Below are 71,076 nucleotides of genomic sequence, written 5' to 3' on the forward strand. Positions count from 1 at the left end.
GAAACTAATCAAAGAGAGAAGCAACCTAGAACTAAGGAGAAACTTCCTGACAGTGAGAACAATTAACCAGTGGAACAACCTGCCTCCAGAAGCTGTGAATGCTCCAACACTGGAAGTTTTTAAGAAGAGACTGGACAGCCATTTGTTTGAAATGGTATAGAGTTTTCTGCCTGAGCAGGGGGTTGGACTAGATGACCTCCAAGGTCCCTTCCAACTTTATTATTATTACTATTATTATTAAACTGTTATGAATGTAAGTTCCTTCAGTAGCCATTATGAGAGTACTCATAATATGTTCACAACATACCCCACTTGCCTAATGAGGTTGGAGATTCCTGCCTTATACAGTATCAAGCCTAAATATCTGTGCTTGAGCAAATTGAAATAAAATGTTATCTTTTTTTCTAGGGTTTTTCTTTGGTAAAAGTTTATAGCAGGTGACTGACATCTATTCTATTCTATTCTATTCACACTGCTGTATAATAGGTCCAGAAAATGAAATTAATATTTTTCATTTTCTGGATCTATAGAAAAGAATCATCAAATCCCATCATGACCTCAATAAATTCCACCTTGCCATCAGTTTCAGCCTTGACCTTTCTACAAAAAGTCGATTTCCTTGAAGTCATAATAAACTACACAGCGGATACATGAACATCATGTTATGCAGGAAACTTACCAGAAAGTGCTGCTAGAATCTTGTTGTATTTTTTTAACCCATCTTTATTATTTTATAAATAACTCAGTCAGCAAACATATCGAATACTCCTTCCTCCTATTTTCCTCAAAACAACCCAGGGAGGTGAACTTGGATTGAGAGAGACTAACCAACCCCAAGTCACCCAGCTGGCTTTGATGCCTAAGGTGGGACTAGAACTCACAGTTTCCTGGTTTCTAGCCTGGTGCTAGAATAAATAATGTATTTATTAAATTTGTTTGCCGCTCATCTTGCTGCCTCGAAATTCAGAAAATGCCTAAGTTGACTCTACTGGAACATCACTCCACCCCCAACAAAAGAGCAGCACTTCACTAACACACACACACCATCTAGAACAACCTAGAACTAAGGAGAAATTTCCTGACAATTAGAACAATTAAATCAGTGGAACAACCTGCCTCCAGAAGCTGTGAATGGTCCAACACTGGAAGTTTTTAAGAAGAGACTGGACAGCCATTTGTCTGAAATGGTATAGGGTTTCATGGCTGAGCAGGGGGTTGGACTAGATGACCCCCAAGGTCCCTTCCAACTTTATTATTATTTAGGCCACCTTGAACGGTGGCTTCACCTGAAGCGGAGACCGGGTGTTGACTTCAGCCTTAGTGCCATCTCTGCCACTCAGAAAGGCCACCTCACATCATTCACCAAGCTGTGCGAGTCTTGAGGAAAAGTGATCACCCCTGCAGCCCAATGCTTCCCAGTTTCTGCTGTGCACCACTTACCTTCAAGTGTTCTTTTGCGGTGTTCTTTCCATTGACAAGTTCCTAGAGCTTATCTAAGGCTGCTCCAGGTCGCAGTAGGCCTTTTATTTTTGAAGTGCCTTTGGAGAATGCTCTTTTGTGGCCTCTGCATCCTTCAAAAACTATGTGAAACCACATCCTGTTCTCACATGATTTTTGGAAGCTCCAGAGGCCTCAGAAGCATGGCCCTCTCACACAGCTTTTGGAGGGTCTTAAGACTGTGTAAGAGCACATCCCATTCTCCACAGCCTCCAAAAATCACACAAGGCTTAGATGTGCTTTTGAGAATGGTTGTTGGGTGTTGGTGTGCCAAAACATTGTGACATCACTTTTGACATGCATGTCATAGATTTCCTTCACTATAGTAAACTGACTTAAATAGCAGGTATCACTGTAATTTATAATTTAGCATGAGGAAAGAATCATTAACCTGAATGGGTTCCTGACGGTCATCTTGTCCAATCTTCTGATGAGTGCATATTCTGCAATACTGGAATGTGCAGGATTCTAGTTTTCTTTAAACTCCCAGACTTTCCAGTGTCCTCTTCCCATGCGTGACTGAGGGAACTGCAGTCTCACTACATCTGGAAAGTGCCACATTCAGAAAGGCTGAACTAGTTAAATATTCCAGTGTGATATATTCATACTCTGAAATAATAGAAAATACTTGTAGCTCGGGTTTTAGATTTTGGCTGTGGTGTGTTCTCCAAGCTTGTTTCAATATAGTTTCTGAATGTTTCATTACCAAACTAGGTAACATCAAAATCCAGCTGATGTTACCTAGTTTGGTAATGAAACATTCAGAAATTATATTGAAATAAACTTGCAGAACCACAGCCAAATTACTGGGTGCATAAAATCTACACCTATTCACTGGCTACCTGTTCTTAGCCACATACTTCCCCCGCACGTACGACAACAAGAAGCTCTCATTCGGGAGTATAGTAAGATCCTGCTAAACTCCTCTCTACCCATTCATGCCTATACCTCTGATCTCTTAAGATGTCGATTAAAGTCAAAAAATCCACCACTCCTCACAGCGCTTAAGCTGCTGGCCGAACATCAGAGCACTATACAAAAATGGAAGCATGGAGTAGCTATACCTCCCAAGATATTTCTGAGCATATTAATCCTAATAGTATACCTCCAGGATTTAATCTACCCTGGCACATATGGGTGACATACAATAGAATTAGAATGACTCATGGGGTGTGTGCCGATTCTCTGTATAAATGGGGAAAGACACCTTCAGCACAATGTGATTGCGGGGCTCCCTGACAGACTATCCAACATATAGTGAGGGAATGGACTAATAGAAGATACCCAGGACATTTTAAGGACTTCCTCTGCATAACAACGGCAGCTACTGACTGGATCTCCAAACTCAACATTAAACTCTGAAATGTTATTTCTGTTTTCCTCTTAGGTTTTATAATTGCTTCTTTTTAAAAAAAATGTTTTAACTGTTCTAACTTGTAAATATGACGTGCTTTTAATTCTGTGTGTGACCAGCCATACGCTAAATAAATAAATACACAGCCAAAATATTCACACTGCCTATCTCTTGTTGCTAAAAAAATAAAATCTTAATATATACTGCTCAAAAAATAAAGGGAACACTTAAGCAACACAATGTACTGTATTTAATAGTAGGATGTCTTATCTTGTGTTCCCTTTATTTTTTTGAGCAGTATATTTAGCCTACATCTACTTGCCAGCAATTTTCACCCATAACTTGTGGTCATGCCCTGTTTAAGAGATTGGAGAATTTTGGGAACTGAAATCTACACGCATTAAAACTGCCAGGTTTCAGAAACATTGCTTTAGATTAAACATATTCAGTTATTTTAACTATTTTTCATAGGGCTGGCTTCCAGATCATGCTACTTAATCACAACTCAACTGAAATATTGACTTTTCCCCCATTTTCTACAAGGACAGATGCCATTTTTGTAAACTTTGTAAACCGCCCTGAGTCCTACGGGAAAAGGGCGGTATATAAATTCAATAAACTTAATTTTTAAATACCTTGCCTCTCCACAACAGCCCTGTGTGGCAGGCTGAAGTGAGATTCAGTAGTCTTAAACTTCAATGGCAGAAGATGGGAATTGAAACAAGAGCTCCCTAGGTCCTTCCTCCAATAATACAACCATGACAAATGTTCTAGTCTTTCTACCTACCGACTGGTTAAAAAAAAAAGGGGGGGGGAGTCTTTCCTTCGCCGCTCAAAACAGCATTAAAAAGTAAATTGGAAGTTAAGCCTCGGGTCTTCAAACTCGGCCCTTTTATGACTCATGGACTTCAACTCCCAGAATTCCTCAGCCAGGCACGCTGGCTGAGGAATTCTGGGAGCTGAAGTCCACAAGTCATAAAAGGGCCAAGTTTGAAGACCCCTGCGTCTAAAACAAACAGTACGCAGGATAACTTAATCTAAGCCGGCTGCACGGCGGAAAGCGATCCTCAGTCAAAATTAGCGCCCTTTTTTTTAAAAAAAAATTTGTAGCGGAAGTTAGATCTGGCGCGTGCCATTTCTCTCCCCATCTCCTTACGGGTTACTCTGCGGGTCAGGAGAGCGGCTGATGACGATACTTCCGGCAAAAGGAAGGGAAGATGGCGGCCTCTGCTCTGATGCTGGCGCGAGGGCGGCTGTGCGGCGGTAGCGGTTAGTCTACATTGAGAGGAGGACCCGGTGCGGGGGGGAGGGAGATGCGCGGGAGGAAGGAAGCACGACCGCCAGATGGGATTTTCTATCCTTCGTGGCTTCTGTCCAGAAAATGCCTGACCTTTTGTGCCTTGACCTGGTCTTCAGTTCTGGGGTACAGAGTGGATGCTAAAGATCCGAGGGGAAGGGAGAGAAACAACCCCCTCCCCGCGCGCATGAAATGTCGTCTTTGTCCTGTTAATATGTTTGCGTAAAGCATCGTTTCTAAACACGTGGCAGAATCCGGGTTGCGGGGATCACTACAATGACCGGGGCTGGGCGAGGCGTCGCTGCAGTTTGTTAACTGCTATTTGATCAAGAACAATAGGCTACCATCATATCGATCTTGCCTTTCGCTTCTTGTCTCAGGATTTAATGATTTTTTTTAAAAAAATATTTGTATACTTTGGATTTTAATGTGAAGCCGATTTTGAGTCTTTTTGCAAATATGAGTGGCACAAAATATTTATATATTTCTCTCTGTGTGTGTAGACACACACACACACACACCGCATATGTATGTATGGGCATATATGCCTGCACCAGAATTTCATTTTTTAATGTGTGCCAATGTGTTCACAATGAAAGATGACATAAATGTTCTTATGTACATATATACTATATGTGTGTATATGTAAATATATACGTACACACTTCAATCTACACATTTCTGCTAGAGGACCATTGTTAACATGATTTGGAATCTAGCAATATTTTGTTGTTAGTTGCGAAGTCGTGTCCGACCCATCGCGACCCTATGGACAACGTTCCTCCAGGCCTTCCTGTCCTCTACCATCTTCTGGAGTCCATTTAAGCTCACGCCTACTGCTTCAGTGACTCCATCCAGCCACCTCATTCTCTGTCGTCCCCTTCTTCTATTGCCCTCAATCTTTCCCAGCATTAGGCTCTTCTCCAGTGAGTCCTTCCTTCTCATTAGGTGGCCAAAGTAATATTTATGGGAAAGATAAATTGATTTCCCCCCCCCAAAAAAAATTTGTTTCCTTCTCCTGAGGGACATTTCAGTAATTTTGTGTTCCTTCTTGCTGTATAACAAATTCCTTTTGGAAAAGTTTCTGCAATAGATAAACAGTTCTGAAGTTTTGTGTGCTCATTTTTGGCTTATTAATTGCCAATTATGAATGAATTTCTGCCACTTACAATATCTCATATTATCACAAAATAAACCATTAAGAGAGCCAAATGTGTTTAATGTAGAGAAGATGAAAGGAGAAAATACAAACTAAGCTGGTTTTAAATATGCTATATTTTTGTGGAATCTATACTTACTTGCTTCATGGCAATGTTATGCCCTAATCTAGATATGCCTTTCAAGTTACATGAAGTTCTGAGTATATATGGTTTTTGTTATTGTTAAATGCTTATACTGAGGGTTGTATGTAATGATACAAAAAGGAAAGGAATGGAACTGACCACAAGAATGTCCAAAGACAGTTTGGTTGGAAGTATAACAATTTCAGTGGGCCATGTGAAGTACAATTGGATGTTTGAATGGGAAGCAGTGTGGTGCATAAAAGCAGAATATCGTAAGCTACTGAGATTCCTATTACAATCATTGTATTTGTGTCTTGTAGGGCTACGTGGCTGCCTGTCTCAGTACTTGCAAAATGTACTATCCAAGGTAAGAAACATTTTACATCGGGGAGTGGAAAAGAAAAAATACTGGGTTGATACAAATTAGAGACAGAAATTCATAGAGATTTTAATATTGCTACTTGTCTTATTGCAGCCACCGGTACATTGCACAAGCTTCTGTGGACAAGAATTCCCAATTCGATGTTTTGCAGTTGAAGCAAAAAAAGTATTTGTAAGGGACAAACCACATGTAAACATTGGAACAATTGGACATGTGGATCACGGCAAGACCACATTAACAGCAGCCATCACTAAAAGTGAGAGTTGGGGAAAGATGAGGGCAGTTTGTTAAAGGGAGACCAAATGAAGACACCCTTTTTATTTGCTAGAGGGCCATTGATTTAAAGAACCACTAGTAAAGTATTGGAGCAATTGACTAGGTTGATCCAGAGCTGTTGGTAAACAGGATGGTGTAAAATTAAAGCTTGATATTAAAAAAATTCCCAGGGATAGTTTTTTTGAGTTGGGCTCTCTGATTTTTTTAGTCAGCATTCACATCTAAAATCTGCTTCAGCCTTTCTATTGGGAATAAAAATGTTACCCTTTAATAAGAATCTTAATTGATGACTATCACAACTTATTTGAAGATGTTAAGGCTCTGTTAGACTGCAGGAGTCTTCCAGAGGGTTTCAGATCACTTCAAGCATAATGTTGTTTCAAAGTCGCCCATGGTAGACTTAATGCTTTCTCCTTACTTGAAGCTCAGGTGAAGAATTAAACACCATGTGCTTCTCCCCCATTTTTATCAACTGCAAGGAAGACTTTGATGCTGTTTTCTCTCTATTCGTACTTCTTATAATCACATAAGGGAAAAAGGCTGAGATGCGTAGAAGTCCTTTTTGCTAATTCAACAGTTCAGAAAATAAAAGGGCCTTTAAGCATTGCTTGGCCGACATCTCCCCTCAGACAAAGAATAGCAACAGCCCTACATATCTTTCAGTTTAAACACACGCGATGCCATGTTCACATTTTTTTTCCTTCCAGTTCTTTCAGAGACTGGAAGTGCCCAGTACAAGAAATATGAAGATATTGATAATGCACCAGAAGAGAAGGCCCGGGGAATTACAATTAATGCCTCCCATGTAGAATATTCAACAGCCAACCGCCATTATGGTCACACAGATTGTCCTGGGCATGCTGATTACATCAAGGTAGGCATGGGGATCTAGGATGCCAAGAAATCTTTTAAGAACTACAGTGTTCCTATTTTAGAATCTCTGGCAGAAGGTACTCAATGATTGCACTTGCAAGATATATTTAAATAAATGGACAATTTAAGAACCCCCCACCCAAAAAAAGTATCTTTCCCGTTTGAGATATTTTTTACAATTAATGCCTCCCATGTAGAATATTCAACAGCCAACCGCCATTATGGTCACACAGATTGTCCTGGGCATGCTGATTACATCAAGGTAGGCATGGGGATCTAGGATGCCAAGAAATCTTTTAAGAACTGCAGTGTTCCTATTTTAGAATCTCTGGCAGAAGGTACTCAATGATTGCACTTGCAAGATATATTTAAATAAATGGACAATTTAAGAACCCCCCACCCAAAAAAAGTATCTTTCCCGTTTGAGATTTTTTTTGTGCCAACCACAGTAATCTAAGCTTAGTAAAATGTTGGAAACTGACACATTTCCCATTCTTTTCTCTATAGAACATGATCATTGGAACAGCACCACTAGATGGCTGCATCCTGGTGGTGGCTGCAACAGATGGACAAATGCCACAGACTAGAGAGCACCTTCTGCTCGCTAAACAGGTTGGTTGTCTAAAACAGGGCTTTTCAACCAGTGGTACATTGGCATCTGGCAGGTGGTTCGCGACCCTCCTAGAAAAGTGGTAGTGGGGGAGGGGAATGAGCTGAACCAGTGGTACCACCACACAAGTCTGAGCGGGAGATGGCTGGAGCTACAGGGTTGTCAGGGCTCAGCGGAAGTGCCAGGATCAGTGCCAGGTTCCAGCTGGAGCTCGGCGCTGATCCTGGCGCTTCTGCTGAGCCCAGAAGAAACACTGATCAGGTGGAATATTGGAGTCTTGTGATTTATATTCAGATGCTTGGCAACTGATTCATATTTATTTATTTATTTAATTGAATTTCTATACCACCCTTCTCCCGAAGGACTCAGGGCGGTGTACAGGGCAATAAAAGCATTACATACAAAAGTTAAAAGTAAGGTTAAATTAATTAAGCCCTAACAATAAATAATTAAAAATACCCCAAACCCTTAAACCAGGCCAGCCTGTTCAAATAAATAGGTTTTCAGATCACGGCGGAAAGAGCGAAGGTCAGGAGCCATCCGGAGCTCAACCGGTAATTGATTCCAAAGGGCTGGGGCGCCCACAGAGAATGCTCTCCCTCTGGGGGCCGCAAGCCGACACTCTCTGACCGACGGCACCCTGAGGAGGCCCTCTCTGTGGGAGCGCACAGGACGAAGGGAAGATGACGCCGGCAGCAGGTGCTCCCGTACGTAATCCAGACCCATGCCATTTAGGGCTTTATAGGTAATCTCCAGCACCTTGAATCTCACCCGGAGGGCAAATGGAAGCCAATGCAGCTCGCGGAGAAGAGGTGATACATGGGAGTATCGGGAGACCCCCATCACAACTCGCGCGGCCGCATTCTGCACCAGCTGAAGCCTCCGAGTGGTCCTCAAGGGCAGCCCCATGTACAGAGCATTGCAGTAGTCTATACGAGAGGTCACGAGCACATGAGTGACTGTACGCAGGGCATCCCGGTCCAGATAGGGTCGCAACTGGCGCACCAGGCGAACATGGGCAAAAGCCCCCCTGGTCATAGCTCCTACATGGTCTTCCAAACTGAGCTGTGAGTCCAGGAGGACACCCAAGTTGCGAGTCCTATCTACGGGGGGTAACACCTCACCCCCCATGGTTAAAGATGGAATGGACTGAATTTCCCGAGATGCCGGAACGTACAACCACTCGGTCTTGTCGGGATTGAGCCGAAACCTGTTCCTCCCCATCCAGACCCGAACCGCCTCTAGGCAATGGGACATCACATCAAGGGCATCACTGGGATGGTTTGGGGTAGAGATGAAAAGCTGGGTATCATCGGTGTACTGATGATACCCCACTCCAAAACCACGAATGATCTCACCCAGCGGCTTAATATAGATGTTGAACAGGAGAGGCGAGAGGACCAACCACTGAGGAACTCCACAAACGAGAGGCCTCGAGGCTGACCTCTGCCCTCCTGTCAGCACCGACTGCGAACGTCCCTGGAAGTAGGAGGAGAACCACTGGAGAACAGTGCCCCCCACTCCCAACCCCCTGACGCCGCAGTAAGATACCATGTTCGATGGTATCGAAAGCTGCTGAGAGGTCTAATAGGACTAGGACAGAGGAACAACCCCTGTCCCGAGCCCGCCAGAGATCATTCACCAGCGCGACCAATGCCGTCTCCATGCTGTACCCGGGCCTAAAGCCCGATTGGTACGGGACCAGATAATCAGCTTCCTCCAGGAACAGAGGGAGCTGATGCGCCACCACGCTCTCAACAACCTTCGCAAGAAAGAGAAGGTTGGAGACCGGACGATAGTTGTTCAAAATAGCCGGGTCCAGGGCAGGCTTCTTGAGGAGGGGCCTCACCACCGCCTCCTTCAAGGCAGCAGGAAAGCTATCCTCATTCAAAGAAGCAGTTATCACTGCCTGGAGCCAGCCTCGTGTCCCCTCCCGAGCCGCATAGACCAGCCAGGAGGGGCACGGGTCCAATAAACACGTGGTGGAGCTCAGCTTCCCCATGATCCTGTCCACATCTTCCGGAGTCACAGGGTCGAACTCTTCCCAGATAACATCACCAAGACCACTCGTGTCACCTCTGTCAGACTCTGCCCAGTCGGAGTCCAGACCGGCCCGAATCCGAGCGATTTTGTCCACCAGATGTTGACTAAACTCCTCGGCACGACCCTGCAAGGGCACCTCCCTCACCTCCTGATTAAGGAGGGAGCGGGTCACCCTGAACAGGGCGGCCGGGCGATTATTTGCGGACGCGATGAGGGCAGCAAAATAATTAGACTTTGCCGCCCTCATCGCCGCGAGATAAGACCTCGTAGAGGACCTTAGTCGCAATCGGTCGGATTCAGACCGGCTGGATCTCCAACAGCTCTCTAGGCCCCGTCTCTGACGCTTCATCTCCCGGAGCTCAACAGAAAACCATGGAGCCCACTGGGATCTGCGCCGGGTCAGGGGCCGCATGGGTACAACGCGGTCGAGTGCCTCCGTGGCTGCCCTTTCCACCAAGGCATTGGCCGGGCTGTGAGCGAAGGCAGCAGGCGGGGACCCAAGCGCCACCTGAAACCGCTCAGGGTCCATTAGGTGCCTGGGGCGGAACCATCTTGTCGGTTCCATTGCCCAGCGACGGGGGGTGGCGACACGGAAGGCCAGCCGCAGGAGATGATGATCGGTCCATGACGGGCATAATTATTGGAGAACCCCCACCCAGATCATCTAACCACCGTCCAGATAGAAAAACAAAATCGAGCGTGTGACACCCCCCCCCCCATGAGTCGGGCCCTGAATTACTTGCATCAGGTCCATGGCTGTCATGGAAGCCATGAACTCCCGAGCCAACTCTGATGATCCCCCCAGGGATAGCAGATTAAAGTCCCCCAAAATCATCAGTTTGGGGAACTCAATCACCAATCCCGAGAGGATATCGAGACGTTCAGGCAGGGCTGCTGCTACGCGACTGGGCGAAAGGTACACCAGCAGCAAGCCCAACTGAGCCCTAAGGCCACATCTCAGGAGGAGTGACTCACACCCGGATATCTGGACAACGGTGGCCTCCCGTGGACATAAGGTCTCCCTCACAACCACCGCAACACCCCCGCCCCTACCCTGAGCCCTAGGCCGGTGGAGCACCCGGAAACCTGGAGAGCAGAGTTCAGTCGGAGGGACACCACCCTCTGGGCCCAACCAGGTCTCCGTAATGCAAGCCAGATCCGTATGCTCCTCCTCAACCAAATCTCGGATGAGAGGAGCCGTATTAACTACGGACCTGGCGTTAAAATACACAAGCCTAAGGTCAGGTGGCTGCTCACCCTTGTTCCCGGAACCACGGGTCGAAACCAGAGAGTCGGAGCACATCACCGCTTGGAGACAGTGGGGACACGCTCCCGGATGTCGATACGGCCCTCTGTACAATCGCCTGCTGCCATTCCCAGACGTCGTGGGGATAGAAAATCCCACACCCCACTCCGGGGCCCCGGAGGCACCCAACCCAGGCCTCTTCCCACCGCGATCTGTCCCGAGCCTGGACTGAACAGCGGTTGGTGGACACCCCCCAAAATCCAACCAAAACCGCAATCCCTCCCCCAGTGTCCCAGGGTCATGTGAAGTGACCAAAACCTGCTGCAACCATCCAGCAGAGAGTGGGGAATAACCAAACACCCCCTCCACCCCACCCCCGCTGCCAATCCTCAACAGAAATGCTCACAATGTAAACCTCGGACAGGAGGAAGAGTGCCGCCGGGCGGGCAGGCAGGTGTCTTGCTCGTCTGTGGCTTGGGGGGCACTTTTTTCAGTGCCATTGTAACTTCGAACAGTCACTAAGCGAACTGTTGTAAGTCAAGGACTACCTGTACTTCATCACTTTTTTCCTAGGCGACTGGTGGTACTCGGATGTTGCCATTTCCTAAAGGTGGTACAATGAGTGAAAAGGTTGAAAAGCCCTGGTCTAAAAAACACAGCTAGTGATCATCTGATCACATTTGTTCAGACAGGGCAAATTTAAGCCATTTTCCCTTTAAGCAAGGGAAAAAGTAGGGACCTCCCTCACATCTTTTTTATTCCCTCACACTATTCTAGATTGGAGTGAAACATGTGGTTGTGTACATCAATAAAGCTGATGCAGTTGACGATAAAGAAATGTTGGAACTAGTGGAGCTGGAGATCCGTGAGCTACTTACAGAGCTGGGCTACGATGGGGAAGCAGCTCCTGTGATTATAGGGTCTGCTCTATGCGCTTTAGAGGTCAGTGTTACGTTGCTTGAACTCTGCACCTTTTATTTCCTCGCTTTATTAAGGTGTATTAGTAATTCCTGTGGGGTATTTTTGTAGAACCAAAATCCAGAACTGGGATTGAACTCTGTCATAAAGCTTCTGGAGACAGTGGATACATACATCCCTGTGCCAAAACGTGACCTGGATCAACCTTTTCTGCTTCCCATAGAGCGTACTTACTCCATTCCAGGTACCAAACGTTTATATTATACTCCACACATCCAAAGATGGGGATCCATTAACAGTAGAAGATAGCTTTTTTTTTGTACCTTATTATTTAAACTGGCTAAAATTTGTTCTAGGTCGGGGCACTGTTGTAGCAGGTACCCTTGAACGTGGTATTCTTAAGAAAGGGGAAGATTGTGAATTTGTGGGTTACAAAACGCATTTACGTTCTGTTGTGACTGGTAAGTAGAATCCTCCCTCCCTCCCCCCCTTTTTTTGCAAGCTTGGTCTTCCAGTGGTTTTTAGCTTAGCTTTTCTCATTGTTACTGGTCCAATTGTTTCTAAACAATTATGACTTGAAACTATGTCTGAAGCAATTCTTAAAAAGTAGTTTTGTGGAACTGGGGAAGCTACACAACACTTGCAGAAATGTGTGTGTAATTGGCTTCAGGTGTTGAGATGTTCCACAAACAGTTGGACCAGGCACAGGCTGGAGACAATTTGGGTGCTTTGATCCGGTCTGTGAAGCGAGAAGATCTACGGCGGGGATTGGTCATGTGTAAGCCCGGCTCCATCCAGCCACATCAGAAGGTTGAGGCTCAGGTGAGTGAGGGAAATGATGTGTGGGAAGGTAGAATACTAGGATGCTGCCTCATAATCCTGTAGAGGGCTGGGAAATAAGAGATGTCCATAAAACTTTGGAGCACATCTTAAAACACTACTAGGGAATGCTAGGCTAGTACCCCCACCTGCTCTCCTATCCTGTAAAGTTGAAACAGGCAAAAATAAAATGCTTTGCTCTCCTAGGTTTATATCCTGACCAAGGAGGAAGGTGGCCGTCAATCATCTTTTGTGTCTAGGTTCATGCCAATTATGTTCTCGCTGACCTGGAATATGACTTGTCGCATAGAATTACCTGAGGGAAAGGTTTGTATCGCTTCCCCCCCCCACACTAATTCACTGCCGAGTAGTGGGGTTTGTAACTGGTGTTATTTCAGTATTTCTAGATTGCCACATTTCTTGCAGTTTTGTGGACGAATACGTGCCTACGCATAGGCTGCCATCTCCTCATACCTTTCCTCTTCTATTGCTGTAGGAAATGGTGATGCCAGGTGAAAACGTCTGCCTTAAGCTCGTGCTGCAATACCCCATGGTCTTGGAGCAAGGACAGCGGTTCACTCTACGGGATGGATCTCGAACCATGGGCACTGGAGTGGTCACAAAGATCCTGCCACTAGCCCCAGGGGAGGATTGCTGGGATAATTAAGTTGCACCAGCTGGAATTGGACACGAATACTTCCTAGAAAACTGGTGACACTGCATCTTACGTCTGTACAGTAGACGAACGTGGCAATCTTGGCTCAAAGAAGAGGGTTCCACCAAGGGGTGGGAGGGGCAAGGGTGAAAGTTGTTTAAATAAAAACAATTAAAAAGTGAGCGTTAGCTTTTCTTTTCCCCCCTCCAGAATCATCCCTAGCTCAAGGTAAGTGTGCTGAAGCTCCAAAACATCTGCATCGTAAGTACATAAGCTTGCTACCGTTTTCCCCAAAATAAGACCTAACTAGAAAATAAGCCCCAGTTAAGAGCCAGCCAGATGGGCGCATTTAGGGCTTATATTCGGAAAAATACGGTACTAACTGGAAAATAAGTCCAAATGCGTCTTTTGGAGCAAAAATTAATATAAGACCCAGTCTTACTTTCTGGGGAACATGGTATGCAACCTTAACCCATTACAGATCAGCATTAAAAAGCAGCACATTTCCAACAGAAGATAATATATGTAGTTTGGAGTTGAACTCTTGAGCTTCTTGGGTGTTCTGTGCTTTGTTACTTGCTTGCAGACATTTCATTACCCAATCAGATATCACAATTTTGGAGCACCGAGAACCCCACAGAAGCATATCTGTTATGTTTTTGTGCTGGTATACATAGAAAGAAAAATGAAATCACAAAATACTGAAAAAAAATATCTGCATGTGTAAAAAAGTGGGCATGGAAATGATTACTGTTGCTTTGATGTTAAAGAAAAGTGATTTGGAAAGTGCTCATTGGAAGAAGTGAAATGCATCACTTTTTATGTTCTCCAGCAGTATTTTAACTGCACTGACAAAGGTTTGTTTTTTTAAAGAGATATTGAATACTATCAACCACAGACAGCCTTATTTTTGCAACTGATTACATGAACCACTAACATCATTTTGATAAAATTTAATGTACAACTTTTAGCCTGATTACGCATTGCCAACCTGTTTCACAAATATGACCAGCAGAATTATAATAGTTGAGAAGGGACTAATATTCTTAATTCTAAAGATTGTTTTCTTCTATAGTGTTTTTTTCCTGTTAAAATAAGGACTTTTCCTTTACTCACCATTTCACAACTGTTGGTTCAGATTACAGCTGTTAAGATTCCTATATACAATGCCAGATCCCTTATACCTGATTTGACTAGCCAGGATCAAAGTAAGACTATGACACAGGTTGACAAATGAAAACTGCAATTTCATTGAAGAGCAACAACAGTGAACTTAACCTGTGCCCATTTTAAAAGAATTCTCAGATGGTGACTTGCTGAGGCATAAAACGGACTTTTAAGTGATTCAAAATGGTCTCTGCTAATAAAGATTTAACATCTCAGTCACACCATCATCCTTGGTTTGTTTTTTTATAACTACTTGAAAAAACAATAGTAACTTAAGACTCCTACGGAGTCTAAGTTGAATTATGGCACAAATATACCATTTCTGCTCATCCCCAAAGTCCTTAAATTTAATATGGTGTCACTGATTCCAAATAAAAGCATCAATTAAAATTTTAAGTTGGTGTGTACTGCATTCACAGCATAACCCCAGCACTAAAAACTACTGCTTTAGGATTTGCATCGCTGTCACTCAAACTACTAACCCTTGATGACTATTTTCAGAGAGGAAAATTAATGCTGTTAAGACAATAATGCTGAATTCCAAAACAGTTCTTCCAAGTCTGGTTGAGCTACGTATGCTGGACAGGTCACAAAGTCTTCCTCTCTGATGCTGCAGAACCACAATTAAGGTTTGTTGTTTACAAACTGGCCCTCCCACACATTCACCCCAAGCCCAACATTAGTTAGTTTAAAATTTTATTATTTTTTTTTAACTTTTTAAATATTTTTTACTTAATAAAAAGTCAAGATTTGTCCATATGGTCATGTCCTTGTCAAGTTAATGTGGGAAAGTGGCATTTGCTCTAGGAACCCCAATGGAGTTATAAATAAGAGAAAATAAACCCTGCCCTCCTCTGGGCAATGGAAAGGGGTCTTGCTCCATCCCGCTGGTCAACAGTACCCTGGGCAGGCTTCACTAAACCAACGGAACGGAAGGTGCTTGCCAAGAGGGGCTGGGCCGGACCGCATCCCTTCAGGGGCCTCTGCCTTGGGCACAAGGGATGGCCCAGGCTTGGGGGGAAGGGGAGGGTCAGCAACAGAGCCATAGCTGGCTGGGGTCTCAGGTCACGAGGAGAAGCGTGGACATCAATTCCCAGGGGTGTGGAATGGTAGCTGCTGGGAGGGATGAGACTGAACTGGAAAGAGAAGAAAGAGGCAGTGAGGAACACACAAGGCACACCAGAGTCCAAAACAGCATTATCTGTTATCCGCAGGACAAGCCCTGCCCAATTGCCATCAAGGCTCACTCAATTCTTCAGAGTAGTTATCTGATCAGAAATGCCGACTACAAAAATCTGTTAATTTCCACCCATATGGACATGCTAGACCAGGGGTAGGCAACCTCGGCTCTTTTATGACTCATGGACTTCAACTCCCAGAATTCCTGAGTCAGCTATGCTGACTCAGGAATTCTGGGAGTTTTAAATTTAAATTTGATCCCATTTTTATATCCCGCCCTTCTCTGAAGACTCAGGGCGGGTTACAATTTAAAGCACAAATCAATGTGCTTAGCAATAGCTTTCATTCTATGTATATGCCTGCTTATTAGGGCTTTTAGCCCCCCCCCCAAGCGGCATTATTACAAAGTCAGCTTATTGCCCCCAACAATCTGGGTCCTCATTTTACCTACCTCGGAAAGATGGAAGGCTGAGTCAACCTTGAGCCTGGTGGGACTCGAACCTGCACTAATTGCATGCAGCTGGTGTTACTTAAGGAGGCATTAGCCCACTGCTCCACCAAGGCTCTTGTTGAAGTCCATGAGTCATAAAAGAGCCGAAGTTGCCTACCCCTGCGCTAGACGGGGATGTTTGGTACATCAGAGGGCTCATCTTTCTTATTTAATCCACCTTCTCCCCACCCCGGCTTTAAATTTATTTATTTTATTTTAATTCCATATATATCCCGCCCTTCTCCGAAGACTCAGGGCGGCTTACAAGCTTAGCAGTAGCCTTCATTCTATGTATATGCCTGCTTATTAGGGCTTTCACACACACCCCCAAGCGGCATTATTACAAAGTCAGCTTAATTGCCCCCAACAATCTGGGTCCTCATTTTACCTACCTCGGAAGGATGGAAGGCTGAGTCAACCTTGAGCCTGGTGGGATGCGAACCTGCACTAATTGCAGGCAGCTGGTGTTACTTAAGGAGGCATTAGCCCACTGCTCCACCAAGGCTCTTAAATAACAAGTCTTACCTTGGTGGTGCCCTATGTATGTGTAGGGGGATGGTGTGGAGGCGGAAAGGGTGGGCACACCACTCTGGGGCACACCTCCTTGAGGGGGTCCACCATGAGTCTGTGACGGATGCAAGAGCATGACTTGGGGAGCTCCAGGGTGAGGTGGCGGGGCAGCTGCAATTCCAGTCTGGACATGGGCCTGCAGTAGACAAAAAATAGTTTTGAGGATTTAAATAAAGGATACCCCAATTTATCAACTAATTAGGCCAGCAGAGAAAATGCCATTTTTTACTAATTAAGGAACATATATTTAGCAACTGATGCCACTCAAATGTAAATTTAAACTGAAATTTAGACAAGGCGCTTAACCTAATTCCAAGCGTTGTTCAAAGCATATTTAATAACGAAACATTATTAAATAACAAATATAATTCATGAAACAATTGCTGTTCTTGCTGACACCGACACAATCTTTGCTCAAACTTATGTAGTATCCTAAAAGGGACGTGGTGGCTCAGTGGGTTAGGACGCTGAGCTTGTCAATCAGAAGGTCGGCAGTTGGGCGGGTCGAATCCCGAGGGCCGCGTAACAGAGTGAGCGCCTGTTACTCGTCCCAGCTTCTGCCAACCTAGCAGTTCGAAAGCACGTAAAAAAATGCAAGTAGAAAAATAGGGACCACTACAGTGGGAAGGTAACAGTGTTCCGTGCGTCTTTGCCGTCTAGTCATGCCGGCCACATGACCACGGAGACATCCTCGGACATGCGCTGGCTCTTCGGCTTTGAAACGGAGATGAGCACCAGCCCCTAGAGTCGGAAACGACTAGCACGCATGTGCGGGGGAACCTTTTATGTAGCAACCTGTTGATTTTTAAATGTTTTTTCCCCCCAAGTAATCCCGGTATGTATTGAAGTAGATAAAAATCATCACCCTGCCATTTTTCTCATACATCAACTGCCGCAAAAATAAATAAATAAATAAATCTTACTGGTGATATCCATCTCCTGGGTTGTTCAACACCACTCTTGAGTATTTATGAGGACAGAAATGCCTTCCATGGTCAAGACAGCTGCCCCTTTTCCCTCCCCAGAGTCAGGCATATTCACCTGAGTGACGTGGGCCATGTTGGTGTATCCGTGCTGCAGCTGCTGATGGGCATGGATGGCATAAACTGCTGGCTGTGGGAAACCGCTCTGTGGAGACTGAGCGCTGGGCCCCGGGGTCATGGAGGGTGGCGTAGCTGTCAGGGTAGCAGCGTGGTACAGGTTCTGCTGCTGCTGAGCACTGGCCAAGTGAGGTGGTTGTCCAGCTTGGTGCTATAGTAGAAAGCACAAGAGTCACACTTCAACCACCAGAGCCTGCAATATGTGTGTGTGTGTGTGTGTGTGTGTGTATACACATATATATACACATATATATACATATATATATACATATATATACATATACACATATATACACATATACACACACACACATATATATATTTTAAACTCAGGTTAGCATAACATTTTATCCGTGGGAAGGGTAGGAAATGACTCCTGGTTTTATTAACTTTGTTTTTAATTACAGGATTTTTTATTATTAAATTAGCCTTCCAGTTCTCCGATCTTCTTCATATAACACATAACCCTCCGATTAATTTATCATGCCATCACAGATTTAAAGGATTCACATTTTGAACATGTTTCCAGAGAAAGTAAAAAAAACAACAACACCACTACATGTCAGTTATGGTGGACAGGTTCTAACCACCCACCTGTCCTCAGTTCTGCATTTCCCTTGCAGAAAATACTCCCCCTCCCAAACTTGTTTTACAGTAATACCCAAATCAAGTCGTTGCAAGGCAGCATCTTGTTTTAATTCCTAGATCGCATTCCCCCCCCCCCCCCAAAGAAAGCATGCAAGGATTAGTAAGTTTGTCCCTGGAGCTTCGATTCTGTAACAGCAGTTTCAGGAACTGAGATAGACAGAATAATCACTTTAAAAGCAAGATTCCTTTTCATGCCAACCTAGAATTTCTACAGCTTCAAGGGTCGTGGTGCTCTAGGACCAACTTCAAATGTAAAATCAAATAGCAGGGGGTTGAGTGCCAAGACAAGCATTAAGTGTCTCCTATGCAGTCACCCCCATACTTGGTTCCTCCCCCTCCCTCCAAGTACCTGCACAGGGCTGGGGGCGGCATGTTGTGTTTGCTGCTGGTTGCCCGTGGGTGTGGTAGCTGGTTGAGGCTGATGCGGATGCAGCTGTGTGGCATGATGGGGATACGATTGATGCACTGTGGCTGGGGAGAGAAGCAGCAAGCAGCAGTCAACAAGGCAACATGGGGGGGGGGGAGAAAGAAAGCTCAGACTTCAGCTAATAATAAAGGTACCATAAAGAGTTGGGGGCGTAGGCTGTTCTGTCGGAGGATACTGTGGAGTAGATGATGAGACGATAGCTTGAGGGTGACTGCCAGATGTCATCATACGGGAGTTACTCTGCAGCATGGGGGCAAACACAGGCTAGAGGGAAGGAAAAAAAAAGACAGAAAATATGAGTAAAACAGATAAACACACCTATCTGTTTTCCCTTGAATTATTTATTGTCCCCACCTGCGAGGGATAGTGGGCCATGGGCTGCATCATAGTAGGCTGTCCTGTGAACTGTTGGGGATTGTAGGAGATGTACGAAGGGTATGGAGTTGCAGCTACAAGAGGGGGTCCCGCAGCTGCTGCTGCTTGCATAATGGGAGGAGCTGAGGTGGGCTGGTGCTGGTCTGAACGCTGGGGAGGTAGAGACCCTGTTCAGGAAAAAGAAATGGGTTAAGAAAAGCCATTTATACTCGTGGTTTTTTGTTTTTTCCCCTCTCCTCCATGTGGCTGAACAGTTGAGCCTTCCAGGCAAATTTCCCACGATCAACGATCCTCCGGCCAAGAATCTCCTCACCTTTAGCTCGGTATTTCCCTTGCTGTCCGGGCACAGAATTGGAAACAGGATAAGGGTACATCTGAGGTGTCTGCAGAGAATAGCAGTAAACATAATTAATTCTAACGGTATCCTTACTACCGTGCCTGATAACACTTTGTAAAGAAAGCAATATTTTGCAGTGCAAAGATAGGACCCTTCAGGTATCATTCTCCCCACCTCACCTGCACAGCTGGGCTCATGTGAATCTGTGGGATGTAAGAAATATATTGTGTGCTGTACATGCCACTTTGCCCCGGTGTAATCACCGGGATGGAGGGTGTAGAATGGGTGCGTGGCCCCGGTGATGTAGGCATACTTGTTGATTTGTTCTGGGGGGGAAAAAAGGCAGCAATGGTTAGATATTTAACGATGAAAGCAGCTATGAGATTACTGAACATGCTGTCATCCCCTCAAAAAACCCACCCCATCAACCCACATTAGTCCCAGAGCTAGTTACGCACCACAGAAAGAAGAGTCTTTGAGGGGTTGAATTCTTTTGCATTAGGATTCAATGTTGATTTCTTCACCTGCCTGGATGGGAGTATAATGGAAATGAGACAGGAACATAAAACATGCAGCAGTCTTATCTACAGGTTGTCCTCGACTTATAACAGTTCATTGACGGACCGTTCAAAGTTACAGCAGCACTGAAAAAAAGTGACGGTCAGGGCTTTTCAACCAGTGGTACGGGTACTACCTGTGGTACATTGGCATCTGGCAGGTGGTACGCGACCCTCCTAGAAAAGTGGTAGCGGGGGAGGGGAATGGGCTGAACCGGTGGTAACACCACACAAGCCCGAGCGGGAGATGGCTGGAGCTACAGGGCTGTCAAGGCTCAGCGGAAATGCCAGGATCAGCGCTTCTTCGGGGTTGTCAGGGCTCAGCAGAAGCGCCAGGATCAGTGCCAGGCTCCAGCTGGAGCTCGGCGCTGATCCTGGCGCTTCTGCTGAGCCCAGAAGAAACACTGATCAGCTGGAATATTAGGGTCTTGTGATTTACATTCAGATGCTTGGCAACTGATTCATATTTATGAGGCCAGTGTCCCAGGGTCACGTGAAGTGACCAAAACCTGCTGCAACCACCCAGCAGACGCGGGGAATAAAAACCAAACACACCCCCACCCCACCCCCGCTGCCAATCCTCAACATAAATGCTCACAACAATGAAAACCTCAGACAGGAGGAAGAGCGCAGCCGGGCAGGCAGGCAGTCTTGCTCGGCTGTGGCTTGGGGGGGCACTTTTTTCGGTGCCATTGTAACTTCCAACAGTCACTAAGTGAACAGTGGTAAGTCGAGGACTACCTGTACTTCACTTTTTTCCTTTTTTTTTTGGTCATCAAGTTTTTGACACCTTGCTAGGCGACTGGTGGTATTCGGATGTTGCCATTTCCTAAAGGTGGTACAATGGGTGAAAAGGTTGAAAAGCCCTGCCCATGGTCACATGATCAAAATTCAGACACTTGGCAACTGACTCGTATTTATGACGGTTGCAGTGTCCTGGGGTCATGGGTTCCCCTTTTGAGACCTTCTGACAAAAGCCAAGTCAATGGGTAAACCAGATTCACTTAACGAGTGTTATTACTAACTGCAGGGCTCCCCGACAGACTATCCAACATATAGTGAGGGAATGCACTAATAGAAGATACCCAGGAGATTTTAAGGACTTCCTCTGCGTAACAACGGCAGCTACTGACTGGATCTCCAAACTCGACATTAAACTCTGAAATGTTATTTCTGTTTTCCTCTTAGGTTTTATAATTGCTTCTTTTTTTAAAAAAAAAATTGTTTTAACTGTTCTAACTTGTAAATATGAAGTGCTTTTAATTCTGTGTGTGACCAGCCATACGCTAAATAACTAACTAACTGAACAACTGCATTGATTTGCTTAACCACTGGGGCAAGAAAGGTCACAAAACGGAGCAAAACCCGCTTAAGAAACGTTTTGCTTAATGACAGAAATTTCGGGCTCAACTGAGAGGTCGCACGTCGAGGACTACCTGTACTCCAGGGTTCCCCCCCCCCAAGACTCACTCTGAGACAGGACCATCTTCCTTGTCCTCTGCTTCCCCTTTACCCAGAGGACTGGCTGTCTGGGTCTGGCGCTCCATGCCCTCAGGGGATCCCTTCTCCTCCTTGCTGCTGCCTTCACAGAAATCCAGGCTGGGCTTGGGAGACTCTTCAGACCCTTCGCACGAGCTGCCTGCCCCAACCAACACCTCTGGCAGTTTGTCTTTTCCTTTCCCTTCAAGGGACTCTTTTGGCCGGAAGGGGTCATGGGTGGCCTCTGGAGAGGGGCTGGGCTGTAACTAGAAAGAGAAATGGGGTAAGCAACTGTGGTCAGAAAAACTGCTTTTATTTAATTTTTGTATTTTAAAAGTGCTCAGTGTTGTTTTTTTTAATCCTTTTTAAATGAAGGGGAATAAAGAGAACGTAGGGGACGCGGTGGCTCAGTGGGTTAGGACGCTGAGCTTTTGTCGATCAGAAGGTCGGCAGTTTGGCGGGTCGAATCCCGAGTGCCGCGTAACAGAGTGAGCGCATGTTACTCGTCCCAGCTTCTGCCAACCTAGCAGTTCGAAAGCACGTAAAAATGCAAGTAGAAAAATAGGGACCACTACGGTGGGCAGGTAACAGTGTTCTGTGCGCCTCTGGCGTCTCATCATGCCGGCCACATGACCACGGAGACATCCTCGGACAAACACTGGCTTCTTCGGCTTTGAAACAGAGATGAGCACGGGCCCCTAGTCGGAAACTACTAGCACGCATGTGCGGGGGAACCTTTACCTTTTAAAGAGAATGTGCTCACCTTAAACTGGGCTCCAAACTTCCTCAACTCCTCGAGTTGATTCCTCTTCTGTTCATTTTGGAGACCTAGAGCAGTGCAATTGCCACAACCGGAAGAGTTAAGAACTCAAAAACCTGAAGGGCTTTTTAGTATCAATCCCCAAGTTCTGTTAAGCTTTTTCTCAAACCTGGAACTCTCTTTAACATTAAAGGAGAACAATTGGGTGAGGATTAGGAGAGCTACATTCCTATAAACCCAGATGACATTGGTTTCGGTGGCCAACTAAATTATACGCACCAGGTTAAGATTTATTTATTTTTTACTTATCAGTGATTATTCAATTTTGTATTTATAGCCCACTTTTCTGAATGAGCAAGGTGATGTTATTGGGGAGTAATCAAGTCTTCCTTCATTTATCCCCAGAACAATCCTATGAGTTACGCCGAGATGAAGCAGCTGGCTCAAAGTCATCTAAGCGAGTTCTGAGTTTATTAATTACTATTTACTAATTACTATTCATTACTTTTAGAATAGAACGGAATTCTTTATTGGCCAAGTGTGATTGTACACACAAGGAATCTATCTGCCTTCTTATCTGTAGACTCTGCCTGACTTAGCTGACAATTTTGGAAAAAAAACAGCAACATGCAAAATATATAAAACATGCAAAGCAACTCCAATCTGGCTTTTAGAGTAATAAGGAAAAAGCTCAAAGACACAAAAGAAACAAACCTTTGCTAGTCTGCTTGACCAAATCTGAGGGCCCCATAACTTCTACAGTCCTGCCGCCTTCTTTGGTGGCACAGCTAGGCACCTCTTTAACTAGAAGAGGAAGGAAAGGGTTAGAAAGCAAAATGTATGCAAGGAAAGAGGAACAAAAGCTTGAAATGCACCTGGAAAGTACGGCAACTTCCCAAAGAGCCCCGCAATTTATTCAAATCCCCTACTCTCCTCCTCCAGGCAGACAAGAATTTGTTCTACTCTCTTAAAAACGTTTTCAGCTGATCAAACCTATCAAGTTTATTGAAAAATGGTAAAATCTCAATTTTTTTTCTTACTAGGGTAAAAAACAGGAAGGAAGGGGGAAAAAAAACACCACGAGAGAAGTTTACAAGTCGGCAATCCTCCCAAAGTCAGCAAGTTTCAAAAATCTAAACGAAGTCCTCAACGTTCTCAGAAACCCTGTAAATCGTATGACACGCTGACTGAGGGGTTTTGTGCAGCACAGCTGGGATTCTCTGGCCAGCTAACACCTATGGGTTGCTTTGTTTTAAGTCCATCCTTAGTTCCTTCTTTGTTGACTGGCAATCAACAAGACCTGCTTTACCTCCCAGTTTAAGTACCTACCTTCAACTGCAGCTACTGGGATAGATGCTGGGACTTTGGGTGAAGGTGGGGTGGGGGAAGCACTCGATTCCAGGGTAGTCCTTGACTCGGAAGGCGATGCAGGAGCAATAGGGATAGCTGGTCCCACAGGGGGGTCTTGGGAAGAGACTGGAACAGTTGAGGCAGACTTCGGTGAACGGGGAGCATAGAGGCGGCCCACTATACAATACAGCAACAGCAAAGATGCATTAGATGAGGGCTAAAAGATGGGGGGAAATTAATCAAGGCCCTCACAAAGGAAGAAAAAAAAAGACATCAGATTTGCTGCTTATTCTTTCTTCTACCTGTAGGAGATGCAGCAGAGACTTCCATGGATCGGCTGGTTGGGGAAGACATGTTCTTAGCCCCTCGATTGGGTCGTTGAGACTTTGGAGACATTCTAGACGGACCTAAAAACAAAGCAGCCGTAAGGGGTGATGAACCAAACCAGACACACGTGAACAAAACAAAACGTTCCTCTGACATCTATGGCGCTCCCCCTACTAGCCAACAATGACAATTCCGCCATGCCGACGAAATTAGCAGCCGCCTCGTTGCAACTGGCATTTCCAAATTCGGACCGGTCAAGACATTTAAAAATAAGTGAATGGTGATTTAAGTCAACGCACCAACCGGAACCCTTGTCCGAGGCGACCTATCTACAGGAGGCAAACTAATGAATGTGGATAGGTGACTGGCCCTACGGCCTGTACAAATGTGGGGGACGAATGGGAAGAAGCAGGAAACGGTGGCAGCCTAACCAAAGAAGAGAGGCAAGTAAAGAGAAAGGTCACAAGGAATCATCATGAGATGCAGCCATCCTGGTTCCAGGTTGTAACGTAGCAAGACGGAGTTGGGGCAACTGAAAGCGAACATGAAATCAGTGGCAGGGTAGAGGCCTGCTTCAGACACAGCGAAACTGAACAAAGTTGTCACTGGTATCGTTACTGCTTCTTCTAATTTTCAGCAAGCACGTTCGCTGAACGCACTTTGCGAAAACCAACAACGCAACGTCACTGTCGCAAGAGTCAGAAATTAGCCTTGGATCATTTTTTTTTCTGAGGCATTTCATAGGCTACTGAGGCTTCAAATCTATTTTCTCCCCATTTGCACTACATCTATTCCTTTCTTCTTCACTCCCTTCAATTTAGAATCTTTTTATTGATCCTATGTGCTATAAACTGCGTCACTTTCAACTTTAGTTATGCGTTTTCTTTACCATTCAAAATGCTATTCCCCTTCCTTTTATTGTTATTGTTCTCCAGAACACATGCTAATCTTCGTCCTTCCATTCCCCCCCCCCGTGATGGTCTGATACACTTTGTGATTTCAATCTGTCCATACTATTCATCCCACCCTTCCCTTCTACTCATCAACCTATCTTGGTAGCCTGAACCAGAATGATATTGCAATGAAGACAGATCGTCGATCATTTCCTCATTCAAGGAAGTGACCCCTTCCCTAAACCTAATTTGTATTGGTGGTGCAAGTAGTCCTTGCTTAATGACCATTCATTCAGCAACCATTTAAAGTTACAACAGCACTGAATGAGTAGTAGTTATGACCAGCCCTTTAGGCTATGGGCACTGAAGTGCCCCCACAGTCATATGATCAAACTTTGGGTGCTTGGTAGTGCAACTGCATTTACACTGCGCCATGCACTTCACCCACCCATACCATTGCCCTTTTGGCTGCCCTGCAATACCCCTCCCCCCCCTCCAATGTCCTCAGCTGACCTTTGCCACCATCTTCCCCCTGCTGCTACTGCTGAGGCACTAAAGGGCAGAGATGGGAGAGGAGTTGAAGTGGAGGCAAAGCACAACAGGGCACAAGCTTGAGGTCCTCGTCTAATGACTACAACTGGGACTACTAGAACTGTGATTGCTAAGTGATGCAGTCAGGTGATGTTTTGCCTAATGAGACCACTTTGCCTATCCACAAAAATTCCAGTCTCAATGTTGTTAAAAGGAGAACGGCTTGTCATTGTTACTAGTACTTCATTTCTTTCTAAATAATTCAGAATTTAACATCTTGTGCTCTTGTGGAGCAAGTAACCATTTTTGCATGGCATGCAGGCCAGTTTCTTATCTCCCCACAGGATCAACACCATTAGCCAATGGTTTCCGAAGAACCCCTTCAACCCAACATTTCCCCAATTCAAGTTGCCCATGTCAGTTTTGACCCTCGCATGAATATTTTTTTTGCTGTCATCCTCTATAGGCACGCTGTTCAACTTTCTCAATCTCCTTTCAAAATGCATTTTTCCCCTTACAGCAGTGTTCCTTAAAAGTGTGGTCCTAAAACCCCTGGGGGTCCCCCAGACTGACTTTTGTCAAGTTTCCTTGAAATCCAAAATTATTTGCCATCCTATGTTGAAAAATACAATATTAAAATCCCGTCAAACAATAATCATGACTAATCGTAGCTGCAGCAAATGGGGTCAATTTTAATTTTTAATATTATAAAATATAACCCGCACAAAGAAAAGCTCTTTTGAGATTTTTTTAAAAAAAACCACGTGAAAGTGTTCTTGAGAGAAAAAAAGTTTTAAAAAACGCTGCTTTAGAGGAAAAAGTAAAGCAGAACAAACTTCTTGACTGTGACTTTTCACCGTATCCTTTTCCACTTTAAAATTACGTCGTAACAGCAAATGAGTCAATTTTAATTTTTAATATGATAAATACAAACCGCACAAAGAAAAGCTCTTTTGAGATTTTTTTTTTTTAAAAATGTGAAAGTGTCCTTGAGAGAAAAAAAGTTTTAAAAAACGCTGCTTTAGAGGAAAAATAAAGCAGAACAAACTTCTTGACTGTGACTTTTCATCGTATCCTTTTCCACTTTAAAATTACATCATAACAGACAGGAAACACAGGGAGGGGGAAGGAAAGAGAGAGAGAGAGAGAGAGAGAGAGAGAGAGAGAGAGAGAGAGAGAGAGAGAGAGAGAGAGAGAGAGAGAGAGAGAGAGAGAAAGAGAGTCATGTGAACTTTCAGTCAGATGGGCCAACCTTTACCAAGGCTTTTTTTTCCCTGCCTGTTCAAGTGACCGTTTTCAATCCATTCCAGTATTTCCCTTTTAAGCCCGAGATCCTCTGCCTCACCTCCATTGATACCTCGTTGCTCGGGAGCAGAGCCAGTGTTGCTTTCCGAATGATGTGAACTCCCACGGGGTGGCAAGGAGCTCATGCCTGGCCTCCCTCCTCTAGAGCTACTGCAGCGTATGCCTCCTCGGGAGCTTTCTCTGACACGTTGGGGAAGTGGGATATATTTGCCCTCTCTGCAAAAAGAAACAGCTGGGTACTTTCTAAGAACAATAGAGAAAGAAAACGATCGTAACTTTCCTCGTCCAAGAAGCTGAATGCAAAATGCAAGGCAACATCTGAAGCCAAGAGACTGGCAATCAACAGGTGAAACAGCTTCTAAGTCACAGTGAGACCTTAGTGTTGTTTCCTCCCCAGTGTAGGGTAAACTAGCCACAACTGGTGTTCATTTTATAACTGGAGAGGCACCTGGCTATCCCAAAGTTATTTTATTAAGTTTTGAATCACCCTAAAAAAATGCTGCCTGAGCTATGCAGAGTAGCTAATATACAAATTATAAAACAACTGGTATCATTGCTAGTAGAACAGATTTTAAATACATATTTTTATTCGTTTCACCAATGCTGCAAACTTACCTGGAAGCCAAACTGGGGCTGTCTCTTCCAGACACTTGTCTTTGCACTGAACTGTGCTTCTCTTCTTCTGTGCGTCCATCATCATTTTCCATCGCAATACGCAGTCTATACTGTGGGCTTGACTCAATTTCTCGTGCCAGCTGTGCAGCTCTGGCCTCTCGCTGCCGAAATTCCTCTGTGTTATCTTTTTCAAGAGGGACTCTACCATGAAAAAGCGGCCCGTTGGAAAAGGGGGAGGGGAGGAAATGCAGCAAAGAAATTCTACAGATTTATCCAAAACAACAAAACAAAAAACTTGTTTCATTGTAAATACACCAACACCTCTTCATTTGTAACATGGTAAAAGACACCTCAGACCCCAACAGTTCAAAGTTTTTGATTGAATTTCCTAGGGTTTATAAATTTCAGATCCAAAACTATTTCCAATAAAGTTCTGGGTGCTTATTACTTATTGAATAAATCCACACACTGCATTTTGAGTTAAAATCAGATTTAGTTGGGTGACAATACTGGCCAAAATGTGCCCAAACTGACCAGTAGAGTTCTTACCATTAACAGAGAAAACAGATGGAGCAACAGATTTGCTCCTTCTTGTAATAAAAAAGTGTTATGTGAAAGCTTTAAATGATGAAAGCCGTAACGGGTGCATGAGATCATTTGTTGACCATGAAATATGAAGATTCTGATTCGGAATATAAGAGGAATAAACTGCAAAGAAAATAACCAACTGAAGGAAGAAAATCAGGCATGCTGTATTTGTGAAACTTAAACAGGGGGGAATCATGTAACTGATCTGATTTTGTGAGGCACTGATGGATATGTGCATGAAGTAAAGATGTAGATTTAATTATGAACAAAAGCACTAACATGTTAAAACAGTATGAATTGGTGCTATACTGACAAAACCAAAGTCAATGAATTTTGGAAAGAGTACTTAAAAATTTAAATGGGAATGACTACATAGTCAAAAGTGAAACTGAAATGGTCAGCTAGGGTTGGTTAGCGATATGAATGTACATGTACTTTGATCAGACGATGCCATTATGTAGTCTGAGACTCTAAAGGAAAAAATTGAAGGACCACTACCTGTTACACATAAATGGCAAAATATTACAGCCAGGAGATAAAAACTATTCACTTTAGGAGTATATTCCTAAAGAAGGGGACACAGATAGGAAAACGTTCAAAATTTAGAAATACTGATAAAAAGATTGCTAATATATAGTCAACTACATCTGCCGAGAAGAGTAAATGTTTGTTGAAAGATCTTTGAACGTAGTAAAGCAAAAAAAAAAAAGGGTCAAGAATGAATGGGCAGACTTAATACAAAAATCAGAAACCAGTATGAAAGTAGTACACTGAGGTGGCTTAGCTAAATAGAAAGAATGAATAAGCATTTAATAAATATATATACATATAAAGCAAGAATGAATGGGTGCAGGGGAAGACTGAGAAAGTAATGCCCTGGATTTGTAGTCCTCAAAAATCAGAGGAGAAATTTAAAAAAAAGCAAAGGGAATATATAAACTGATGTTCAGATGCAAAGAAAGCAAGAGTGACTTGCAAGCATAGAAATGTTTGAAGAGCGAACAGTGATTATTTATAGAGTTACATTTTCTTTTATTTCCTGCTTTAATGTTTTTGTCCATTACTCCTTGTTTTTTATGTTTTACATAACAGCACAAAAAGAAATAGCAATTGAGTACACACACATACAGAATATGTTTGTGTATGCACATATTCATATTCCAACTCCCATCTTTAATTGGATCATAACATTTGTCTTGTTTAACTTATGTTTTTATATTTATCTTCTATGATTACCTTGCGTTAAGATACCTTGCGTTAAGATAGGCAGCTAATAAATTTTATAAATAAACGAGCAAACAAACATGGAAAAATCAGGCATCTGCTACTTCTGTATACTGTTGAATTTAGGAACAGAACATAAACTAGTAATGTAGTGAAACATGCTGTATATATTAACTATATAAACAACTGAGTTGATTAGCGGTCCAAAGTGACCATCTTGCATGAGCTCTAATGTTCACTGCATTATTTATTAAGATCCATATCTCGTGTATCTTGTGCACTACTTTGTGCAACTCAAGAAGGCGTACATAATGCTCTCCTTATATTTTCCCCATAACAAGTCCCGCAAAGTGAATTGGGCGAGAGTGTATTTCTGTCCCAAAGTCATCCAACTGGCTTCCAAGAGAGGACTACAATGGTCTCTCAGTTTCTAGTCCTGCACCTAAAGTGAATCCTGGAATCCACCCTCAAGCGCTGATTGTACAAGGGTAGCATTATTATAATATTCCAATGGACATGTCTCATCATAGAACTTTCACTATTTCTGCTATATAGCCACCAACAGCCTGTAATGAACAGGTGGAACGGAGGACAGAGAAAGGATGAAACTATTCACAAATACTGACAAATTGAGATGATTGTCTCTGAATTGTCTTGTCAATCAGTCTACTCGTCTTCCTCCACTGATTTCCACCACCTAATCAAAGGCTTACAAGTCCTGGTATGTTAACCAACTCTCATTTATTACATGAAAAAGAAAGAAAAACTATCTAGACTCTACTTTAATAGCTTACCAAACCAACTGCTCTCTCCCCTGAACCTTCACATAAATATATATACACATATATATATGGCTAAATCATTAACTTACGTATATGATGAGAGGCTGCTATCGTATGTTGTCTTCACACCATAATTTTCCTCGTTGAATTTGAACATCTCATTTGGGTCCCAGCCATTAGACTGAAATAACAGATAAATGCTTTATAGTAGCTTTGCTGCAACAAAGTTTAGAGAAGCAGCTCTAAGTAAATCTATTTTGAGGACTTGAGCCATATCACTCACTTACCATATCTGATTCTAAGTCATAATCATCACTGTTGCTATCTCCCCCTTCCCAGCGTTGTAGTACTTTCTCTTTGTGCTCTCCGTTCACCTTAGAATTCATGGCAATGGCAGAATCTGTGAACTTATCTAAGACACACAACAGAAAGAAAGGCCAGGAGAGAAAGGATTCAAGTTCTCCTTCAGACGTACTCCCATCACACCTCAATTCTGTTATTTTAAGGCTGTATTACCTTTGGTGGCGTAGTTAAAATCAACATTGCGGAAGTGCACTAACATGACATCAGTAGGCTTGAACACCATAGTGTCTACAATATCCTCCCTTCTCGGCCCTACTGGCTGATCAGGCACCTTCTTGTGCACAGCATCCACAGCCAGCTCAAACTGTAAAATAATAATAATAATAATAATTAATTAATACAGGCTGCCTATTCTTACAATTGAAAACTACATAAATCTGAAAACATGCCGTATCACAATCTGTTGATGACTTAAGCACTATCTATTTCCAGACGTTCACTCTTGACATCTCACAGTAACAGGCTGCTTAAGCAAGCTTTGTGAAGTTTGGGGAGAAAGGATGCTTCCTGTATGCAAAGTTTCAATATAAAATAAAGCTAAATACTTAAGTACAACTAAGGTATAAACTTCATTGAACCTGTTAGCTAACATTCTAAGAAAACTAATCAGCAAAGAAAGTATTCACCTTAGAACTCAGGGTCTTAAAAATTCCTTCAAATGTGCTTCCGCTTTTCACTTTCACATCACATGTTGATCCCTGGGAAGAGAACCAAGGGGAAGGAATATTTTAAAAAAGGATACAGGAATACTTCAGACTGTGACTCAAAGCATCCCTGCACATACACCCCATCATGTACCTTCCACTCTATAAGCAAGCAACTGTACATCTACCTTTCTACATTCTTAATTTATCACCAGGAGACTCACCACAACTGCTGTTAGAAAGTGCAGCATTCGGGAATTGTTATAAACACCCTCAAAAACCTGGGAGAAATGGAAAAATAAGTGTCACCAAGACATCTGTAAGCAACCATTGCCCAATATTATAACACTCCCAATAATTAGGTAGGCAACTGAAAGATTCAAGAAAATGGCTTAATAACTATGTCATTTGTTTTCTCAGTAAGGAGCTTCTTTCGTGAATCTTATTATATAGGAGGCTTGGCCCAGCTTCAAACTGTATTACTACTTCTCACAGAGTTTGGACAGAGGGTCTATAGTTGAAAATGAACATTATGTTGGGATTTTCACAATTCAGTATCTAAAATTGAAGCATCCAAATATGTGTCACAAAATAAATCAAAATAATGTGGTTATGATACAGATTGATTTGAAAAGTACACTTTTCTTTTTTCAAAACAAAAATTGTGCCTATCAGTGATTTAACTCCACGCTTAACAAAGTTGCAAATTTAGAAAAAAAAACAAACCCAAAGTAATTGTAAGCAGACTTTGCTGCACCTCAACATGTCAAATGACACTAAGCTGAAAATCTACAGGTAATTTAGCATTACAAATTTGAACTAAATTTATTACATGAAATTACTCCAGATATTATTTATACTTTGCTATTATAGGAATTGCAAATGAAAGAAATATACAAATTAACATAAAGACACAGAAATGGTTTTAACTATAGTCATAGCAGATACTAAGATTCTAGGCTAGGAATTCTTTTACCACATGTCATAACTCAAAAAATTCGTAGGTTGTTGTTGTTAGCTGCAAAGTTGTGTCCAACCCATCGTGACCCTATGGACAATGTTCCTCCAGGCCTTCCTGTCCTCTACCATCTTCTGGAGTCCAATTAAGCTCACGCCTACTGCTTCAGTAACTCCATCCAGCCACCTCATTCTCTGTCGTCCCATTCTTCTATTGCCCTCAATCTTTCCCAGCATTAGGCTCTTCTCCAGTGAGTCCTTCCTTCTCATTAGGTGGCCAAAGTATTTGAGTTTCAACTTCAGGATCTGGCCTTCTGAAGAGCAGTCAGGGTTGATCTCCTCTAGGACTGACCGGTTTGATCGCCTTGCAGTCCAAGGGACTTGCAGGAGTCTTCTCCAGCACCATAGTTCAAAGGCCTCAATTCTTTGGCGCTCAGCCTTTTTTATGGTCCAACTTTCACTGCCATACATTGCAACATAAGAACTGAAGCCTACTAGCAAATATATTTATTGGCAAAGACTGGTAGTAGAAACCTCAAATCTCTAGCAATTACACAAGTCATACAGATCAGATATAGCAATCCCAAATGGCTTATACTACAACTTACAGGAGATTGGGGAGGTCCTTTGCCTGTACTCTGGCCCCTGAAAATAAATCAGGCACAAATGTAATTAATAATGCAAAATGTAAACTCTTTAAACCAATAGGCTACATTTGGTGCATACATTCATCATTCCTTCATCAATCCAATTCACAGGAGCTCTCACCACAAACAAGAACCCCATACTTTACTACCAAAATAATTAAACAGACTTCCTAATTCAGCTAAGAAAGACATAACTTCCTTTCTACAGAGACAACTTGATGAGAAATCAGCACATGTAGTATACATGAAAACTCATCCTCTACAAACATATAAAAGTAGATGGTGGACATAAAGTGTTACTGGCACATGTACCCAAGAATTTTCTCAAGTGAATGAAAAGCTTAGAATGGATTTACTTTGCCTCAAACCCATGATTTCTGAGCTTTAACATTACTTTTATCTAAATTCAGAATAACATTTTGTGCAAATCATCAAAATTTCTTAGCCAATTTAAAATAAGTGGGAGATAACTAGGTGATAATTCAATCAGAATAGCAAAAGGAGGTCTTTATGAGCTCCTTCATTGATAAAGAAAGAAAGATCCATGATCTTGTTCAACTTTATAAAACCGATGCATGGCTCGGCAAATATTATTTAGTCCTGCTCTTTCTTAAACTAGAAATTTATGCTAGGCTACTGAAAACAAACCAACCACCTTTAAGCAGCGCTGCTGGGCAAAACTCATTTCTGGAAGGCATCACTGCTCATAATATACAAGGAAGTTCTTTTAATTAAGCAGACCAAGCCAGCCCAGACGCTGCTGCTCCAATGTCTGTCCGAAAGAGTGGCTGCTGGGTTAATGGTTTTTTGATGTCTTTTTTAGTATCTTGGATTGTACATCAGCGTGCACGAGAAGTCAACGTGCAATGAGTTCACATGGTGTAACAAGATGGAGGTTTGTTGTCACTGTGAGTTGGGGGGGTGAGACAGAAGGGAGGCTCAGCTAATCTCAATGTACACATGGTTGTACTTTTGACAATAAAGGTCCATTCATTATACTCCCAAGAAAACGTAGTTCCCATGCTCAATTTTTCCATCCGAAATTAGATCCCTCCTATAAAGGTAAAGGTTCCCCTGCACATGCGTGCTAGTCGTTTCCGACTCTAGGGGCCGGTGCTCATCTCCGTTTCAAAGCCGAAGAGCCAGCGCTCGTCCGAGGACGTCTCCGTGGTCATGTGGCCGGCATGACTAGATGCCAAAGGTGCACAGAACGCTGTTACCTTCCCACCGTGGTGGTCCCTATTTTTCTACTTGCATTTTTTACGTGCTTTCGAACTGCTAGGTTGGCAGAAGCTGGGACGAGTAACAGGCGCGCTCACTCTGCTACGCGGCACTCGGGATCCCTCCTATAGAAGCAGTCAGGCAAGGAGGGCAACTCAGCCCAGGAGGGATCGAACCTTCCTTTTTTCGAAAGACAGAAGACCACCCCCACCCCACCCACCCCGCGCGCGCACACACACACACACATTACATCCCCTTTCAAAAATCACACAGGCCGGGAGAGATGGGATGGCTGGAGAAGATTCTCAAGGGAGGGGGGGGGCAAGTTTAGCGGCATCCGCCTTCCGGTCTCCCCAGGGCGTAAGCTGAGAAAAGCGGCACCCAATCAGCAACCAAAGCAGCCCGACTCCGCTTATCGGGTCTACACGTGTTCTTTTTTTTTCCCTCTCCCTCTCCTCCTCCTCCCCCCCCCCCCCCGCCGAGTCCTCCCGTCAACCCTTTTGGGGCGGGAACGTGCGACAAGTCCCTTCCTTTTCGGTCTTTTTTTTTCCGCCAGGATCCCTTTCCTTTTCCCTTCGTCGCTCGCCCAAACCAGCGCCTCTCGGGCAAGCCTTACCTGGTGCCGCTTCCTCCAGGGGGGGCTCCTCCTCCCCCGCTCCCAGGGGGAGCCACCATTGTGGCTCTGGGTCCGCCCGCGGCCCCGGGGCTGAGGTTCCCGTTGGAGCTGGCCGGGGGTGGGTTGGCTTTACGGGAAGTGGAGGAGACAGCAGCGGCGGCGGCGGCGACAGCAACGGCGGCGGCCGCAGCGGCCTGAGGAGGCGGCGGCGGCGTGGTGGGAAGAGGGGGGCCCGAGGAAGGCGCAGCAGGTTGAGGGGAGGGCGGCGGCAGCGGTTGCTTCAACATGGCGCTGGCGCTGGCGGCAGAGAGGGGAAAAAAAAGGGTCGGACGCCCCTGGGTGCCGCTCCTCCTCAGCACGCGTTCAAGGCCGTTGAGGAAAGGGCGGAAGGGAAAAGAAAAAAAAAGCGGGGGAGGGGGGAGGAAAGTGCCGAGACACTCGCCCCGTGCGCGCCTCCCGGAGTTTTGGCCTTTTACGTTGCCTCGTAAAGCGGCGAGTTTAATAATAATAATAATAATAATGAAAAAAAAACAACCCCAAACCACCACAAACCCCGAAAAGATGGGAGGTGGTGAGGAGAGAGAGCGAGCCAGGCGATCAGTCAAGTCAGCCGACAAGCCGGGCTTGTTTCAGACTTTGAAGCCCTCGCTTAACGAGGCAACGCCGTGCGCTTCTGCCGGCCCGGAAGGGGAAACTGACTGACTGACGGGCGGGCAAGCGAGCGAGCAGGCCGGCCGTCGCGGAAATGGGGAAGGGTTGTTGAATGCTGCGAAAGAGTGGGGGGAGGAGGAGGAAGGAGATAGGAGGGCGCGTTTCTCTTTCCCCCCCCCCCTCCCCGACACCCGCGTTCTCTGTTGGCTTCGCCTGGCGCGCGTCAGCAAAACAAAAAACGCCTATGTAGAACGTGGGCCTCGATTCCCACCTGCTGCCGCGGGATGGCTCCTCCGGGAGGGACGCGCGCGCGCGCGCCGTTTGGCCGCTTCGCTTTTTCCTTCCTTCCCCCCCCCTCCCGCCTCCGTTAAAGCCGGGCGCCTCGGGAAGAGGAGAGGAGGCAAAGTCGCGAGCCTCGGGAGGCGCCGTGAGGGGGTATCGCAAGCTCGCGGGGCGGGGGGGGGAAGAGAGAGGAGGAAAGAGGAAAAGAAGATGGAAGAGAGCGAGGCCGCAACAGAGAGAGAGAGAGAGAGAGAGAGAGAGAGAGAGAGAGATAAGGGGTGGGGGGAGGAAAGAAGGAGGGGGCGGTTGTGATGTTGGCGCTCAAGGGCCGCGACGCGGGCGGTCTCAAACCCCTTCCTGCCGAGGGAGTGGACGGCTCCGTCCCTTATCAGGCTCGCGCTCGCTTGTGAAGTAAGAAGAGGGTGGGGGGGGTGGGCCAGGGCGACGCGGATCCCGCCGGCCCGCGCGCACGAGAAGAAGTCAATCCGGTTGCTGCACAATGAGTCCCTGGGGAAGGCGGGGCCTCGCTCTGCGCTTGCGCTCTTCCCGCGCCCTCCTGGCAGGGCACGTTCGGTAAAGGGTTTCCTGCCGGCCGCCGCGCGCGCACGCTCTTGGCGTTAACCAATCGAGAAACGAAAGCGAGCCCTTCCAAGTTCCTGCCGGAGCTTTGGGGGGAAGAGGGGGGGGCGTTCCTCCGGTTAATGGCTGAGACCAGTACACATGCGTAAGAGGAAACAAAAGGCTGGCGCCTGTCGTTTCCCTCAGCTCGGTCTGCGCATGAGCGAAACGAGGGGTAAGGAAACGTGTCGCCCATGTGTGGAGCGCGTACAAATGGTAGGTTGGCTGGAGATGCGCATGTGCGGGAGACGAGAATCGCCAACTGTGACCAAAATGCCAGGATGTTAGTTACCCGGTTGACCCCGGATGACCTCATTCTCAGTATGATAGCTTTGGCCTCTGTGACCTCAAGGGCAGTGTGTCAAGGGATAGCTGAGGCTTGACAGAAATATTAAAAACCATAAAGAAAATACGTATCTCTGTATTAGACACACATCCCTAAGAATTGACGCTGACTTGAACACACATATTACACACATGCATATAATGTTGGCCATGTTAGTATTTAAGGAAATTTTATTATTTTAAACTCAGGAGTCAACAAAGGCTTCAGTCCCATAGATATGTACAAGAGAGAACCCCACTGATTAAATGTGGACATGAAAACACACTGGATGCATTTTTATTTAAATTGACTCTGAAATACGTTCCATTTCCTTCCTTTCTTAAGGTGCTATTATACAAAAATAATGAAACTGCTGATTCTGACATTCTGAAAGAGGAATTACGACGTGCAAAATACAGTCGCAGGACTATCTATCACAAAAGTTCTGCTATTGTCTATTATGCTGTAATTGTGATAGGAAAGACAAAGAGCCACTAGCACAGACTGGATTGGTGATAGGAACAGGCAGACCTAGGTTTTAGCTTGGCCTCAGTCCCTCTCAGCCCAAACTATTTCACAGGACCTTTGTGGAGAAATATGGGAGAGGATACTCTATGTACACTGCTATAATCTTCTGAAGGGAAACCAAGTTAAAAGTTAGTATGTCTTCCTGCATTTTTAGAGGAAGGCTCTCATTCCCTCATGCTCCTCATGGTTGCTGTGTCATGAACATAAAGTGCATTATATATACCAACCTGCTGACCTAGGCAATACTCCACTTATTCTTTCCAGGGAAAGAGTTTTTCCAAAGCAGCCAACAGGAGATACAAGAATGGCAGCAAAAACAAACACTTCTAGTGTCCCTAGAGGCATGAGAGAAATGGGCATTGCACTTTACTGACAATATGAGATTGGAAAATGGGGTGAGGAATTCACTCTACCTGCAGAACAGCAACCTGTGAAAAAACAAAGGTGAAATAGAATAAGGAACAATAGGAGATACATAGCACCTGTAGCTGGATTTGCAAAGTCTTTGAAGAAGACAAAAGAGACTAAATCTTATTTTCTTGGCCTTGGCAATATTAAAATATATGGATTTCAATTCCCAGAATTGGAGTTCCCCATGCTTGGCTGGGGAATCCTGGGAAATGAAATCCACACACCTTAAAGTTGAGAAATACTGGACTTAAGTGTACCATCCTTCACAGAACAATGTCTGTCAGTTTTGTTCTGCTAAGCAAAAATGCTCATGAGCACTTAGCCAACAATGGTAACAGATCCTTGTGTTGGTCTACAGCTGGGGTGTCAAACTGCTGGCCCGTGGGCCGGAAGCGTCATGACAAAATTGTGCCCACCCCATTGCCGGCAATGGGAAAAAAAAGTCACGATACATCGTGACACGTCATGTGACGTTGCGAGTTTGACATCTCTGGTCTACAGGGAATTTATCTGCTTGTCAATTGGAGCCTCTTTTGTAGGAGTTGGATCAGACAAGAGTTAGTATTTATACAGAAAACAATGGGAGACCTGGGGGAAGAGTCACAATTATTTACAACTGGGAGAGATTTTCTTTCTCTACTTCTCTATTCTGGCTCTTCTGTTAGAGCTGAGTTGGGGATTTGATGCCTGGTCAAAAACACTCAGGGTGTCTAGGTATTTTTGTTTGTTTCCTGCATTAGCCTCTGAGTGTCCTGGGATAGATCATTTGATACAGTTTGTATGACTAAGTGCCTCTCCTATCCTTCCCAAGTTCCTCTTCATATGTTTCAAGTATTTGTGACACAATACCAGAGAGATAAAATACTAGACTACACATTGCACAAAATAAATGCAGGCATAAACATAGTAAATAAATACATAAATATAAATACATTGTATGAACCTAGCCAAACTATCATTTGGCCAGTAACCCATGATGATACAAACCATGACTTCATGCATATGATCTCAACTAATCTGAACTGCAGCATCAGTTATTTTGGAATTTGGAATACAGCATATTGATTTCAAAAATCTGCAATTGGCTAATGATCAGCATGCTCAGTTATAGAGTGGGAGAGTTCTTTCATTTTAATATTTTTTCTTCTTCCTGTGAGAGGGACATGGATACAGACATAGATATAGGATATGTAAATATCTTGCTCTGCTTCTGTCCAAAATTTTGCCATTTTAGTACAGTTTATCTTTGACAAGTTTCCCATAGCCAACTGAATCAGGCACTTCTGCAAGCATTATCCTGAAGGTAATGCATTTTGAGTTCTGGTATAAAGACATCAAATTCTATTACTGTATCTCCAAGACAATATCTCTCAAAATAAGGATTATGTATGGCATCACATCTGCCAAATTTGTTTTGTTCTTCCACAACTCTCTTTCAAATCAAGCTCACTTTTTAAAAAAAATCTATCTTCTCTCCCAAAACTTTCATGGATTGTCATTCTGGGAGACCAGTGCTGCCTCATTCCAACATATTTATTTGGGTAATAGCTTATTAAGATTTATTCTCAAGGATAAACAGTTTTTTGTTGTTTATTGGGACTTTTGTTAATGGTTGCTAATAGCCCTCAAGTAACAAACTATATAAGAAATATATTTTTGTACTCTGTGTAGATAAGTAATTAGTCTGAACAAACATTTGGAACATTTTAGAGGCCTAAGAAAGCACCAGTGGTTTCTTTATTGATGGAGTTCCCATCGATTCACTCAAAGTTTTTTTATCTAACCCTAACCCATTACCAAGAGATTAAAGGGCAACAGCCATAGACTACACTTTTCTATTATATCCTAAAGTTTATATTATGAAATGGTCTCCTGTTTGAATAAGACTAGTGCTCACTCTAAAAGCATTTTGGCAATTAGTACAGATTTTTTCCATGGAGCATTTTGAGGAGGATAGGAGAGTACTACTATCTCAGCTATTATATTGGTATAATGATAGTTTTTGGTTTGCTTTCTTCTTTAATTTTTATAGTACTATAAATTACTTGGAGTCCATGCAGATTGCAGGAAAATATAAAAGAAATTATTTCATTAATAATCTCAACATCTGTCGTTTACATTCAAACATTGGATTTGCTAAGGTGCTAATCCATAATATACTGTAGTTTGGTTTTAGCTGAACGAGTTCAATGAATCCAGCCTTTATAACTCAATCAACAAATTACTGTTAAAACAAACCATGGATTAGCATAATTAGCATAACCAAAACTTCTCTGGGTTGTTTCTGCCCTATTGTTGGCCATATTAGACTTTTACCGTTGGTCAGGTGGCATTGTCCAAAATGGATACTTTGATTAATAAGAAAGTATGAATGCAGATACGGCCCTCTCAGTACAGTAATCCCTCACATACACAAATCTGTGGGGAATTTTCAGTAAATCAATTTGTCTTGCATATTCTTAAAAAGTATTGTAGAATCGATATTGGAAGGGGAAAAAAAGAGTTGAATAAGGTGTATGAAGAAATAAATATTACTGCTAGTTGCTCGTTCAGAATCCACTATTAGTATAATTAAAAATGAGCTGTAAAAAAAAACTTTAAAAAATGGAACAGCAGTGTTTCTTAAGGTCTTTTATGCAACATATGATCCAAACATAAACAAGAGAGAACAGGTCTCAGTTGTTTCAAGGGAAGAACAGAACCAGAAGAAAATGGCAATGAGCGTGAATATAATTATGAATAAAGTTAAGAAACTACAATAGATGGACATTTTGTGGCCACCATGATGAAGGGGTCAGCCTAGGAACTTTATATCCACCAAAGGCAGGATTGTACAGAAGTGTACAGAAATGCTATAATTTGCGTGACATAAAACTTGGCAGAAGAGATGGCTTTAGCAGAGCTTGAAGCAGCATCCAAGTTTCCCACCAAATCAAAAAAAAAGTCAAAGAAAGAATTAATTATTCGGTCTGGTCTTTGAAACTAACCATTTCTGGAAGCACATGACAGAAACTGCAAGGAGGGAAAAGGGGGTTCACAGCTGCCAAGACAACTGTGGGGCTACATGAGATTTCAGGGTGCAGCCCATGTCTTTCTATTGTATTCTTAGCTTCAGGTACTTTTAAGGGCAGGAATAAAACTTATCTTCTCTTTCTGGAAGGCAAATAGACAAGCGTGCATAACTGGTTAAGCACTGTTTTGCTAACGAAGCAAAGCATTCTTTTTTTTTAAAAAAAACATAGCTTACAAGGTCCTCAATAAGGGCCATACTGTTTTGCACATCTCAAGTAATGTTTTTCCCCCCTCCTCACTCCTTCAGGCTAAACTACCGTGAAAGCTTTTAAAAGCTATTACATTATATAAGTTACAGATTAATATAGCTGCTTAATTGATAGCATCCCAAAGCTGGCTTTTAAGGATTCATGGAAAGGATACCCCATTAGATCTTAGGTAAAGGTAAAGGTTCCCCCGCACATGCATGCTAGTTGTTTCCGACTCTAGGGGCCGGTGCTCATCTCCGTTTCAAAGCCGAAGAGCCAGCGCTTGTCCGAGGACGTTTCCGTGGTCATGTGGCCAATATGACTAGACGCCAGAGGCGCATGGAACGCTGTTACCTTCCCCCCGTAGTGGTCCCTATTTTTCTACTTGCATTTTTACGTGCTTTCGAACTGCTAGGTTGGCACAAGCTGGGACGAGTAACAGGCGCTCACTCTGTTATGCGGCACTCGGGATTTGACCCGCCAAACTGCTGACCATCTGATCGACAAGCTCAGCGTCCTAACCCACTGAGCCACCGCGTCCCTCATTAGATCTTAGGATCTAGCAAATGATTGCCTCATCAACCAATGAAGGTAATAATTAAGAAAAGCAAGAGGCAGATTTCCAACTGAAATTGTTTTGAGGAAATTTAGATATGCTACTACAGCCTCCAGCTATTTTGACTGATGAGGCATTAGAGATTGGTTCTTTTATGGAATGTGGCATGAAGTGTAGAAATAATTTGATGCCATATAAAAAGCTGCAGAAAACATTAAGGAAGAAAAGTAAGCAACTATCCAGACAAAACCGAAACCAACAATACAGTCTGTGTTAACAGCAGTACTATCAGTAGAATATAAAGACTTCTATTGTGAAAGAGGAAGAAAGCTCTTACCTTCTCCATCCTCAAAGTTGTTGTTGACACCTTCAGGAGTTTCAGAAACATTAAAATAACAAACAGGGGCCTTGAAACAATCCCATGAATAGTGATAGTTTAGCATGGCCAGTGATTACAAGACACTGCACTGTAACTAGAGGAAGTGAAAACTTAGACAAAAATCACATGGCCTGGCTCTGGTATTTTTAATCCTCTTATTTATGTTTAACTTTGCATAATCATGACACGTTTCAGTGTTAATGCACATAGAGGAATACACATATGGAGCTCTCTTGCAGACAATTTATAGTTTAGAATGTGTTGATTCTCCATTAGTTCATTATGTTTGTTTTATGGTTTTGTTGATCTTGTATACTTTTAATTAGGGGTATTGTGGAAGTTTTAGTTATTTTCTGTTGTTGGAAGAAAAGTCTTCATCATGGTTCCATCCAAGCTGGGAATAAACATAGCGACTGCTTTAGGAAGAAGGTAGAAGTTCATTGAAGAGTTGAGCCATCTTCTTGGCAGATGGTCTGGCAGAAAAAAAGGACTCAGCACATATAGGGAGTGGGTTTTTATACCCTCTTGAGCCTTTTGTTTGGAGCGACTTCCTGTTCCTGTCTGAGACTATTTTCTGTGTCATGAACTTTTGACCTAAGTCTGAGTGTGCCTTTCTGGTATTCTGGTGGTGATGGGTTAGTCCTATTATGTCCAAAGGTCATGTCCTGCTTCCCTGGGGCTGGGCTGATGACTTTTTGGATGGGGTATGTAGATTTTAGGTCTTTGTCTTTTTAATCTCCTCGCTCCCTGGATTTACATCTGCATCTCTATAGAGTTGGTCCTTGCTTGGGGGAGGGAGACCTGGGGCTATTAAGAAAACTGGACATGCTTTCTTGCCTCTTCAAGATTCTTTGAGGAAATATATTTTTTCTGCCCTTTTCAATATTTCCTTCTCTGGGGAGCTGACTTCCCACACTATATCAGGGGTCTTCAAACGTGGCCCTTTTATGACTTGTGGACTTCAACTCCCAGAATTCCTCGGCCAGCGTGCCTGGCTGAGGAATTCTGGGAGTTGAAGTCCACAAGTCATAAAAGGGCTACGTTTGAAGACCCCTGTTCTATATGTTTGGTAAACTTCTGAAAGTAATCTTTGACCTGATAGGATATAAATGTAATAATTTAAAAATTAAGGTGCGTAATTCAGTGTCAGTTAGAGCTGGCATTTCTCCAGGTATGTTAGACAACAATCCCCTTCATCCCCATGTATTAGCACAGCTATTGGCTATGTAAATTGGATCTGATGGAAGCTGTAATCCAAGAAAATTGCTTGGTGAGTCAGAAATACATACGGTAGACAAATCTGAGATTTATTGCAAAAAGTTGCAATTGCTCCCGAGCAGCTCTGTTTCCAAAGTCCTGGATATGCTTATAGTAAGCCGTTAGAAACAGGACGTTTCACCTCCCAGCCTTCTTTTTCTTTTACAACTTAACACTCAATTCTTTAAGGAAGATTAATATTAATCCTGAAATTTAATCTTGATGAAAGATTTATGATTATCTTTCCTATTATGTTTCCTTGGAAATATTTGTGTGTATGTAATTCTGTAAAGACTGTGATTTCCAGGTAGGCCACTCAGCTGTTCACACAGCTTAAATAAAAACCCAAAGTACAAACTTCAAAATGGCAATCTCAATCTGCAAATCACCAGCAACCAGAAAAATAACACAACCATATTTCCTGCCAAGCGGCATTGATGAGGGAGCAAAAAAAAACCCTCATAAATGAGGCTACAAGAGATAACACATGAGAGCACGACTCTTGCCCAGAGGTGCAACCTCTAATCAATGCAAGGGATTGGCCACGAGACCTGCTCCGACTGTTTTGCCAATGAGGCATGACGCTTTCACACAATCGGTCTGTCCTCAAAGCAAGTCCAGCTGTGACCCTTCCCTTGCTGCCAGGTTAGGAGGACAGGCTTAACTAACTAACTAACTAAATCACAACAACCTATCTACCCTAAGGTCCCAAGGAAAGGGACCTTTTTCTTAACTCTGATCCAAAGTAGAATGTGAGTGCTCGGAGAGAGCGGGCTGGTTACCTGTGGCCCAAAGCCAGGAAGCGGTCAGAAATCCCAGCTGGACAGCAGGTCCCTTCCAGCAACCGTCTCTTCCCGGCGAACGCACCAAAAACTGTTGTAGAAAAACCCAGTGAAAAAGACAAGAGACAGCAGCACAAAACAATAATTCTTACTTTAAGATTCAGAGGTTTGTTTTGTTAATAATTTGGAACATAGCAAGCATAATAACACAACATCACTTACATTAATAACCCATTGCAATGAGGACCATATGGCATAGCAGATTCCAAAAGGACAGCTATAGCCCAATGACAAATCAGTCAGGTCCAGTCCCAACCCTTTATACCCTTTCTCGTTCTAAGACTGTAGTCAGATGGACTTCTGCTGACTTTCTCCTGACTTCCTGCTGACCCTCTGCTGAACATAACTTTCCACATATACCCGTGTACATTGGAACCTGCATCCATCAGCTACTTTCAGTTCCCTATTTCTTACCATTCCAGACTTTATATTCTAAATATATTTGAAACAAGCAAGCTTAGCAAAATTTTTATTTTATTTTTATTTATTTTAATCCCATTTATATCCCTCCCTTCTCCGAAGACTCAGGGCAGCTTACAGTTTAAAGCACAAATCAATGTGCTTAGCAATAGCCTTCATTCTATGTATATGCCTGCTTATTATTAGGGCTTTTGTGCCCCCCCAAGCGGCATTATTACAAAGTCAGGTTATTGCCCCCAACAATCTGGGTCCTCATTTTACCTACCTCGGAAGGATGGAAGGCTGAGTCAACCTTGAGCCTGGTGGGATGCGAACCTGCACTAATTGCAGGCAGCTTAAATAAAATACAATTGCAAACTGCAAAATTAAGCATAGCACAGACTTTGGTCAATACTTTGTCCATGAGGCCTGAATCAGTTTACCTGGGCCTAAACCTTGCATAAAAGAACAATAGCCAATATTTTCGTTTTTCACAACCCTACTGAAATGTTTCTTAGCTGAACAGCTGGCAGATCAGCAGGGCATATTTTGGTCACTTTTGGCAAGGCATGGGGGGGGGACAGAAATCTGCAGAAGCTAAGCAGCTAATCAGCTAATCCATACGTTATTTTTATTGATAAACCTCAAGAAGGCAGTGCAGGTTGAGTCTAGTGTAGGATTCTCTCTGAAAGCATGTGTATGTGCTAGGGGGATTCCAGCATGTATAAAATATCTCTCCAGAGCAGCTTGGCAATCATTAGAAGAGCAATAGGCAAATTGTTCAGGAAGAGCTGGGATAGCATGAAGAAGAAAGATCACATTCTGAATTGGAATTACAACAGTGGGAAGGGGCAAATAAAGGGGGATAAGGCCAGAACCATCCCACCTGAACAGACATGCGCTAGAATCCAAGAAAGCATTCTGTCCAATGAAGATGTTAAGTCAGATAGGGAACATCCCAAAAAGAGAAACAGCGTCCATCCCATACTTAATTAAGTTTGATATGGAAACTAGTGCCAAGCTGTCTTGGGACTGGCAGTGAGTGCAGCTATGAGAGGGACAAGACAGGGGAGATAGTGTATGCCAGTTTAGTGTAGTGGTTAAGGTTGTGGCTTAGAAAGCACGAGACTGTGAGTTCTAGTCCCACCTTAAGCATGAAAAACCAGCTGAGTGACTTTGGGCCAGTCTCTTTCTCTTCTCTCTCTTTCTCTCTGTCTGTCTGTCTCAGCCCAACACAACTCATAAATTGCTGTGGGGAAAATAGGAGGAGGAAGGAGTATTAGATATGTTTGCCACCCTAAGGTGTGTGTATGTATATGCACATAATTATACACATACATACACACAAACACACACTGTATATAAAACCATGAATCTATGAAATTAGGCATTTTCCTAGAAAATCTATAGAATGCCAAAAATGGGATGTCAAAGCATGGAACTCTTAATATTTCACACATTTTCTAGGCATTCTATACAATGCCAAAAGGCAAATAGTAAAGTGTAACATAATCCCGCTAAAATGACATTCTAGCATTCCTTGTTGAAGCAAGTAGGTCAATACTGGTCTTTTTCTATACATTATTTTGCATTTATTCTTTCATTTTCATATACATATTTTCAATAAAGGGCTAGAGTTAGGGTTAGCCTAACCCTTTTTATGACTCTCTTTTCATACTTTGCCTAAATAACTCTTATCATTCTACATAATACCTGGCTATTATAGGTGATCCTCAACTAATGACCACAACTGAGCCCAAAATTTCTGTTGCTGAGACATTTAAGTGAATTGTGTCCCATTTTACGACCTTTCTTGTCACATTTGTTAATTGAATCACTGCAGTTGTTAAGTTAGTAACACGGTTGTTAAGTGAATCTGGCTTCCCCTTTGACTTTGAGAAGGTTGCAAACCATGATCACATGTCCCGGGGATATTGCAACCATCATAAATGAGTCAGTTGCCATCTGAATTTTGATCACATGACTATGGGGATGCCACAACGGTCGTAAGTGTGAAAAACTGTCCTAAGTCATTTTTTTCAGTGCCATTGCAACTTTGAATGGTCACTTAGTGAACTGTTGTAAGTTGAGGACTGTCTGTATATGTCACGAGCAAACAGTGACTAATCGGTTATAAATGGGCTCTCAAATGGAGGCATGAATAATAAAAGGACTACCTGTATATACAATGCCTAGGGAAGGTACATATAGCATATTAAAATAAGACATTTCATACTTTGCCCCAAAACGTCATGCTTTCTATAGATTTCCTAGGCATTCGATACAATGCCAGCTTTTCACACGCACAAACACACTTAAAAACTTCCTTTTGGCACTAATGGCACAATGGCAGGTGGTGATATTCAACTACAGTAGCAGTGGCAGCTGTTCTGCCTCAGCTATCAATGCAAGATAGTATCCAAAAGTGAAACTACATCTGGGAGATGCTGAGCCAGAGCACAGATCTTGGCTCATATCACTATCATATTCCCATCAGCCCCATCTGTATAAGGCTATCAAGAGGGTCTCCTTGGATTTTCCTGCTCTTGGTGTAGAGATCGTGGGAGGCAGATGGGTCACTACTCTCTCCATACACAAATTTTTGGCGGAAGGCAGGTTTCTAATGCTCTTCCACGGCCACTGAGTTGTGGTATACCAGGAGTGTCAAACTGCCTGCCTGCGGGCTGGACGTGTCATCCAGAAGTCATGGCCACCCCATTGCCGGCAATGGCAAAACCATCCCGATACATTGCCCAATGTCACGTGACGTCACAAGTTTGACACATCTGTGCTATACTGTGCTGCAGCTATACCCTCTCTTTACAATTTCTCCCTTGTACTATTGCCCCTGGATTCCTGCTACCCCCATGACTGGTGGGTTCTGGATGTTATGCCGAACACCGACATTATCAGAACACACAGGTAGTCCTCGACGACTTATGACCGACCACAATTTTTTTTTTTATTACATTTATATCCCGCCCTTCTCCGAAGACTCAGGGCGGCTTACAAGCTTAGCAGTAGCCTTCATTCTATGTATATGCCTGCTTGTTAGGGCTTTCACACACACCCCAAGCGGCATTATTACAAAGTCAGCTTATTGCCCCCAACAATCTGGGTCCTCAATTGATCCCCAAATTTATTTTGCTGAGACATTTGTTACATGAATTTTGCCCGATTTTACCACCTTTCTTGCCACAGCTGTTAAGTGAATCACTGCAGTTAACACTGCTTGTCAGAAGGTCACAAAAGGTGATTGCATGACCCAGGGACACTGCGACTGTCAGAAATATGAGTGAATCACTGCAGTTGTTAGTAACACTGTTATTAAGTGAATCTGGCTTTCCCATTAACTTTGCTTGCCAGGTCCCAGGTCACAAAAGGTGATCACATGACCCTGGGACACTGCGACTGTCATATATATATATATATATGGGTCATATGTCAAGCATCTGAATTTTGATCATGTGACCATGGGGGAGGATGCTGCAGTGGTCGGTCCCTTTTTCCAGTGCTGTTGTAACTATGAACGGTCACTAAATGAAGTGGTGTAAGTCGAGGACTAGCTATACCTGTCACGAGCAGACAGAGATTCATCGGCTATAAATGGGCTCTCCAATGGAGGCGTGAATCATAAAAAGTGGGAGAAAAAGGAAAAACTCGGCGGTGGGGTTTGGAACTAGCCGCCAAACACATTTTCGGTGTGGAAATTCCTCTAGCCCAGGGGTAGGCAACCTCGGCTCTTTTATGACTCATGGACTTCAACTCCCAGAATTCCTGAGCCAGCTTGGCTGGCTCAGGAATTCTGGGAGTTGAAGTCCATGAGTCATAAAAGAGCCGAGGTTGCCTACCCCTGTTCTAGCCTAAGTTGACAGAAGGCTTTCCTTGCTTAGAGAGACCTCTGCATATGCTCGAAAGTCGCCTACAAGCACTTCCGGCCTTGGCATAAGATAAGAACAACCCCGTTGAACGGCGGTGGGGTTTACAGTACTTCCTAGTTACCATTCGGGGAATTGCGAAAGGCGGGGAGTTCCGGATGTGCCGTTGCCCGAGCAACCGAAGCAAGACGCTCACCACCAAAGAACTCCCCTGCCTCCCTGCGCGTCCCACGAGCATTCGTCAAATCTACGTCACGGGCCGCCATGGTAACAACTTTGGACGCAGCGGCCAACGAAGAAGGCGAGCGAGGTGAAGAAGGTTCTCTGAATTTCCCGTGACCCTTCTAGCCGGGGCCATTTACTCTCTATGGTAAAGCCCGTCGTTTTTGTTTTTTTTCAACCCTTCGGCTTTTTCTTCCTCCGACTCGATGACGAAGACGGAAGTGAAAAACGGGGGGGAAAAAAACCATTGACGCCGACGACGAAAACAAAACAAACAAAACCAAACCAAAAAAAACAACAAAACAAACAAACACCACCCTAAACCCGGAAGCGGAAATGGTGCAAGAAAGCCAGGGAGAGTGAGAGAGAGAGAGAGAGGGGACAGACAAACCCTTTCTCCTGGAAGGAACCCGAGGCCGGGATGGTGAGTGATAAGATGCCCACCCAGCCGAACCGAGGCCCCTTGGGCTTTTCCCACTCGCGCGGAGACCTTTTCGCCTCCCCGTTCGGCTCCCCTGTCCGCCCTTGAAAACGGCTCCTCTTCTGTCCCCCGTCCCTCCCGCCAGCGGGGATGTCTTTGGGTTGCTGGGTCCAGGATCTGGAGAGGGTGCCGGGGTAGTGGTGGTGGTGGTGGTGGGGGGTGTCTTTTACATCGCAGTCTGGCTCAAGGTACGACTGGGAGGCTTCATCAATCCGAGCGACTCCTTGCTTTCCCACCAACGGCGCTGGGAAAGCCGGGCGGGCAAGTTCCGAAGAGCCCAGCAGGTCGCCAAGCGGGGCTTTTTTTCCAGTCGCAGGAGCGGGGCGGGAAAAGGAGCCACGTCGTGTGAATCGGTCCCCCCCCATGCGGGAGGTCTTTTAAAGGAGTGTAACGCCCTGCCTTTGCAGTGAACGTCAGAAGCAACTCCCGCCTCTCCCTTCTCTCTCTCTCTCTCTCTCTCTCTCTCTCTCCCTCTCCTTCTCCCCCTCCCCCTCTCCCCCTCCCTCTCTCTCCCTCTCGCCTTTCCAGTTCGCACATAAAAGCTTGCAGAGAACCTGGTCCCGCTCCAATATCTTTAGCTGTTTAGTGGTGCTGCTGCTGCCTCTCTTTGTCAATTTTTTTCCCCCTTCGGTGCCTAAACCACAGAAAGTCCCTCATCTCAGACCTTTTGCTTTTTGTGCAAAAAAATTAATAATCCTATATTTAATGGCATTTCTAGGTCCTCGGTTGCATGCCTAAAAGATACTGCTAAATGAGGCCAAGGCAAATGGTCCCGCTCCAGTATCTTTAGCTGTTTAGTGGTGCTGGTGCTGCCTCTTTGTCAATTTTTTCCCCCCTTCGGTGCCTAAACCACAGAAAGTCCCTCATCTCAGACCTTTTGCTTTTCGTCCAAAAAAATAATAATCCTATATTTAATGGCATTTCTAGGTCCTCGGTTGCATGCCTAAAAGATACTGCTAAATGAGGCCAAGGCAAAGGTTCGTTCAGTTGTGGGAACTTTTTCCATGCGGGCAAGGACCATCCCACAACATTTATCTTGTTCTTCATTAGATACATGTTTTCCTACCTGTGTTGATTCGTGTTCAAAGAAATGCACATTTCAAGGAAAGTTCAGCACGTTGTTGGATAGTATTTACTCTCAGTTTAAAAAGCAAAGGTCTAGAAAACAGTTTATAAAATAGTTCAAGTATTATTGAATATAATAAATTATTCCAGTCCTGCCTTAGCCAAGAAAGCGGGCTCGGTGACTTGGGGCCATCGATGCTCTCTCAGCCCAAATTACCTCACAGGATTGTCGTGTGGGGGGAAATAGTAGGAAGGAGTTTTAGGTATGTTCGCTGGTTTGAGTTATTTATAAAAAACAGTAATGATGGGATGAAAATAAAGTGACCTAGGCTTTTCCTAAGCGACAACAGGGATAAGTCTCTTGTGAGACCACAACATTTTGACTAATCTCAAATTTAAAGAACAAGGGAAGATTGACTTGCATAATCATACAAATAGCTTTTCAGAGTTAGCTCCACTGGGGACTTAGGTTCTTGCATGAAACCTTTACAGATATATGCTTTACCAAATGAGTTGATAGTTGAGGATACAGTTCCTTTTTTGAGGTTTTGACATTTTGGAAATGCAAATAGGTTACTGATTTGAAAAGACATGCTTAGACTGAAAACTCCCTCTGTGTAAATAAAACCTTAAAAGTTTTTGCCTTGATATGCAGGTGCTCTGTGTAAAAATGATTTCAAGCATGGGAAATACTATAGTAAGAACTATACTGCACATGTTCTTGAGGTAGGCATCATCTTTTGTTTTTATCTATTTTCGGGGATGAATCTGAAATTTGCTAGAAACATCATTTTGACAAACGTATTTAAATTTGCAAAAGAAGTATAACTTTCAGGAGTATGCATTCTGTATCAAAAATAAAGTGTAAATTAAGATCACTATATAACTGGGCCCAGTATTCTTTGCAGAAGTCTGTGTACCCAGCAAGGGACTGTTCATCTTGCCAATATGCTGCAGTTTATATTTTACCAATTTTTGTTTTTTCTCTGAGACTCTTTTATACAGAAGTATTGATACAGAAGTTCAGTGTTGATAGTAAGATTTATCACACCATTGTGACCTAATCATTCCCACATCCATATAATAAATATAGGATGATACTTGGCTTAATGATTCAGTCTTAGAAATTTATTTTGTCCAGAGACATTTCAGAAAAAAATATTTAGCTTTGGTTTCACTAAGGAAAAGTGCTTATTTTTAGCTAGCACAATTATCTAGACATTGCTTCTGCTACCCCAAAATGTGCAAGCTCTACATCATTCTTTTATGCAATTTTTTTGTTCCTTGTTTCCATTTTTTTCTCCAATTATGTTTCTGATGGAAAAGCGGCTCTCTTCATTATGTTATTTTTAAAATATTCCGACTCTTCTATTATTTTGGTTTTTAAGAGTGGTATCTTAAGCCTTTAAGCATGTGTGAAATGCTCAGAAATGTAAAGGTGTTAGTAGTTACAGTTCTCAATCAAACAAAGACCAACCCCCCCCATTGATTAGTAAGAAACATGCACGAAGAGGAAATGGTTGGTTGATAAGCAAAACCCCGAAAGGTCATTATTTATGCAGATGGTTTCTTCCCTGTAGTTTATATAATAACTATTCTGTTTCTCCCTCTTCAGGTCACAAAACCACTGATACTAATAGCAACCCAATCCTGGCCCTGGATGTATTGTTATCTAGCCCTACCTGGGCGGTCATGAACGGAAGCGCACTGCCATTGTCACCAGTTGGGGGAGGAATGGTGGGAGAACCTGCCTCTCTTCCCTCCTTGGGTTGGCGGGAATTCTGCGAAGTCCATGCTCGTGCTGCTGCAGTTGATTTTGCCCGTCGTTTCCGGACCTTCCTTGGCGAGAACCCCCAGTTTGCCACCCCAGGAGCCGAAGCTGCTTTCTCACACCGCTTTGCAGAGCACTTTCTAGAACATTTCGAGGCTGAGGTGAGCCGGGCTTACACCAGTGACTCGCCACCCCGCTGTGACATTGCCCCTTTCACTGGTTGTTCTTCTGCACGGGACCTCTCTGAGACCTGCAGTGACTCCTCGGTGGCTTCCCATGTTGAGCCTCCATTGGGCCCACCCTCTGGCCTCTCTAGCAGCCAGTCCCGCAGCTCTGAAGACGTCTCCACCGTGGCAGCTGTTACCGCTACGAAGCCAAAGCTGAAGAAGCGCTTTTCTTTGCGCAGTGTTAGCCGCAGTGTCCGAGGTAGCGTGCGTGGCATTCTGCAGTGGAAGACGTCAGCTGAACCATCCTCGGGTGGTGGAGATGGGACACCCACTGGAGCCAACAGTAATTCCAATTCTTCGGGGGGCGGTGACTCGGACCGTTGGACTCACCGATTTGAACGTCTTCGCCTCAACAGAGCCTCCCCAGCCACTCTCCGAGTCGAAGTGGCGAGTGTGCGCCGTGAAGGCCTACTGAACTACATTGTGGCTGATGATGGGTCAGGCGGGGGCAGTAGGACACGCTGGCAGAAATGCCGTCTTCTCCTGCGCAAAGCAGGGAAGGGAGAAGGGGAGGGTTACCTGTTGGAGTTCTACATCCCACCAAAGGTGAGCAATGAGTCATTGTGTTCAGGCAAGAGAAAAGCCATCGGGAAAAGCCAAAAGCTTGGGATTCCTAATTGAGGCCTTGAGAATATCGTTATGACAAGTCTTTTTTTTTCTACCCCAACCATCAGGCACCAAAGCCCCGGGTCAGCATTGCTTGTTCCTGTGTAATGGATGTGCGGACGACAACTCCACTGGAGATGCCAGACAAAGAGAACACTTTTGTGCTGAAGGTCAGAAAAAGACTGATGGGGTACAGTTAAGATTTGGTAATAATTGAAGTATTCCTAGTTATGTATCTATAGCCAAGGGATGCATAGAACTGAACTCCCTCTTCTGTTTGTTGAATCAGTATCCATTACTAATCTCTGGCTGGAGTTTGTTTTTAGCAGTTGTCTGTTTGTTGCCTCTTGCATTATCAGAAGAGAAAATTAATGGTCCTTTCTATCATCCCTCTCCAGCGGTGCTGCCTCCATTTGGCGGTGGTGATGTTTCTGAGCAGATTTCCTTCCAAACTTTTTTTATGTCCTTGGGAGGAGAGGAATACATCTCGTCCTTCTGTATATAAAATGGCTTCTTAAATGATGTAACTAGATCAGTACGCGTGTTGGAGAAAGGAGTTTGGGTTCTTGGTGATTCTTAAATTTTAAAACCTTTGAGAATTCAAGCAATGGAATGCAGATAACCACAAACGCACCTAGCAAAGAAATCACAGCTGAATGAGGGGAGGGTTAAGCAGCTGCTAAAATATCTTTTTGGTTGCTGACTTTGATCAGTGTTGGTGCCCTTCTGTCAAAGGCCAGAGATGAAGGTTTTCATATTTTGTGTGTATATATGTATGTAACCACTTTAAGGTAAGAACAGATGGATTAAGTCCTTGGATTTGATTTGTGGTTACGGGCATGCATGATTCTTGAAAATTAGTTAGTTAGTTAGTTATGCATGCATGCATGCATGCATGCCACCTGTCTCTCCTGTAAAGTGACGCCGGGTAGTTTTGCGAGGTATAAAACAAGTAAAAATAATTAAAACATTAAAACTACCAGATGGAAATATTATTAAAAGCAGTACTAAAGCCAAAACTGAGAGAGCGAATGGGATGGGCATCGGGTCTTCATTCAATTCAGTTCAATTGAATGTTTCTCAATTTTTGATATCATGTTTGCAATAAACTTCATAATATCAACTGAGGTTGCGGGGTGGTGGTGGTGGTGTTCCACCCTCACTGATATGAGTTCATCATTTCAGAGGGAAACGGGGCTTTAGAGTAGAAACCATCCTATAGTATTGTATATTTATTATTTTTTTCCCCTTTCTCCAAGCTCTCAAGTTCCTTGGAATACATCCTTGAGACTGTTGACTCACTGCAGATGCGGTCATGGTTGGCTGACATTCAGGAATGCATGGGCCTGGGGTAAGTTGCCCTAAGCATCAAGAAAGGCCATTGCTCAGTGGTAGAATACCTTGTATACAGGTTTCCCAGATTCAGTCAAGAAGTGCAGAGAGAAGAGTTAGTTATATGGCCTAACAAAAACTTGATGGGGGAACCAAGATTTTCCCTCTATAGAGTTTGCTGGTTCTCTAAAGGAGATCAGGTGTGGAAAAATGTGTAACTGTTCAGATGTTTAGACAACAGCTCCATCATCTCTCATTATTGGCAAGCTGCTTGGTCCTTTCTCCACAGACTGGGGATATAATAACAAACAATATGATTCAATACCCAGTTTTCTATAAAGCAGTTTCTCATGAGAGCTGGCGGAAGCAAGATTCAGATAAGAGGGAGAGGGAGAACATATATGCAGGTGTTAACAATAATGTTCTTACTATACCTTCGTTGAACAGTGGTGCAACCCTGAGGTTTGGATGGCTGTGGAACAGGTACATGATTCTTGCTCCTTAAAACGAGCGATCGGATAAGAGCTCCAGGTTATCTTGTTTTTTTTTGCTTCCAACAGTAGAAGCTAATGCCTCTGGAAGCTAATGCCTCTGGAAAACTGACAAACGGGGTTTAATAGCGCAGGAAAAATGTGTGTTCAAGTGCTGTGTGGTGGCAAAAATCAAAAGTTGTCCGGTGGCCCCTTTTCCAACTAATACCTATTATTAAAAGGGATAAGCATTTGTGAGCTGCAGCTCACTGTCAGATGCATAGAGTGGCTTGATTGATATAACAAAAGTTAGAATCTTTCTTTGCTGAGGCCAACATCAAATTGTTAGGTATACGTGGTCTTGGAATATGGAAACATTCCTAATGATATTTGTCTTCACAGAGAAAGCACTGATAGCCTGGATCAGCCATGCATGAACCACTCGGATAGTATGCCCAGCCGGGAACTTCCCATGGTGCCGAGTGAGAGCAACGAACAGCTCAGCCAAGGTGTGTATTTGGCACAATGTATAGCTTCTTGATCTCTCGGCAAGGACAAAGAGGCTTTCCAGTGATGTCTTTGTGCGGGCAGTCTGTTTGCATTAGAACAGACATGTCAAACACAAGGCCCGGGGGGCGGATCCGGCCCGCAAAGTGGTTTCATGTGGCCCGCAAAACCATCCTGGAAACAGTGAGGGAACGGACCCCATTGCCTTGGCACTTGCCCCAGTCCCATCTCCTGCCAGAGACCCTCAGATCTGTCCCACTCCTGCCCAGGCCCCCATAGGCACCCTTGATGCGAACGATGTAGAGTTGGCCATGCCCGCCCAGTAGGCCATACGCACTCTAGCCACACCCACCCAGTAGGCCACGCCCACCCAGGCCACACCCACCCGGCCCCCTGAGGGCAACCACAATGCTGATGTGAGTTTGACACCCCTGCATTAGAACATGCTACAGAATGCTTCTCTCAAGGAAGACATTCTCTGAAAAGCTCTACTGTGCAATGTCTTAACCAGCAGGCATGGAAGTACTACCATACATACCTGCAAAATAAGCCAAGAATTGTAGGTGCTACCCCCCCCCCCCCCCGCACTTCAAATTGAGTTCCACTTACAAGGTAATACGACTTATGTGGGTATATCCCAGGGGTAGGCAACCTCGGCTCTTTTATGACTCGTGGACTTCAACTCCCAGAATTCCTGAGCCAGCATAGCCGAGGTTGCCTACCCCTGGGATATCCCAATTATACTTGTTTATAAGTCCATCTGCAGATAAGGTGATCTTCAAATTTTTAACTAGTATACATGAAAAATGAATAATCTTATGAGGAAGTATCATAGTAGGCTTCCGAAGCTTCTGTCTAGATCAGTTTACCAGCTACACCAGGGTCTTCAAACTTGCCCCTTTTATGACTTGTGGACTTCAACTCCCAGAATTCCTCAGCCAGGCATGCTGGCTGAGGAATCCTGGGAGTTGAAGTCCACAAGTCATAAAAGGGCCAAGTTCGAAGACCCCTGAGCTACACTAAGCAAAGATACCATAGAGATTTCTCCTAAGCCATTTAAATATTTGATGGAATTTTTAATTTTTTTTAAAAAAAACTTTTTTAAAAGGTTGGGTTTTTTTTATTAAAAATTTTTAGAATACATTTTGTCTTTAACAAACAACAAAAACAAAACAAAAAAAAGAAAAGAAAAAGAACCCCCCCCAGCCCCCTTCCCTCCCACCCTCCCCAACCCTCCCCAACCCCACCCTCCCTTTCCCCTCCCCCCCCCCACTTCCCAGAGCAGAATACAGGGTATAAAAATACAAACAATCATAATCTAGCTTACGCAAACAATCCTGAACTATATAGACTATCGAACTTTAACTCATATAGATAAACTCCAAACATATATATATATATCATATCAATAATTATTCAAAAACAATATAATACTTTTCAATCTACCCAATAAAAACAATCACAAATAAAACAATTTATATCAATTGTCTAACGCTGTTCTTCTTCCCAACTAAGCTTTAAATTCATATTATCCTGATATATTATACAAATTAAAATACCATAGATTACTTCCAAACTTAAAATTTTTTTATATAATCACATCATTCTTATATTCTTATATTCTATTACCTACTCCAATATTGCCCATAAAAGTATTACAAATTAATTTCAATCACACATAAAACAATTTATATCAGTTTTATAAAACTATTCTTCTATCCAACTAAACTTTAACATACTAAAACCAAATTTATACAACCTTGCCTTCTCCTAATGTATTATACAACTTAAAATACCATACACTACCTTCCAGGCTTAAAACTTTCCATCCAAATAACAAAGCATAACCTACAGAATATCAATAAACACTACTACAAATCTTCCCAATTAAATTTTCATAATCATCTTAAAACTAAAGCAACACAAAGTATTATATAATTATTTTATAAGGGTGAAAAATGAATCCCCACATACTTAATCCTTCTAGCATCCTTATTACATTATTATCTCTTGCAATTATGCAACTAAATCCTCAAAGGTTGGTTTTTTTAAATCAAGAATTTTCTAGGTTGTTTAAAAGTAGGTGGAGCCATCATAGGGCGTGATTGTGAAATCAGAACTGGAGAGACCAGAGTTCAAATCCCAGACAGATAAGCTTCTTGCGTGACCTTGAGTCAGTAAATTTTAGCTGAATCTTTGTACCTTACAGGATGCTGTGACAATCCAGCAATAGCTGATTACCAGTAAGATTTATTTAGTATGGGTTGTTTTTTTTTTACACATTATACCAAAAAGAGCTTTCAGGCACAAACTACACCTTGAAAGATGAGCACGTGAGAAAAATGCAAATTAGTATTAAATCCAAGATTTGATATTTATGGGGGGGAAAAAACCCCACATAAAACTTCGGCAAAACGCTACTAATTTCCCAAGAAAAACAGGTAAAGGTTAAAAAAAAAATAGAAATCCCTGAAATCAAGCTTGTTGGCAATAATATGGAAGTGCTTTTCCATGGTTGTCTTCTGCAGTGTGTGTTCAACTTCCAATCAAGCCTATAGCTGTAGAGTTTCCTGATGGTCTCCCAGCCAACTAATTTGGCCTTTCTTAACTTTTTCCAGAACCTGCCAAGGTTAGCTAGGTGCCGTTGATTGCTGTAGATTTAAGAAAAACAGAGAAATAAAGCACAGAGCATGTGCTCTCTTGCGGAGGATGGCAAAGACACCTCCGTCTTTGGGGTCTAGGTACAAAGTGAGGTTATGAACCTCGGAAGAGGAAATGATCTGGTTTTTAGAAGATGGAAGAGGGAGTACGATTTCCCGGCTCAGCCCAGCTTGTAATGTTTCTTTTCCAGGCGCCTACGGCGGATTGATGGAACGTCCCTCAGCCTCCATGTCTCCCAGCTCAGTCTCTATTGCTGCCTCACCCTTTGATTCAATGGAGCTGCCGCCTCCTCAACTGCTGCCTCGGGTGCCAGTCAGTGAAGGGCAATTTCCCACCGGCTTCCTCCATACAACTTTCCCAGAAACCCCTGAAACCACAGGTAATGCTTTGAAGTGGGATGAGTTGGTGCTTGGTCCAGATTAGGGAAGGCCCCACCCCCGCTCCTGGAGCTCCTATTGGGAGTGGCATCATGGTGGAGGAGAAACAGTAGTCGGCAGTCCCTATGGACAAGCCCAGAGCAGGGCAGGACTAAGGCAGGACTTCCCTCATACCCTCCCTCTCCTTCCTTCCTTCCTTCCCTCCTTCCTTTCCTCCTTCCTTCCTTCCTAGGAACAGAGTGGTGGGAAAATATTTGAGATGAGGGAGGGAGAAAAACAGGAAAGAAACGTAGCTGGGGAAGTGTCATCCTTCCTGAGGAATGAACAAATGCACCATCGCCTGGAAGTGGCCAGCACATGGCCCTCGCCTACTTCACATATCCGGCTTGGTGGGCTCTTGGGGAGGGGATGCCACGAGCAGTGTGAGAGTCGACGTTACCTGCGCAACGCTGCCCAGCCCCCAACCTGCCCGGTTTTGGCAGGCAGAGAGGTGGTCTCCTCAAAATGCCAAGAAGCTGAGCCAGGTGGCGCGAATCCAAAGAGAAGCACGATGCCACCCAGCCCCCAGCCTGCCCAGTTTCAGCAGGCACTGGGGCGCTCTCCTCACAGCACCAAGAGGCTGAGCCAGGCGGCGCGAAGCTGAATTCCACCCAGCCCCCAGCCTGCCTGGTTTCAGAAGGCAGCGGGGCACTGTTTCACAGCACCGAGAGGCTGAGCTGAGTGGCACAAATCTGAAGAGAAGCACAACGCTGCCCAGCCCCTAGCCTGTCCGAAGTAAGCAGGGCCATGTGCTGGACACTTCCAGGCGATGGTTTGTATCACTTAGCCTGAACTTTCTTCTTCCCAAGACAGCCTCTGGAAACTGTAGGCCATCCGGTCAAGGTTTCCTTGGGCCATGCAACTTCAGGATCTCTTGGGTTGAACGTTGTGGAGGCGAGGCCCGGATTCCTCTGAGTGAGCTTTGGCCTTCTTCTGTTGCTCTTCTCCTTGCTCAGGTTCCTTCCTCTTCCAAGCAGAACCCGACCCGGGTGGGGGTAGCCTTGGTGACCCTGAGCACCCACTCTCTGAATACCCATGGTTCCACGGCACCCTGTCCCGTCTCAAAGCCGCCCAGTTGGTGTTGGCAGGAGGAGCAAGCAGCCACGGCGTCTTCTTAGTGCGTCAAAGTGAGACACGGCGGGGCGAATATGTCCTGACCTTTAACTTCCAGGGGAAAGCCAAGGTGAGTGTGGCGGGGGAAATCCACCAAAGGGTGCTTCTTTTATTTATTCACTTATTAGATTTCTGTGCCTCCCATCTCGCCTCAAGATTTGGAGGCCTTGGGGAGAGGATAGGCTGGAATCTTGGCCAGGAGAAGTTTCCCCACCCAGCCTCCTTTTCTTACCCCTAGCACCTGCGCCTCTCCCTGAACGAAGAAGGGCAGTGCCGTGTTCAGCATCTCTGGTTCCAGACAATTTTTGACATGCTGGAGCACTTCCGGGTCCACCCCATCCCCCTCGAATCAGGGGGCTCCAGTGACGTGACGCTTGTCAGCTACGTGGTGGCTTCACAAAAGCTGCACGGTGAGCGTAGGGATGACGTGGGGCTGCGGGGTGGAAAGAGCATAGACACGATTGCTAGTCCATGTCATGCTCCATTATCTCCCTCCCATCTTTTCCCATTGTCGTTACGGTCTGCCCCTCCTTGGTTACTCCTCTCCTCGTCCAGCCTTCTCTTCCAGCCCTATGCGGCCATGCATGGTAGCAGGAGGGAGGATAAACCCGTTCACACGCCCACCCACCCCATGTTCGCTGCTCCCTCTCTTCCTCACCTCCCAATCCCTATTTCTGATGTGGGCATCTCTGTCACAGGCCGGGACCGGGCTGGGAGCCGAGCGCCAGTGTCTGGGTTCAGTGGGCACCCCGACTCGCCCCCCAACCTCATCTCCATCCTTGCTGCTGCCTCCGCGGGTGACTGCGTGTAAGTGTGCAATAGCTACCACAGGAGGAAGGCAGGGATATGACCGTGTGTGTGCGTGTGTCACGGCCCCCACGCCATAGCCATCGCTATCCATGGGTCATGTGAATGCAGTGTCTACGCCATCCACTGTGTCTGACACCAGGAGGCAGGGAAGAGATTTCAGGTGCTCCTTCTGGCGTTTCCAGGTAGGACTAAGAAAAGGCTTTTGTACAGAACCCCGAAGAGTCCCTAATAGTTTCTCTAACTGAATGGAACCATAGTCTGGCTTGGCATAAGGCAACTTCTCTTGTTCTGGAGAGGGGGATCTTAGAACTATTGTTTCAGTTATCACCTGGGCAACTCCTTCTATAATTCAGTTGTATTAGATGTAGCAGAACTCTGCAGAGAAGCCTCACTTAACTCTGCAGAACAGCCCAAAGTTAAAGGTTTATCTACCCAAACTCCAAATAATAGAGCAGCGCTGCCTCTTTTACTCCCCTCTTCTAGAAATTTACTAACTCAGGTGGCTGAAACAATCCTGAATTTGGTGATATTTCCCTCTTTGCCTCCCCTCCCCTCCCGGGCAGGGTTATAATGTAACGTGAAGAATACTATTTATTAAACCTCTTTTCGACCAGCCAGATCCTTCATAACGGTTTGGGTTAGACTGCCTTCCCCATTTGCGGGTGTTAACGAGAGTTATAAGCCATGGCATCTAATGAATTCTAGGTTTGAGAAAAATTTTATTAGGGCAACAGAGAGTAGAAAAAAGGCCAACATGATTGCCTTAACTTTTGTCCCCACTATGAAGCACAGGAAGGTATCCATAATTGAAAAGTCTTATATCTCCTAAATATGTTCTAGAAATAAGGTAGGTACAGTATATCGCATAGGTATTGTCTACAAATAATAATAATAATAAATAATAATAAAACCTTTATTGTCAAAGTACAACATGTGTACATTGAGATTAGCTGAGCCTCCCCCCCCCCGTGCTCTCCCCCCCAACACACTGTGACAACAAACCCTCCATCCCACCACACCATGTGAACCAACTACACCACACACCGGCCTCCCAAGTCAATTCTGCATAAGATTATGTCCCATTTAAAAGCCTAACAGCCCACGGATAAAAGCTATTTTTCAGCCTGTTGGTACGGCTGGCTATATTCCTATATCTCCTACCGGATGGTAGGAGAGTAAAGAGATACCGTCCAGGTATCTTGTAGGGGAGAAAAAAAAAGAAAAGTACAACATATTTCTGAAATAGCACATGATATTTGTAATGGAGACTAAATGTTTATGCTTTTAAAAATTGCCAGTTTCCCCAACTTTAAACAGTAGAATCTTCAGCATTTATTATGTAGGTTGGAGTTTCATAGGACAAAATAAATCATATTATGGCTTCACCTGGTATATTTAGCCATTCCTTAAAGTAGTTTAATGAATGAATTATCTAATATTGCCAGCATAAAATACATGAAGAATCCCTTCTAATTTTAGAAGTATTTGAAATTCTCTCTTCACTGGAAAATTGTGTTCTGATGCTCATATTTCACAGTATATTGCTATTCTGTGAGAGGTGAATAGAGCAGTATTTCTCAGCCTTATCAATTTTATGATGTATGGACTGCAACTCCCAGAATTCGTCAGCCAGGCAGTTATGGAATTATGGGAGTTGAATCCACACCTCTTAAATTTGCTGAGGTTGAGACATGCTGGTATAGAATAATGGACAGAATTTCAATGCTGGCAATTTATCATGCCTTCCATCTCTCCATAATGATCCACCTTTTTCTATTAATATTTGGAACTGCAATCTCTGAATGGTATCCATCCAATAAGAAACTTAATACATTACAACAGCTGAGGATTTCACCTTGTTGAATGATAGTTCAGAGAGCTGTATGTCCTTAAAATGCACTAACTGTAGATTGACAGTAAAAATACCTAAAAATTAAATAGGTAAGATTGTTTTGAGTAGGTAATAGTCCTAATAATAATCTAGTTCAAACAATTTCTGACCGCACATAAGTCCTGGCTTAAGTAAACCTGATTTTAAGGATATAGTTCAAAATGTAATGCGCCCATTCTTGCACATGTGTAAGACGTCCGTGCTTTTGCGCATGAGCAGAGTGTGCAATCTGGTATAATCAGTTTGCAAAAGGTTCCTGGAATAGGAACCTGACTAAGCCAAGGGACTGCTTTACAAATGATTTAAGCTCATTTTATGCGGAAGCACTATGCTCTGTGCCAATTTTGCATGTTGTAATGGATTATAGAAAACGCCTGTTTTTCTGTAACTTTTTTTAAAATGTGGCGCGCAGCCCCAAGGGACATTAACCAGCCCTTGTCTATTATACAGTCTTGCAACAATAGTAACTTGATTTCATTCAAGGGCTACTGCAGAAAAACATATTTTAGAAGCCCAATCGACACAATACAACCATTTCCAGACAATTCCTGAACGGTGGCATCTGACAAGCCCTGGATACCGTAACATAGTTGATGCCGCATCTGTTCACCGAGGAGAATGTCTTGCTGAGATATAAATACGGGCTCTCAAGTGTTTACTCCTTCTTCCTACCCTTAAACCCAGACCATCCTGTCTCTCTATCTGTCCATCTGCCTCTTCTCTCCCTCCACAGAGCCGAGCATCTCTCGTAACCTGCCACTGCCGCCTCCTCTCCCTCCAGCCCGGCCACCTCACGCTCCTCTGGACCATGGACTGCTGGAACCGAAAGGGCAGAGTGAGGAAGAGGCCCAGATGGAGCCAGAGATGGATGAGGGAGCATCGGTGAGAGTCGGGGGATCCCTTCCTCTGCCAGAGGAGTCAGAAGGGCGAGCCAGGGCTGTGAACAACCAGTACTCATTTGTTTGAACCCAGCGGCGATACGGAAAAAGAAAGGAAAAAAAAAGAAAAGGGAACAAGCCCTTTTTGCTCTAACCATTACTAGGTGGAAGATCTGAGGCTGACCATAGGTACCAGATGGGCTTGAACACCCAACAGACTTTCCTTGAGAAATCCTTGAGGTGGGGATGGGCCTCATCCCCTAGTTCTTCCTGCCCCCTTTCCCTGGCTATGGCGTGAGCCTCACTTTTGCTTACCCCCCTCCCCCCCCTCTCCCCACCCAATCTAGGTACACAACCCCTCTTGGGGGTTCTGCTATCCGCTTTCAGCCCCTCACAGTCTGCACTATTTTGGTCCTGTTTGGGTTGTTGGAGAAATTGGCTTCTTCTTTCCCTCTCGCCTCCTCCTCCTCCTCCTCTTCCTCATACCACCCCCCCCACCCCTGCCTTTCTTCAAGCCTCTGCAGTTGGATAGTCCACAAGAAACACTAACTGGAGGAAATGGGAGTGGTTTTAGCTCCAGGATAAATGTTGACTTCCATCATTTGTTACCCTTGCCTTTCTTGGTGAATGTATGGAGTTTTCTGAATGTAATCCTTTCCTCTCCCAGTTTCCTCTTGTTGGGGAAAGTTGGCTGCTTTCCCCCCCCCCTCAATTCAAATATATATTTATATTCTGTTTTCTCTTCTTTTCTTTCTTTCTTTTTTTTTTGCTTCCTTCCCTCCAAATCATGGGAACTGGTCACTTATTAAAACAGTCTACACCCCAGGGAATGGTTTCGTGCTATGAAAATGCAGCTTTTTGGGGAGACTGTCCTCTTGTTCCCACTGCTCCCCTCCTTCCCCTCCTCTTTTAAGATTTATTTTTCTACTGTGGACTAGTTGGACTGCTCAGCCCCCCCCGCCCCTCCCCGCATTTTCAATTTTTTTTTCTCTCTCCCTTTTTTAATTATTCTGGGATACAGTTCTGTGTTTTGTTTATGGGGGGGAGTTTGTATAAAAAAAATAAAGGAAACATCATTTTACCTTTTTAAAGTGAACTTTTTAAAAGAAAAAAATATAGTAAGTAAAATGAATAAAAACGGAAAGGTGGGGGAGCAGCTTGTTTATTTTGGGGTAAGATGAATGTTTGTCAGGCGTCCTTTTGCTTTAAACTAATTTTCCTGCCTTGATTGGCAAATATGGGATCAAATGAAGATGTTACTTTACATTAGTCGCTTAAAAGAGCCTAATTGGGGCCAGCAACTCCGCCACTAAGCAAAATGATCCCTAAGTGGGATGACCACAAAGTCACATCACTACATTTGCTTTTCGGCCAGAAAAACACAAGACGAGTCAGTTTCACATCTCTGGTTTGGTTTTGGCGTTGTTTGCCTCCTAACCACTTCCCAAATGCTGGACTGCCTTTGTACTGTCTTAAAGTAATCTGATTGCACCACAGCCCAGGGTTTCAATGCTGCAGATATTTTGTGCAAACAGCTGACAGGTGAAACTCGAAAAATTAGAATATCGTGCAAAAGTTCATTTATTTCAGTAATGCAACTTAAAAGGGGAAACTAATATATGAGATAGACTCATTACATGCAAAGCAAGATAGTTCAAGCCCTGATTTGTCATAATTGTGATGATTATGGCGTACAGCTCATGAAAACCCCAAATCCACAATCTCAGAAAATTAGAATATTGTGAAAAGGTGCAATATTCTAGGCTCAAAGTGTCCCACTCTAATCAGCTAATTAAGCCATAACACCTGCAAAGGATTCCTGAGCCTTTAAATGGTCTCAGTCTGGTTCAGTAGGAATCACAATCATGGGGAAGACTGCTGACCTGACAGTTGTGCAGAAAACCATCATTGACACCCTCCGTAAGGAGGGAAAGCCTCAAAAGGTAATTGCAAAAGAAGTTGGATGTTCCCCAAGTGCTGTATCAAAGCACATTAATAGAAAGTTGCGTGGAAGGGAAAAGTGTGGAAGAAAAAGATGCAGAAGCAGCAGGGATGACCGCAGCCTCGAGAGGATTGTCAGGAAAAGGCCATTCAAAAGTGTTGGGGACTTTCCCAAGGAGTGGACTGAGGCTGGAGTCAGTGCATCAAGAGCCACCACACACAGACGGATCCTGGACATGGGCTTCAAATGTCGTATTCCTTTTGTCAAGCCGCTCCTGAACAACAAACAAAGTCAGAAGCGTCTTACCTGGGTTAAAGAAAAACAGACCTGGTCTGTTGCTCAGTGGTCCAAAGTCCTCTTTTCTGATGAGAGCAACTTTTGCATCTCATTTGGAAACCAAGGACCCAGAGTCTGGAGGAAGAATGGAGAGGCACACACTGCAAGATGCTTGAAGTCCAGTGTGAATTTTCCACAGTCTCTGTTGATTTGGGGAGCCATGTCATCTGCTGGTGTTGGTCCACTGTGCTTCATTAAGTCCAGGGTCAACGCAGCCGTCTACCAGGAGATTTTGGAGCACTTCATGCTTCCTTCCGCAGACGAGCTTTATGGGGATGCTGACTTCATTTTCCAGCAGGACTTGGCACCTGCCCACACTGCCAAAAGCACCAAAACCTGGTTCAATGACCGTGGGATTACTGTGCTTGATTGGCTAGCAAACTCGCCTGACCTGAACCCCATAGAGAATCTATGGGGCATTGCCAAGAGAAAGATGAGAGACATGAGACCGAACAATGCAGAAGAGCTGAAGGCCGCTATTGAAGCATCCTGGTCTTCCATAACACCTCAGTAGTGCCACAGGCTGATAGCTTCCGTGCCACGTCGCATTGAGGCAGTAATTGCTACAAAAGGGGCCCAAACCAAGTACTGAGTACATATGCATGCTTATACTTTTCAGAGGTCCGATATTGTTCTATGTACACTCCTTGTTTTATTGATTGCATGTAATATTCTAATTTTCTGAGATTGTGGATTTGGGGTTTTCATGAGCTGTACGCCATAATCATCACAATTATGACAAATCACAGCTTGAACTATCTTGCTTTGCATGTAATGAGTCTATCTCATATATTAGTTTCCCCTTTTAAGGTGCATTACTGAAATAAATGAACTTTTGCACGATATTCTAATTTTTCGAGTTTCACCTGTATAGTGCTCTCTTGAAATCTGTTTCTCTCCAGGCTTTGCTTTGATGGGGGGGGGGCGTGAGGAGGAATGAAAAAAAAAAGCAAGTGATTTCTATAGGCAATCTCTGACTCTTTCCTGCTGCCAGGCTATCAATATGTGGAACAGGGCTTTTCAACCTTTTCACCCATTGTACCATTTTTAGGATATGGCAACATCTGAGCACCACCAGTCGCTTAGCAAGATGTCAAAAACTCGATGACCAAAAAAAAAAAAAAGGAAAAAAGTGATGAAGTACAGGTAGTCCTCGACTTACAACAGTTCGCTTAGTGACTGTTCAAAGTTACAATGACACCGAAAAAAGTGCCCCCACAAGCCACAGCCGAGCAAGACAACTGCCTGCCCGCCCGCCCGCGCTCTTCCTCCTGTCCGAGGTTTCCATTGTTGTGAGCATTTCTGTTGAGGATTGGCAGCGGGGGTGGGGTGGGGTGGTGTTTGGTTTTATTCCCTCCCCGTCTGCTGGGTGGTTGCAGTAGGTTTTGGTCACTTCACATGACCCTGGGACACTGTGACCGTCATAAATATGAATCAGCTGCCAAGCATCTGAATGTAAATCACAAGACCCTGGAGATGCTGCAACATTCCAGCTGGTCGGTGCTTCTTCTAGGCTCAGCAGAAGCGCCAGGATCAGCCCCGAGTTCCAGCTGGAGCCTGGCGCTGATCCTGACACTTCCGCTGAGCCCTGACAGCCCTAAGAAGCGCTGATCCTGGCACTTCCGCTGAGCCCTGACAGCCCTGCAACTCCAGCCGTCTCTCGCTCAGGCTTGTGCAGTGCTGCCACCAGTTCAGCTCATTCCCCTCCCCCGCTACCACTTTTCTAGGATGGTCGCGTACTACCTGCCAGGTGCCAATGTACCACAGGTGGTACCCGTACTACTGGTTGAAAAGCCCTGATGTAGAAGAACAAATTGATTTTTCCCTTTTGAAAGCTTTTCCACTCCAATCTTCCCTGTGGAAGGGGGGAGAAAGGGTCAGACAAAGGAGAGGTTGTGATTACATTGCTTTCGATGTGTAGAAGAGCAAGTAGCTTACTCTCTTGAAACCCCTTTCCAATTTCTCTGTTCTGCAAGGGGGGAAAATCGGTAAGAACAAAGCAATTCTTGTTGACTAATGGTAATCTGACTGAGGGACATTGCATATGTCATAAAGAGTTGCAAATGAGGTATAAAGTTATTTTTCCAGCACCCTTGTGAGTTTCTATAGTCGCTGGATGAATGGTAATTAAGCAAGGACTATCAGTATAATGCTTGATAATCATCAGGCTTCACATATAAGCCTCCTCTTAGTCACATTTGATTGCTAATTGCTTAATGGAGATTTCTCTGATTTTCTTAGTAACAGTTTTGAAGTGTTTTGCATTGGCTTTTCTCAATCTGCAGGGACCGAATGAAGGAATAGGGTACATCTGAAAAGATACTGCTTTGGATGGAAAATAGTCCTGAAATATGTCCCTTTCGTTGTAAAAAATATGTCCCATTTTTTGAAAAAAAAAATGGAGTAGAAAGTGACCCAATTCACATAGTGCCAAATTAAAATCACCAATAGCATCGTGACTTAGTCTGGAAGTTGAGTCGTGGCAACTGGATTTGTTTTTCCTGCTGCCCGTCCAAGCAGTTTCTTCAGTCTGAACAAGTTAGTTAGGGGAATCTTGAGTAGGCAGAGATCGTTGGAATGTACCAACTCCTAAATGAAGATTCTCAAGTCATTCAGGTAGAATTGCCACACACCTTGGGGAAGAACTCAATTCTACCTGGATAGTAGATTCTCTGCTGAGCATCTTCATTGACGTATTGCCATGCACTTTGGGTTTCCTGCCTGAGCAGCGGGTTGGACTAGATGACCTCCAAGGTCCCTTCCAACTTTTTATTATTATTATTAGCCACTTAATTGCTACCTGCTTAAACTCTGCATTAGCAATATCACGAGAAGTTTCTAGGATAAGGCATTTTATAGTAATGGCAAAGGCTGCAGGCCCATCTCCAAAGAGCTATATGTTCCTGTGCCCATGATTATTAATAAGATGTTTAAGGTCCATGGGATTGTAGCCAACCTCCTTGAACATGGCCGCAAGAGGAAAATTGACTCCAGATTGAACAGAAGGATAGTCTGAATGGTGAAGAAATAACCAAGGAAAATTTCAAAAGGAGATCCTGGATGACCTCTACAATCAAGTACAACAATATCAAGTTGCACCATCCACTGCTATCTGAAAGTGGTATCCATGATAGAAGACCCCATTTTTGAAAGACTGACAGAAAAAGCAGAGTAGGGTTTAATAAACTGCTACTATGAGAAGCCACAATCCTAAGAGAATGTCCTTTGGAGAGATGAAACACAATTAGAACTTTTTCGTAAGTCACAGCACATCTAGGTGCACAAAAGAAAAGTGATACTTTAAAAGAAAAGAAAATTACGTTTGTAAAACGTGGAGGAGGAGAGTCCATAATGTTCTGGGGTTGCTTTGCTGTCTCCAGCACCAGATGACTTGAGTTTCTGATGAGCACTATGAAATCAAGATTATCAAGACATTCTGGAGCAAAAACAATACAATGTTAGTCACAGATCCTGGGTCCTCTAGCAGGTAAAATGACCCAAAATATACATTTAAGAGAACCCAAAAATGGTAGAAAAGCAAACACTGGATTCTTCTGGAGTGGCCTGTTATGAGTCCTAATCTGAATCCAATAGAACATCTATGAAAAGAGCTGAAACACGGAGTTGGAAGAAAGAACCCATCATACTTACGGACGGTAATACCATCTAAGTCTGGTGAATACCTCAATGGAGTTGCACTAGACTAGAGAATGAATACCAAGGCCGCAAGCCAGAGTTTCCCTACCTTGGCAATTTTAAGATGCATGGACTTCAACTCCCAGAATTCCCCAGAGCTCAAAGCCCAGCAGTCTTAAAATTGCCAAGATTGGCAAACCTTGCTTTAAGTTAAACTGGGAAGGTTCAAATCTGCAAAAGGTTCTTTTGAGCGCTCAGAAACATGAAGTTATTTCATTTCTGACCCTGAAGCTAAAGCATTGCACAGTCTTAAAAACAAAATTCCAGAAACAAGTAAGCCACTTGCCAAGGAAATTATGGTTGTTCCACTGTGGTAACTAGAGCACATCTTAACTCTAGGGTGATATATGCTCTTAAGGCCAAAGCATGAACCCAGCCAGCTGTAGTTATTCAACAAATTGTGGCACTGTATGATGTGCAAATACGATTATTGTTATTTCCTATGTTTTTTTATTTTTCAGATTATTTTCAGATACGTGTAAGAAGCATTCTTTTATCATGTTAATTAAGCGAGCTATTTGCAGCTACAGTTGGTGAGGGGTAATTTCATAAATCCTAGCATCTAATCAAGCAGAATATTAATACTAATAGATGGATTCATGCTAATAGAGAACAGCAATAATCATTGTTGTTTTGGCAGTATTTTGAATTTCTATGCAGCCAAGGTGACAGCATGCAAAATCTGGAATGGGGAATGTTTCTTAATTTATTGAATTGAGAGTTCATGGAGCCCTACGTAGGCCAGAAGGGGGTGCTGTTGACCTTCGTAGGTGTAGCGAACCTTAACTAACTTAATCATAACATGTTAATTAGCCATTTAACTTTAGAATAACCTTTCCCAATCTGGTGCCTTCCAGAGTAGTTGGGCTAAATTTCAAATTCTTAATCAGTTCAGCCATTTCAGGTTGAAGCAGCTGCAAACTCTGGTAGGGAAGCAGATAAAATCCAAATGCATACAGCCAGGGCTTTTTTTTCTCATAGAAAGCTCAGAACGGAGTTCCGGCACCTTTTTCTTTTACAAAAAAAGCACTGCATACAGCCCACATCAAGCATAAATAGCTCTATTTTGAAGTTTTGCTGGCTCTTTTAGCAGGAATGTATGTAAGTCTTTAATTTCTGAATAAGAACCTGAGCTTTGGGGCAACATCAGTTCTTTAACCCCTTTATTACTAACTATCATGTTTAAATGCCATTTGAATTAGGATAATTTACCTATTCAATAATTTTGGTAGAAGGGAATTGGTTGAATTTTGGAAGTATTGCTATTTATTGTATCTGTGTTGGTCTGGAACACATACAGATAATCCTTGACTTATGACCATAATTGAGACTGGAACTTCTGTTGCTAAGCAAGGCAGTTGTTAAGTGAGTCGTGCTTAATTTTATGACATTAATTTGCCAGGTTAAGTAAATCACTGCAATTTTCAAGTGACTCGCTCCAATTATTAAGCAAATCCAGCTTCCCTCATTGTCTTCGGTTGTCGGAAGCTGGCTGGGAAAGTCACCAATGGCAATTATGTGACCTCAGGATGCTGCAACTATGCTGATCTTGTCTTCACAAATTTTGTTAAAACAATAAGCACCCAAAAAAGGGTTCTAATTCCACCTGCAAGAAACAGCCTGCCTCACCTGCTTTTGAGTTTTAAGAATGCAAATTATAGTAATATAAATTTTTACCTAAGGAAAATCATATGTCTGGAAATGAAGCTTTGGTTCAAAAGTGCAAGAACAGATTTTTTTTTAAAAAAAAGTATTCATAAAATCATAACAAGTAAAATTTTAAAAAACCCTGAAAATATAAAGCTTTCCTCTATATAACAACAACAACAACAACAACAACAACAACAACAACAACAACAACAATAATAATAATAATAATAATAATAATAATAATAATAATAATAATAATAATAATAATAATAATAATAATAATAATAATAATAATAATAATAATAATAATAGAGTTGGAAAGACCTTGGAGGTCTTCTAGTCCAATCCCCTGCTCAGGCAGAAAACCCTATACCATTTCAGGTACAGCAGAATAAGACTCAGCAGAAGTACTCTGAAATAAAATTTCTAAATAAAACTTGCCTTCATTTGTAAAATTTCTAAAGCTTTCAAAAGGTCAAAATAAGTTCCAATTTCTACAGGAAGCATCTTTCACACAATAGGGATAATTATATCTATGTTATGTATGTGTAGGGATGCGGTGGCTCAGTGGATTAGGACGCTGAGCTTGTCGATCAGAAGGTTGGCAGTTTGGCGGGTCGAATCCCGAGTGCCGCGTAACAGAGTGAGCGCCTGTTACTCGTCCCAGCTTCTACCAACCTAGCAGTTTGAAAGCACGTAAAAGGCAAGTAGAAAAATAGGGACCACTACGGTGGGAAGGTAACAGCGTTCCATGCCTCTTTGGCGTCTAGTCATGCCGGCCACATGACCATGGAGACGTCCTTGGACAAGTGCTGGCTCTTTGGCTTTGAAACGGAGATAAGCACCGGCCCCTAGAGTCGGAAACGACTAGCACGCATGTGCGGGGGAACCTTTCCCTTTACCCAGTGCTTTTTTTGTAAAAGAAAAAGGTGCAGGAACTCACACATGTCATACAACCCGCCTTGCCTACCCTACAAGGTTCCATACAAAAAAGGTGCCGGAACTCCATTCTGAGCGTTCTATGAGAAAAAAAGCCCTGCCTTTACCTATGTATGTGTACACTTTTGAGACCAGGCAACAGAATTTCATTTTTAATGTGCACGGTAAAAAAAAAAGACAATAAAGGTTGCCTATCTACTACTGAAAAGCAAACCCTACCAGCCTATACCAGGGGTAGGCAACCTTGGCTCTTTTATGACTCGTGGATTTCA

General features: G+C 43.8%; 3 protein-coding genes across 9 annotated transcripts; 2 read left to right on the top strand and 1 right to left on the bottom strand.

Moving 5' to 3' along the window:
* Window positions 1-4,050: 4,050 nt before the first annotated feature.
* TUFM (Tu translation elongation factor, mitochondrial) lies at window positions 4,051-13,416 on the top strand. The gene is made up of 11 exons (XM_081345437.1): window positions 4,051-4,120; window positions 5,752-5,798; window positions 5,907-6,069; window positions 6,797-6,963; window positions 7,470-7,574; window positions 11,639-11,803; window positions 11,891-12,023; window positions 12,136-12,240; window positions 12,450-12,601; window positions 12,806-12,925; window positions 13,095-13,416. The coding sequence occupies exons 1-11, from the start codon at window positions 4,069-4,071 to the stop codon at window positions 13,263-13,265; spliced, it is 1,380 nt and encodes a 459-aa protein (XP_081201563.1). The 5' UTR covers window positions 4,051-4,068; the 3' UTR covers window positions 13,266-13,416.
* A 775-nt stretch (window positions 13,417-14,191) lies between these two features.
* ATXN2L (ataxin 2 like) lies at window positions 14,192-37,144 on the bottom strand. 4 transcript variants are annotated; one of them, XM_081344396.1, is made up of 23 exons: window positions 37,037-37,144; window positions 32,530-32,566; window positions 31,189-31,245; window positions 30,947-31,018; window positions 30,474-30,624; window positions 30,245-30,369; window positions 30,047-30,138; window positions 27,364-27,564; window positions 26,789-26,991; window positions 23,995-24,099; window positions 23,672-23,869; window positions 23,057-23,146; window positions 22,346-22,410; window positions 21,574-21,848; window positions 20,005-20,074; window positions 19,726-19,872; window positions 19,523-19,592; window positions 19,189-19,376; window positions 18,969-19,098; window positions 18,757-18,878; window positions 17,701-17,910; window positions 16,615-16,795; window positions 14,192-15,556 (listed from the first exon to the last, which is right to left on the bottom strand). In XM_081344396.1, exons 3-23 carry the CDS (start codon window positions 31,213-31,215, stop codon window positions 15,507-15,509), a joined length of 2,772 nt encoding a protein of 923 aa, XP_081200522.1. In that variant the 5' UTR covers window positions 31,216-31,245; window positions 32,530-32,566; window positions 37,037-37,144; the 3' UTR covers window positions 14,192-15,506. The 4 variants fall into 4 exon arrangements, with proteins under 4 accessions (XP_081200522.1, XP_081200520.1, XP_081200521.1 ...); XM_081344394.1 differs by lacking the exon at window positions 37,037-37,144 and adding an exon at window positions 34,406-35,282 and having other exon boundaries at window positions 26,801-26,991; XM_081344395.1 differs by lacking the exon at window positions 37,037-37,144 and adding an exon at window positions 34,406-35,281 and having other exon boundaries at window positions 26,789-26,964.
* Window positions 37,145-48,378: 11,234 nt separating this feature from the next.
* On the top strand, window positions 48,379-63,322 carry LOC308678365 (SH2B adapter protein 1-like; the record flags this gene model as incomplete). 4 transcript variants are annotated; one of them, XM_081345506.1, is made up of 11 exons in its annotated part: window positions 48,379-48,437; window positions 50,215-50,285; window positions 51,175-52,103; window positions 52,232-52,333; window positions 53,423-53,514; window positions 54,368-54,474; window positions 57,324-57,512; window positions 58,506-58,732; window positions 58,901-59,072; window positions 59,361-59,469; window positions 62,097-62,379. In XM_081345506.1, exons 3-11 carry the CDS (start codon window positions 51,252-51,254, stop codon window positions 62,113-62,115), a joined length of 1,869 nt encoding a protein of 622 aa, XP_081201632.1. In that variant the 5' UTR covers window positions 48,379-48,437; window positions 50,215-50,285; window positions 51,175-51,251. The 4 variants fall into 4 exon arrangements, with proteins under 4 accessions (XP_081201632.1, XP_081201630.1, XP_081201633.1 ...); XM_081345504.1 differs by lacking the exon at window positions 59,361-59,469 and having other exon boundaries at window positions 62,097-63,322; XM_081345507.1 differs by lacking the exon at window positions 62,097-62,379 and having other exon boundaries at window positions 59,361-59,473.
* Between the last annotated feature and the right edge of the window lie 7,754 nt (window positions 63,323-71,076).

The sequence above is a fragment of the Vipera berus genome, assembly GCF_964194415.1.
Source record: "Vipera berus genome assembly, chromosome: Z".
NCBI lineage: Eukaryota > Metazoa > Chordata > Lepidosauria > Squamata > Viperidae > Vipera > Vipera berus.

Coding starts and splice junctions, on each gene's coding strand:
- TUFM (XM_081345437.1), top strand. CDS start 4,069: ATGGCGGCCTCTGCTCTGATGCTGGCGCGAGGGCGGCTGTGCGGCGGT. Junction 6,964..7,469: donor GGCATGCTGATTACATCAAG/GTAGGCATGGGG, acceptor TTTTCTCTATAG/AACATGATCATTGGAACAGC. Junction 12,602..12,805: donor ATCAGAAGGTTGAGGCTCAG/GTGAGTGAGGGA, acceptor TTGCTCTCCTAG/GTTTATATCCTGACCAAGGA.
- ATXN2L (XM_081344393.1), bottom strand. CDS start 34,692: ATGTTGAAGCAACCGCTGCCGCCGCCCTCCCCTCAACCTGCTGCGCCT. Junction 30,625..30,946: donor TTAAGACCCTGAGTTCTAAG/GTGAATACTTTC, acceptor ATTATTTTACAG/TTTGAGCTGGCTGTGGATGC. Junction 21,849..22,345: donor AGTTTGGAGCCCAGTTTAAG/GTGAGCACATTC, acceptor TTCTCTTTCTAG/TTACAGCCCAGCCCCTCTCC.